The following is a 67,364-nucleotide window of genomic DNA, read 5'->3' as shown; positions in this document are numbered from 1 at the left end:
TTTGAAGGAAACCCCACTCCACATTATGATTGATCCTCCTCCACTGTGCTGTGTTGGGATATCCAACCATCAGGACATCCCATCAGGACATTTATCAGCTGATAAACAGCCAACCTTTTTTTTTTTTTTTTCCCTGTTTCTTCCTTTTGCTTTTTGAACCTTTTCTTAAATCCTTACACACAAGCACAACAGTCATGAGTCCTAACAAATCCTTAGCGATTATTTGAGCTGCATAATTAATACAAAATGTTTTAACTTAAAAGGAGGCTGTTAAAATGTATTTTAGGACCTAAATCGTGGGTAGTTATGTATGAGTGATTTTATTTTCGCACTTCAGGGACCGCTCTTCAGAAGGAGGAAACAAGGCGCTATTTTTATACCTATGATTTGTTAAAGATCCATGAACCTATTTCCTGTGGTTCTCTCACTGACTCTCATCTCTGTCTCTCACCCTCTTTGCGGCAGTCCCAACGTGTGAGCAGCAGCAGTAGCAGTTCATCTGAGGGCGATGAAGAGGAGGGTGAGAGTGGTGGGGAGCCTCCAGGGCAGCAGAGGGAGCTCTCCCCAAGGAAGAGTGAAAGTCCCCCACCTTCCTACCCCCACCCACAGGTACTTTTTATCCTCCTTTTTCCACTGACTGATCTATTGCACGACCTTTTCCTCTGAGCAATGGTCTTGTGATTCTAAAGGTTATAAATATCCAACACAACAGAACCCTTCTGGTTTTTTTTTTCTTCCCCACAAATGTTTTTTTTTTTTTTTTTTTTTTTTTTAAATAAATACATATCAGCCACAATTTTCTTTTGTGCTATATATATTTTTTTATTAAAGAACTAGCATTAACTTTTTATTTATTCATTTAGAGCTGGAATCCATCTTCCCTTTTGTGGTTTCTCATTCTTTTATCCACTGCCAATGAAACAAGTAATCAATAAATTACATAAAATGCATTGGTATTAAATGCTTTTACGTCTGCACTGGTATGAGCAAAATGTAACATGATGAACATTTAATGGAATGTGAAGACGTTGATGGGGTGGGGGAGCCGCTGGCTTCAAAAGTCATAAATTGTGCTTTAGTTTAGTTAGTTTAAGAATAGTGGTGGCTCATGGCTGTTTGTAGAGTCTATTGATATCTTTCTTCTGGCACTCAGGTGGATCCGGTCCCTCACCCGTGTGAGTGTCACGTGTGTAATCAAGGCAAAACAGATTCTACTGGGCTTGGCTCCTCAGTGTTGCCAGGCAATAGGCTGCACGCAGGTCAGCATCAGCAGTTCTTCACAGAGAAGTCGGCAGCCCATCCTGCTCTCCATCTGTACCCCCACATACACGGCCACCTGCCCCTGCACAACCTGGCCCATCTTCCTCGGCCCCTGCTGCACCCCACCCTGTACCCCAGCCCCCCTCTCACACATAGCAAGGTGAGTCCCTAGCCACCCATACCAGAATGCCCAGAATTACAATGTATCATTCATTGGATGTCCAATCTGTTCATTCTCAGAATGCTAACTGTGATACATGAAAAAAGTATTTACATTCTCATTCAAGCCAATAAATTGGCTCGATCCATTATAAAATTAAAACATTTTCAATATTATATACATCTGATGTAGTTTTATTGTGTACCACAAGAGGTCACTCAACTTCTAGAGTTTCTCAGTGCTGTTTTGGTAGTAAAGTACAGTGAAGTGATTGTCACATGTGATAAACAGCAGCACAGTGAAATTTGTCCTCTGCATTTAACCAATCACCCTGAGTGAGCAGTGGGCAGCCATGACAGGCGCCCGGGGAGCAGTGTGTGGGGACGGTGCTTTGCTCAGTGGCACCTCAGTGGCACCTTGGCAGATCGGGATTCGAACCGGCAACCTTCTGATTACAGGGCCACATCCTTAACCGCTAGGCCACCACTGCCCCACAGTATACTGTAGTACCACAGTATAATATGTTATTTCCATAATGCAGTCTTTAATTTTGATTAATTGTTTTAATGTGAATGAGGTCATTTGAAGGGACTGTGGTTGGCTTGACTATTCTTGCCAGGTGGTCCTCTAGCATCAAGTCTGTTTTATTCATTCATTATTTATTTTATAGTGTGCATTAAACACACAACCTCTTTGTGCTCTTCTTTCTAGACTCTGCCTCCTGGTCCAGCATCCAACCACACAGGTGCAAAGCCACAGGTTTTCAGCCCAACACTACCAGACCATGTCTATACCAACTGCTTCAGCGGTGCAGGTGACTGGAACGGTTCCCTTGCTTGCTCCTCGCTCAAGTTTGAAAACCTGTGGGACACCCACATGATGAAGCTGCTTCATGAACCACTGTCTGGTGAGCGTTCAAGTAAAGCCGCATCAGTCACATACATGATTGTTACCGGTTTGAAGTACATTTTATGTCTGAAGTAATGTAATAATTTATTTTTTAACATTAGGTTATGTCTACACAACATTATTGAAACTAAGATGCACATAAGCATCATTCAAATAATTCGATTAGTTAGGGTTTAATTAGATGCTTGTGATTACCTGTGATCTTTAAGTATATTGAAACCGTTTTCTTTTCCGTTGTGTCAGGTGAAATTCTGGGACCACCTCTTCCCGATGTTCCTCTTCTGCCGCCTGGAAACGAGTCCACCACCCACAGCCCTGACCAGAAAGAGAAGAAGAATGGCGCAAAGAAGAAGTGTCTCTACAATTTCCAAGATGCCTTTATGGAGGCCAAGCAAGTTGTGATGGCCACCTCTTCAGCCACTTCTCCAGTATCCTGTACCGCCACCACTGTCCAGTCAAGTAATAACCTCCTCAAAGTTTCATCTAAAAGACCCACCTCCATAGGTAAAAAAAAGGCTACTGGAGGGCAAGGTCTTTCAGATTATGGAAATGAAACAGCTGGTCTGTCCTCAAATCTAATTTAGATTGGGAGATAAATGGACCTGCTTACAGTAATATTGTGAGATCTTAAAGTCCTTTTTGCTGGAAATTTGGTATTTAATGTTTTGATTTGCTTATGTTTATTAATATATGTTTTTTTTGGGATTTCCTAGATGAAGTATTTCATAATATAGCTAAAGAAGACCACAGACATCCTACTCCAGTGGCACCTAGGAACAGTCCTACAGCCCTAGCATCTCTGCCCCAAATCAGCAACACCCCTCTCCCTCCAGCCCCCTCCACACACCTGCCCAGCATGGTCTCGCAGTCCTTTCCAAAGTCTGTCACTCCAACCCCAGGCTTCTTGGAGGCTCACCAAGGCCTATGCCTGTCTGAGCCCCTGGTTGCTGCAGCCGACGGGCCGGTCAGTGCCCCACCCAGCGTCTGCAGGTACGTTATGGCTTAAATTATATGGTGCTGTTTTTATTTCGAGTTAAAAAAAAGTTATTATTATTTGATTTTTTTTTTTGGGGGGGTGGTACAGGGTGATCTTAGTAATGAAGTTTCTGATTCAGACATCTTCATTATGTCCTTTATTAATCCAGTCACTGGCTCAGCAAAAATCTGTGCGTTAGAGACTATAGCAGCGTTACATAACTTTGCCTGGACTCTGCAGTGCTGAAACATTAAGAGGGCTACACTGTTAGGTGTTGATTATGTAGCTCTCTCGTCCTCTTAACATGTCTTGCAAAATCTTGGTTGTGCATTTGTTCAGCTTGCCTTAGATTTGTCCTGAAAAGCAATTTTCCCTTTAGCCCCAAAGTTATAAATCTGAGGACTAGACCTCTACACACTGATGCACATTTTTGCTAAATGACTGATCGCAGCACTACATTAATAGAACAGAACAAAAGCGCTTGTATTTTTATGTTATGTAAATATGTACAGCATGTTAGGCCATTTTAACCGTCCAGCCCTGGGGGCTTTTGCTACGGTTAATGAACCGTATGAAATTAATAAAACTAATTTGGAGATTCTTAGACCCCCTTTGTTTATTGCACCTTCAGACTCAACATTTGATTTGTGTTGCTAATGGACCAAGTGGTTGTAGCTGCATGCTAAAGTGGGCTTTCAATTCAGTACTATGTGGGTGAGCTGGTTTGAGCCAAGTTCTGCTTCCACCTATTGCTGAGCAATCCTTCACCTGTGCAGTGATCCTGACTGTGAAGGCCATCGCTGTGAGGGCAGTGGTGGCTACGACCACCAGCCGTATGATGGAGAGGAGAGCCAGGACGAGGACAGCTGCTCTGAGCACAGCTCCTCCACCTCCACGTCTACCAATCAGAAGGAGGGGAAGTACTGTGACTGCTGCTACTGTGAATTTTTTGGTCATGGAGGGGTAAGGGCATTGTCTTTCTGAGCTCTGCAGCATACACTTTAGAAGTCGTCAGATTCCTGCATAAAATCAGACCAGATTCTGGCCTTGGCGTGCCAAATCATTCCGTGCAACTGTTTTAAATATAATGAAGCTATGCAGAATTACATGCATTCGAATCTTTTAATCTTCCACTTCAATACAGATTTCTAAATCGTAATTCTGATAAATGCTGTAAATGTAATCCCTTCGTAAGTAAGATGTTCATGCTTTTTGTCTGTAGCCTCCAGCAGCGCCCACAAGCAGAAATTATGCGGAGATGCGGGAGAAGCTCCGACTGCGGCTCACCAAGAGGAAAGAGGAACAGCAGCCCAAGAAGGAGGAAGTGGTGGTGGAGAAGGACGGGGTGGAAGACCACCGTAAGGTGGAGGACCTACTGCAGTTCATCAACAGCGCCGACAACAAACCTGCCAGCAGCTCCAAAGCAGCAAAGCGTGCACGGCACAGGCAGAAAAAGGTCACCTCCCCCACACCTCCACAGTCCCACTCATCTTTATTTGTTTGTGATTTCAGTTATTTGACACGGTTGTCGTGGTTGAGATCTGTCCTCAAAATAGGTCGCTGAGGCCAGACCCATTTCACTTGCCTGAATGTTAATGGAAACTCGGAGGATATGACATCAATGCTTTTTGTTATGGGATGGAGTTGTTTTGGTTTTCATGCTGTGATGAATGGAATCCTTTCAGATCGAGGAGAAGGCCCGTTTGGAAGCGGAGGCTCGGGAGAGGGAGGAGCAGCAGTTACTACAGGAGCAGAGAAGGCGCGAGGAAGAGGAGGCACTAAAACTTGAACTCCTCCGCCTGCAGGAAATGCAGCAGCTGCGCTCCGCCAAGAAGAAGAAGAAAGCATCCAAGGACGCCCAGAAAGCCACAGACCCTGTCCCGCCCCCACAGAACAACCCACAGCCTCTCAAACAAACAGCTCAGAACGTTCTGGAAAAGAACATGCAGAACGGCAAAACACAGCTGCTGCGTGGCATCATCCAACTCAGTCAGGACTCGCGACCGGACCCCCAGCACACAGTCTTTGATCGCCCAGCCCCTGAGCAGAGCCCAAAGGCACTTGCGAGCATTCTTAACAGTGGTGCTACAGTAAGAGTGATGTCTGCAGCGACCGCAGTCACCGGTCCCCCTCAGCCAGACTTACCAAATGGCAACAGCAAGGCTAATCTGAAATTGCAGTCCAATAACAGGTCCAATGGGGAGAGCAGCAAGAGGCCCATTGAGGCTCTCAAAGCACCTGACACTTCAGCCAAGATGGGCAATGGCATTCTTCCTCTAGCTGATACGAAGGGCAAGCTTTACCCTGAGGAACCCAGCTGTGAGGTGCGCAAGGAAGAAAAAAGCAACGGCTCAGCATGGAAAAAAATGAACTCTGGAAAAGAGGACCGAGAAAGATCGTCACCCGTGTCCGAACCACCTCCAGAGCCTCCTGTGCAGAATGGCAGGCCCATGTCCACCGAATCACCTCAACCTAAGGGCAAGAGCAAGAAGAACAAGAAAAAGAAAAATGACAAGATGAGCAACTCCATAGGTTTGTATGGTCTGACTACTCAGAATTTTTTTTTTTTATTATTACATAGGTTCAGAGATTGTTTACTGGGTTCTTGGTTTTGTTTTTCTTCAGATGACGTGTTTCTGCCCAAAGATATTGATCTTGACAGTGTCGAGATGGATGAAACTGAACGGGAGGTGGAATATTTCAAAAGGTAAATAATTTGCTCATAGTACTGCCTTGTACTGTAAGATTGTTTGTTTGCATTTAATCCATATACCCTATGACCTTGATTCATTCTCTCTCACTCACACACACACACACACACACACACACACACACACACTAATGGTAGATTATTACAAGCTCTCATTTTGTTCTTTCTTCAGGTTCTGCTTGGACTCTGCTCGACAGACAAGGCAACGGCTGTCCATCAACTGGTCCAACTTTAGCTTGAAGAAAACCACATTTGCTGCACATTGACGGGGCTAAACCTGAAGAGACTATGGCAAGAAATCAATCAGTTCCCCACACCCTCCACCCACCCACCCCCTTACTGGGCTTATTTGCTATCCCAGTGCTGCTATGCTCCTACCGACCGCTCTTCTGAACTACATTTCCCATGCTGCCTTGCCTTGTCCTTGTTGCTGTGTGGTTCCTATTACGAACCCAAATGGGCTGATGTTCTTGCCGTACTTTGGGGAAGGGGGGGTGGGGGGGTAAATGATTAAAAGAAACACAAAGTGCTATGTCCACCCAGTTTCCTTTTTTTATTTTATTTTGTTATTTGTAAGTTCTTTTTTTCATTTATGTGCATTGTGTGCTTTGGTTTGGAGCCATTTTATGAATTTTTTTTTTTGCAATACCAGGTTGTCCAGGATGCCTCATATATGTCCAGATAAAATCCTTCTTAAACAGATAAAGAAGAAAACTATAATTAAAAAAAAGACCTCACCTTTTGCTCACTATTACTGTGACTTTTATCACACTTGCACAGCACTTAAAGAAGTTCAAAGAAATGGGACTTGTTCTCAGTCCTCACTCTCCCCTTCTCCCAGACATATAAATCCATGGGAAGGTTAATAATACTTGACACAGTGGCAAAGTGTACACAATTTTTTTTTTTTTTTTCATTTTTTTTTTTTTTTTTACTTGTAGCCAGCTTGTATCAGAAAACTTTCAAAAATGAAAAGAAGAATACTACTTACACTATCAAATCTGTTATAGAGTGTATATTGTATTAACACTGAGGCCAAACTGGCTACTTTTTAACATATTGTTAAGTAATATTAAAATCTTGTCTTTCTTTTTTGAAAGATGGAATACAGTAGAATGGCAGGACGTGTCTTGTGTGGACATTTTTTTTCACTGCTTGCTGGATAATCTCTGTCTTCGTTTGCTTTTCGGGCTCATTCTGCAGAAGCCAGATCAGCGTGCAGCCGAGGTGCTTTGGGGTTTTGCCTCCTTGATGGTATTAGATAACAGTGGCCCGTGGCCATTTGACTAAACACAGCGAAACGCACTGATCTGAGGGGGGGCAATGAGTAACACCTTGACTGAGCGGAAACACTGGCTTAGTGTTACTTATTGTCATGACCTGCACCCTTCCACAGAAGTTGAACAGTGCTACTGCCAAGCTTCCAGGGAATAAAAAAAAAAAAAAAAAAAAATTTCTACATCTATTTATTTGGGGGAATTAAATTAAGTGCTCTTTTGGGAAGTTTTCTGGTGATGGTCAGACGGTTCACAATGATGTCATTGCGGAGTTTAAAAAAAAATGGCTGCTTCCTTCATGTAAGTATAAACTGGTTGCCAGAATTTCCTATTTGAAGCTCAGAGGGAATGTTGATGGTTATGAAATCACGTGCACACCTCTCCCAGCCAGCCACGGACGGTAATGTGAGTCACACTTCCTGGACAAAACCCTTCATAATAGTCTTGTGACAAATTCGCTTTTTGGTCTTTGTGCAGATTGAAGTCTTCTCCTTGAACTGGCGACTCAACGTTGGAAGACTGTTTGAGAAAAGTGTTAAAAATTTGGGAATGTGTCAGGCTGGGATGTACAGAATTCTGCCACTCATTAAAAAAAATGACAATAATAATGGGTCATTCCTATGATACTTTCGTGGAGTTGCGTTCCCTTAAGCAGTCTCCCAACGTTGCTGCAGGGCCGTTTGAGATCAAAAAACTGGAGATGAGATGGACACAATGGGAGTCCACCCAACACCAATCATTTGCCATCATTAGCAGTGAGCAAAATGCTTATTGTTTTAATGCATCAATGTGCTGCCAAACATTTTTATTTAGAAAGTAACATTTGGAGGATTCGTTCAGATGCCAAACCACACACCTTCGTTGCTGGAGTCACCAACACGAAGGGAACTTTTTCAAAGTAATCTCTCATCTTTAAACTTCCTTAGTTTTACTTCCTGCCAAAAAAAAAACTTAACTCTGTGGTGAGGACAAAACTCCCACCACCTTCATACGAGATGTTAGTTTGATCTCATAAAAGAGATGGCACCAGGGGAATTTGTCCGTTTACGTTATTTTAAAACTCCGGAGAGAATTCCCTGCTAGACTGGCCTGCTTGGCCCTGTGATCATGGCGGTTTTTACTGGGTGAAGAACCAGTCGAGTGCCTGTGATGGCGTGTCGCGTTGAGAAGTAGGTCACAATGGCCACGGCTTCTCCGGTTGTATGTAGAGATGCAGTCAGAATGAAAGTGCAAGAACTTCAACTGCCTTTTAACACTCTGACATGCCTCGGAGAGGAAGTCAGCAGTTTCTGCTTTTTTTTTTTTTTACGGCCTGAGGATGTTAGCTGCTTCCCCCTAGCTTGCTAAGTTGTTAATCGGTTTTGTTTTTTATCAGAACGCCTCTTCCAAGATGAGGCTGAACTTTTTAGTTTTTTTTTTTTTACTCGTGAATGAAGTAATGGCAGTACTGAGAACAGGCCAGCTACGGAAAGGCAAAGACGACATTACTCAAGATGCTGCTTCAGAAATGAACCCTCGATCAGTGATGCAACCGCGGCGTTGCTTCACTGAGGCAAGATTTTCATTTTGACTAAAGTTGTGCGAGTGTGTGTGCAGGAAAACTTGTATGGGAAACGACCCATGGGTGTCTTACTCAAAAAATAAACCATATAATAATATAAAACCCCTCTGTTGATGCATCACACCCTCCACCCCTTGCTCCTTCTTCTGGGAAATCTTATTTTTAGCCAAGTCCAAAAACTTTTAGATGTCATCCATACCTTGTGTATGAATTTTGCACTCTTCATGGTCAAAAATGTACACGCACAATATCTGCCATAAAATCCTCATATATGAATATTTCATAAATTATTTCATAAATTACTTGGTCAACTTGAGCCCTTTTTTCAGGATTTTAACCCCAGTAATGCCAGTTTAAACTTTTGTTTTATTTATTAAAAAAAAAAACAATGCCTCTCAACATCCTTGTGGCCAAAAATGTACCAAATCTGGCATAAAATCCTCATACATCAATATTTCTTTCTAATATTTTTTCATAAATCACTTAACCAAACTTGAGCCCTTTCTAAAATGATCAAACATTTGATAAGTTTCAGGATTTTAAACCTTTAAATGTCAATTTAATAATTCAATCTCTCTTGACACCTTTGTGGCCAGAAATGCCATTTTTCCTTCATTTGAAGCCCCCTGTGTATGTGACAAATAAAATTTGAATTTGAATTTGATTTTTTCTTATCTCTGCCATCGTAGTATGCAATCTCTCGGCCATTGCATTCTGTTTTCGCAGCATTTTATTTTGAAGAGAACTAGTTATATTTTTTTACTTTGTTTCACCAGATGGAACGGTTTTCCCATTGTAGGCCAATGCATGACATTCTTGTAGTTTTGCCAGTTGTGTGTCCACCAGGGCTAGGAGTGATTTGTGTGTGGGTATAGGTGTGTGTGTTTTTTTTTTTTTTTTTTTTTTAGTTCATTTTGGCAGAAGACCAGCAGGTCCAGCAGCATGTGGCCTGGTGCTTTTTACAAATGCACCTATTACAGCTGGTGCAAATAGTAGAAGATAGTTTGAAATGATCAGTGCATGTTTATATATTAACGCACAAACACAAAATTGCAGCGCCCCTGGTTGTCCACAATATAATTGGCCAAATATTGCAAAACATTGCCTTTTGTGGGGATTTTTAATAAATAATTGATTATTACATTTTGTGAAGGGCTACAAATGGTACGAAGGGGAGTGTTTGACACTACACAAAACAATGCTAATGCAATTTAGTTGATCTTTGACAAGACTCAAAATTTAACAATTGCCTCATCTCCCAACTATTTATTATATGGAAAATTATTATATGGAAATATTTATAGGCCACCACTGCCCCATTAGATAAAATCCTTAAAATTATTCAATGTTTGATCCTTTTGTAAAGGTCTGAAGTTGATTAAGTGATATATGAAAAAAAAATTATTAGTATTTTATTGGAGATTATGTGTGTGTACATTTTTGTGCATGAAGAGTACAAAAGGATGTAAAAAGATGAAATACTAATGCAAAAATACTATGCAATCAAATCCACTTTTTGTTCATCTTTGACATGACCAAGACCCAAATTCCCTACTCCCAATTATATGGATTTTCTTTTTTATGAATTATCAGCTATTCAAATAATTGAACTGGTATGACAACTGCTAAACAAGGACATACCATGAAACAAACCAGAGGGTCATCACAGCCACCACCACCGTTACAACTACAGCTTCAGGGATCTTCAAATGGACCAGTAACATCATTGTGGACACATAAACTAGACCATGACACTGACTACATGCTGGACTCCTCCAACCCTACAACTGTAGGACTTATTATTATATCATCCCCAACCCTGCACTGACACCGTTTCTTCCTTTCTTTTTTTCTCTCTCCTAGAGATTTTTTTGTGTGGAGTTTTTCCTTGTGTGCAGAAGGGTCAAGTGTGGGGGGTGTCAACTGTAGGGCCTGTCAAAGCCCATTGAGACATACTGTATGTGATTTTGGGCTATATAAGAAATAAATGTTGTTGTTGTTGTTATTATAGGGTTAGAATCCTAAAATTGATTGAATCATTTGGTAAAAAGTTCAAGTTGATTAAGTGATTTTTGAAATAGAACATTTTTAAATATTGAGGTATGAGGGCTTTATGGTAGTTTTTGTGCCACACAAGCAATAAGCTGCTCTAGTTTCAGGAGCGAGATACAGCACCGCCTGTTGGGAATCCCCTACTTTATGGGAATTTCCCATTATTTTCGGATACACTGGAGATTAAAGGCCACATCTATGCGCTCCCAGTCTGTCTGGCGCAAGCGACAGGCAAGGTTTTCCCTCTCGGAGTGAGGGATGACAGGGGGATGGTTTAATATGCGGGTGCCGTTGGAAAGGGTGGGTCAGCGCTGCTTCCCTGGCGCCACAGGTTCTCTCAGCGTACTTGATGAGTAGGAAAAAAAAAACAGAACGGGGATCAAGATCTAGCATTTTCAGACAGGTGTGGCAGCCATTTTTTTTTCAGGAGGCCTAAAAGCACACAGCGTGGGCACACACGACCTAATCGTTTCCACTCCTCACGCATGTAGGATGTGCTGTGTGTGTGCGTGTTTGATTTTAAACCATGTGATGTCTGTAGAAGAAGCAGAGGGGATTCCCTGCCTGCCCACCTATCCCTTTCTCGTAGCATCCAGTTTAATATGAAAATTTCGGTCTATTTTCTGATATTCTTGGTTTACGTTCCTCAAAGAACTTCACTACAGACATGACCTACACCTCCAGGCAGATGGCGAAAGACAACTCTGATTGATGATGGAGAAGAACAGTGAGAACCAGATACGGCAGTGAGTACCTGCCAAAGTCCCCGGAATGAAAATGAATATGTACATTTCGAGCTACGTAATTTCGAGACTGAGACTCTTCTGAAGTAAACATTTTGAAATTCAGTGGAGTTTTTCTCTGCAGCCCCCACAGGCCATGCGCTGAGGCAAAATGCAAAGTGCAGGTCACACAAATGTGTTACCTTGAGCGCATTGCAGTGCCGTGGATTTGCATTTGTTCTCCACAGAGGATGTCATAACAGAGCTCCAGTAATTCAGATAAGAGAATGACACCCTGCACAGTGGTAAGTGATAAACGCTTAAAAGAGCACACACACACACACGTACACCAGCCTTGTTTGGTTGTGCACTGCCTCCCACTTTAAATAACCAGTCCCTGCCCTCTTGGGGGTCTCTTTCACGCTCTGGCCAGCGCAATGGACAGCTGGGAATCTGCCAGTCATAGCCTGTCCATTCAGTGTGGCTTGTGAAGGGGCTTTCCAAAGTGTACACACACATCCTGTGGGAGCTCAATGCGTTATCTATGACTGGGAAAATTTTAAACATCTTCACAACCTCGTGATTGTGCCATCGTCACAGAAACTATTTAAGATTTCCTACTTGACCGGGAGTAACACGAACACACACACATACACACAGACCACCAGTACAGACAAACCATGTGAATACAATTTAGCATGGTCTCAATCCATAATAATCTTTAATTAAAAAAATAAACTTCTGAATAAAAATACATTTTCTACCTTTCCTAGGTGCTTAATGAATGATTTGTCAGTCAATCTACACACTCCCAAATTATTCCAAAACATTTTATGCATTTAAATACCCATGTTGTCTTGTTTATGCCAATATATACATATATATCTTTATTCTGTACAGTGTATTAAATGGCATAAATGTGCCATAACTGTGTAATGAAACACTGGAGTATAATAATTATGTAAATTGTTTTACCAAACTACAGAATGAAATGTATGACTATGATCTTGCTGCATGTACCTACAAACATTTTGCAAATTCTATTCACACATATCATACATAACTGACCTATGTGCAATATGGGTCTAATTCACTATGAATATAGCAGCACACAGTTCCTTAATAACATCCGAGACAAGAGTCCTTCATTTGCTGTGTTAGGGTTAGTGGGTAACACACTCGCCTGTGAACCAGAAGACCCAGGTTCAAATCCCACTTACTACCATTGTGTCCCTGAGCAAGACACTTAACCCTAAGTTGCTCCAGGGGGGACTGTCCCTGTAACTACTGATTAATGTCTGATAAATGCTGTAAATGTAAATGTAAAACTTGCATTTGGGAGTTTATGCATTACATAAGTAATGCCAGCCCTTTACTAACTGCCAGGGGATGCAGTGTGTTGCTTTCACAGTGAAGAACTCTCGTATAAGGTGTTTGTCTTAAGAAAACCCTGTGCCTTTCTCCTAATTAGTTTCTTTTTTGTGAAAACTGAAATAAATATATATATATGTATACATACACAGATCTATAGCACCATCCTAATGTACAACATGAATAATATGGTGTTACCTACCACAACAGAAGCTTATTATATTATATCTGTGCTTTCAACCATTTTCTGGAACTTAATAACATTGGAAAAAGTGCAAAAAAAAACCCAAACTATTTGTCTGCAGTGAAACAGACATTTCACCTGAGGTATATTCAGCGTTGCATCCGATGTAGGCCCACACATGCTGACATGCACCAAGCGTCCTTGTGGAAGGTACAAGACATATAATAAGCCATCAGACCTGACCCGGCACAATGCAAATGCCAGTACTGCCTCTTCTCCACCCAGTGACAGAAATGTTTTGGATGGGGGAGCAAGACAAAACAATAAGTCCTCCGACTCCAGAACAGCAGCCACTCAAAGCAGCAGAAAAGGAAGATTTAAGGGAACCTGTCAGCGGGTCGCCTCTGTTGCTCAGAAGCTTGTAGTGCTCGGTGTCCGTCCCGTCCGGATGAACCGGACTCAGAGTCTGCCACATTCTTCCAGATGCTTCATGTACTCTGTGGTGTGGGCGTCGTCATACATGATGAAGCAGGAAGGACACTGGATCTCACCCGTGCCTCTGCATTCGGTCCGTGTGGAGCCCGATGCCGACAACATGCCCACAACCCGCCTTGAGCTGGCCTGGTCAGCACTGCTCGCTAGCAATGCCTCATTGACCACCTCCGTGCGTGGTTTTGAAGATTTCTTCCGAAAGGGGTGCAGTTGGCAAGTCTTTGATGCCTCTTTAGGGCTCTGAAGAGACAATAAACAATTATTGATTTGGAAGAGAAGGGAAAACGGGAAGCTAGGACCGAAAAAAGGAACATGGACTACATCCTACCTGCTTGCGAATCTGCAGCTGCAGGCGGGCCACTTCCTCTTGAAGGTCTAGAATCTTACTCTGTGCCCTTTCCCGATCCGCCCGCTCCGATTTGAAGTCCTCAATATATGCAAGTACCTGGAACCAATGCAGAGTTCCGGGTGAACAGGTGACTCAGAAATTTGGGGTGCATGTGACACAAGCTGTGATTGCATGACACAGTTGTGAAAACGCATAAGCCACGTTTTTCAAATGTCAATTTCCAGTCAGTGACGCTATACAATGAAAAAAAAAAAACACGTCTGTCCAGAAATACCATGCCACATACTTTTTTTTCCCCATTGTCGTACTGCATAATAATATTTCAAATCCTATTTAAAAAAAATGTTTTGCAATATATGGGTTGTTTTTTTTTTCATTAGGTGTATTGTGTATTCGCATTTTTAATGCAGTTTGAGGCTTCATGGAAAACATGACTGTTGACACTCGGAGGTCGTAGCATACTCTGATTTGCATGAGGTTTGGCACTGAGCCCTCTGCAGTGTGCTCAGGGTTAAGTGTCAAATAGTTTTTCTCGCACACAGCTGCTCTCAGCTGAAAGGTTCAGAAGGGGAATACGGTGAGCTTCATGCTTCTCCATGCAAACTTGGTCTATGTTGCTAACCTGCTGTTTCAGCATCTGGATGTGCTCCTGGTCCTCCTTGGACCTATCCTCCCTTTCCCGGGCCAGTCTCTCACACTCCCGAATTCTGTCCTCCAGCAGGCAGTTCAGGCGGACGATCTCCTGCTGGAGCAGCCCTGTTTTACTCTGGACGCCACCGACTCCACTGGATTCCTTCAGCTTCTGACACAACCGCCTGACATACTCCTCGCGACTTGCATCATACTTCTGCCAATTTGAATTCAACTTCTCAACCTAAAGTGAATGAAAAAAGTCAGAAAGGCAAAGTTAAGACATGCATTGCATTAAAACAAAAAGGTGGTTCTTGATTCTTTTTTTTTTTTTATATAAATGTGAAGGGAGGGGGTAACTCACATAGTCCACTCTACTTTTTAGTTGCTTGTTCTCCTCCTCTAGTTTCAAGACTGCCTCATTTACCCAAACTGTCTCTGATGGGTCTCTTGCCTTAGAAAAAACAAGAACACTACTTCAATTAACGTCATATAGTCAAAAGTCTGATTTGAGCATATATAAAATTAATTTAAGATTGTATATCATAGAAAAATTTTACCATTCGAAAATAGGCAGTCTCTATATACTTATGCTACACAACACACACCTCTTTGACTTGCTGTTCCTCAGACCGGCCGCCCTTCTTCTTCTCTTTCTCAAGACGATCTAGCAGCTCCTGACAGACCCTCATCGTTGCCCCCAGCTGGACCCTGAGCTTGTCCGCATCCTCCGCCAGCGTGTTGCACAGCACGGCCCGTGTGGCCTGGACACGGTCTCTCTCGGCCAGGGCTGAGCGCAGATGCTTAATCTCCAGGTCCTTCTCATGGTCCGGCTGCCGGACCACCCTGTCCAGCTCTTCTTCCTTGTCCCTCATCTGACTCTGGAGACTCTCAGTCTCCTAATGGAAAGAGGAGGAGGGCAGCAGACAGCTATCAAGACTATTTTCTTACTATTTAAAAAAATTTATCCACAGATTTTATATATATATATATACACACACACACACACACACACACAACAATTTTATAAGTACACTTTAGACCTTCACTGACCTTCACTGTTCACAACAATTTTATAAGTACACTTTAGACATTTATAATTAGTTATTATATCGATTTACTATATATAAACCATATATAATAAATAGTTAAAGTGTACATACACTAGAACCATTTGCTATATATGGTTTATGATATCTAATAAATAGTAATAATTACTCATTATAAATGTGTAAAGTGTTTGTGTGTGTGTGTGTGTGTCTATGTATGTATGTTTGTATATATATATATATATATATATATATATATAGATAGATAGATAGATAGATAGATAGATAGATAGATAGATAGATAGATATAGACAGTATATCAATCAATAAAAATAAAAAGTGAAGGAGGTTTTACGAACTTTTCTCCTCGCCTCCAGCTGTTCCTGTGCCTTTACTTCGCTCTCTTTTAGTTTCTTTTTGAGTTTGCAGATTTCCCCGCACAGGCTCTCCAGCAGGGACCTGGAGGGTCCCACCGCCACGGGCTCCTCTCCCTCGGCGGCGTGGACGACGGTCCTCTCGTACTTGCCCAGCCGCGCCTTCAGGTCCGCGATGGCCGAGTCCCGGGCGAGCAGCTGCCGCCTCAGGTGGCCGATTTCCCTCTGCGTTTCGTGGCAGAACGTGTTCAGCGTGGAACAGCTGCGCATCTGGGCCGCGGCGGCGTCCTCCATGCTTCCTCGAACGTGGCGATCAGACGGGCGACGACGCTACTCCATTAACAGCGGACGCCTGGTTCTTCTCGCACCTGCCTCGGGCGCATGTCGTCTGGTCCGGGGGATGGTGCTGCGCAAATTTGGAAGTAGCTTAATATGCCGCCACTCGGGGATTTCCTCGGGACTTCCCCGGCTGCGCAGCCGGACTTTTCTTGTACTCCACTGTTCGACACGGCAGGGCATTTTAATGACAGCCCCTTTCCGCCTTCATCTGCACAATCATCCGTTCCGTTAGTTGTCGAGTCACAGCGTCTACCAGAACTCGTATTGGGTTTTTTCCCCCCATGTTTTACAGCGTCTGTGTCCGGCTGCGCTAAACTTGTGCTGAGAATTAAAAAAAAAAAAAAGCCCGATCGTCCTCACGTCACAATTAACCACGTACACGTGAAATAATCTCAAATCAACTAATATTACATTATTAGTATTATCGATGCATTCACTATAGCGATAAATATTGGCATTGGCCTAAAATAACAGAGTGATCATCGAACTGTCGTGTGAGGTGACAAAAACAGTGAAATTGCTCCCCTTACTGGTAGGACGTGGAATAAAGGCACTTCAACGTCTGCAAGGTTTGTTTTATTATTGTCACTGTCACAGATCACAACAGCACTGCATTGTTACACTGTAGGGTTCCTCAGTCATAAGAATTTAAGGCTTCAGATTTCAAACGAGGGTTTCCAACAAATCAACCTTTCATTTTGGCAAGAAATAATGGGCCTGGTCCCGTACACTAAATTAGTTTGAGTTACATATTCGGTACTTTCTAAATCAGCTGCACCTCTTGTCTCGTGAACTCCGGCTTTACTGTTACCATCACGTACATTTTCTTCGTTATCCTGACCTTCACTGTTCACTGTTGCGCTGTTCGTTTGAGTCCCTGCCAAAATCATTTGAGTCTTTGTCATTGTTAGTCTTACGTAAGTCATCAGAACTGTTCTCTGCAATCATGTGCGTTTGCAAATTCACCTCCCTCCTTTGCATCATCAAATTCTAATTTTATTTGTCACATACACAGTCATACACGGTATGACATCAGTATGCTGTGTGCATGCAGTATCTGTAACGCCACTACTTTCATCAGTGTTTCTGTCTGTTCTGACTTGTTCTCCACTGTTAAGTTTATTTTCATGTGTAGCTTCAGTATCATCGTTGGTTGCCTTTGAATCTGAATTGTAGTTGTATGTCTGTGTGTGCGCTGCTTGATATTTATGTATATTCTGCTGTCTCATCTGGCTGCTCTGGAGAGGATATTGTTTTGCATTTGTGTGCTTTTCATATGAAGAGTCAGAATGTGCGATGTCAGCATCTTCATATTTTCTCCCCTCATGTCATCATTGGCTTTACTGTCTTTATGAGAGCTTATGATTATTACTCCCATCACTAGCATCACTGTCTTTGCTATTTTCATCATCAGCATTTTCAAAGCTAACACTAATGACCTCACTGTCAGTGTCTTCAATATGACCTTCATAATAAAATGTTTTAAAGTCTTTGTTACTGCTGTAGCTATTTTTGTCACTGATGCTAATGTCTCGGCCTCCTTTAACATCAGTTGCATAGTCAATATTTTCTTCTTCATTTTCACAACTGACAGTTTTGCAGTCTTCAGTACTGTAATTATCACTCTCATCACTAGCATCACTGTTATTTACAGTGTCTTGGACAGTTTCAAAGTCTTCATCACTGTTATAATTGTCCCTGATGTTAATGTCTCTGTCTCCTTTACCATCAACTTCTTCATAGTCAAAGCTACTATCCATGCTAATAGTATCATCATCATTATAAACAGTTTTGCAGTCTTCAGTACTGTAATTATCACTCTCATCACTAGCATCACTGTTATTTACTGTGTATTGAACAGTTTTAAAGTCTTCATCACTGTTATAATTGACACTTTTGTCACTGATGCTAATGTCTCCATCTCCCTTGCCATCAATTTCATAGCTAATATTTTCATCTTCATTTTCACAACTGACAGTTTTGCAGTTTTCGGTACTGTAATAATCACTTTCGTCAATAGCATCACTGTTATTTACTGTGTCTTGAGCAGTTTTAAAGTCTTCATCACTGTTATAATTGACACTTTTGTCACTGATGCTAATGTCTCTGTCTCCTTTACCATCAATTTCATAGTTAATATTTTCATCTTCATTTTCACAACTGACAGTTTTGCAGTCTTCGGTACTGTAATAATCACTTTTGTCACTAGCATCACTGTTATTTACTGTGTATTGAACAGTTTTAAAGTCTTCATCACTGTTATAATTGACACTTTTGTCACTGATGCTAATGTCTCCATCTCCCTTGCCATCAATTTCATAGCTAATATTTTCATCTTCATTTTCACAACTGACAGTTTTGCAGTTTTCGGTACTGTAATAATCACTTTCGTCAATAGCATCACTGTTATTTACTGTGTCTTGAGCAGTTTTAAAGTCTTCATCACTGTTATAATTGACACTTTTGTCACTGATGCTAATGTCTCTGTCTCCTTTACCATCAATTTCATAGTTAATATTTTCATCTTCATTTTCACAACTGACAGTTTTGCAGTCTTCGGTACTGTAATAATCACTTTTGTCACTAGCATCACTGTTATTTACAGTCTCTTGAACAGTTTTAAAGTCTTCATCACTGTTATAATTGCCACTTTTGTCACTGATGCTAATGTCTCTGTCTCCTTTACCATCAACTTCTTCATAGCTAAAATCACTATCCATGCTAATAGTATCATCATAATTTTTGTGAATAACAGTTTTGCATTCTTCAGTACTGTAATTATCACTAGAATCACTGTTGTAACTATCACTTTCATCACTGAGACTACTGTCTCTGTCATCTTTACCATCAACTTCTTCATAGCTGAAGCTACTATCCATGCTATTAGTATAATCATAATTTATGTTATGAACAGTTTTGCAATCTTCAGTACTGTAATTATCACTCTCATTGCTAGAATCACTGTTGTAACTATCTCTTTCATCACTGATGCTACAGTCTCTTTTACCTTCACTTCCATGACTAATGCCACTATCCATACTAACTGTAGTTGCATCATTCTCTCCATAATGAACAGTTTTAAAGTCTTCGTCACTTTTGTAATTGTTGCTTTCATCACTGATACTACTGTCTCTGTCGCCTTCACCAGATTCTGCATAGCTAATGCTTCTATCTTGACTAACAGTATTTTTATTAGCAGTTTTGGAGTCTTTTGCAACACTGTAGTATGCACTCTCATCACTAACTTCAGTAACATCTTCTTCATAGCTAACACCAATATCCTTACTAACAAAATCTTCATTGTCTTCATGATGAACACTTTTCCAGTATGGCTCAATGCTGTATTTGTCAATGTTTTCACTGACGTCACTGTCTCTGTCATCTCTGTCATAATTAATATTCTTACTAATACTATCATCATGTCCATGAATTGTTTTATACCCATCACCTAAACTATAATTATCTATTTCATTACTTCTGAATCCATAGTCATCATTCTCACCATCAGCATCTTCATCTTCACTGTCATCATCGTCCAATGTTTTGTCATCGTCAATGCTTATATCTTCCTCCATATTATCCGTATTACCTTCATAATGAACTTTTTTACAATTGTTTAGAACAAGTTTCACTCCTTTGTCTCCATCTTTACTAACATCTTCATCACTTACGGATTTATAATTGTTGATATCAGTCCTGTAATCTGTATCATTATTTTCTTCTTCTTTTTCTTCACCTGATTCCTTTTCACCTCCAGGTTGACTTCTGCCCTCATTCTCATTCTCTTGGTCAGACTCTTTAGTTGAGTCAATCTATGACAAGAACAATGGTTGTTAGTAATCTAATATTAACTTGAACTGTTCAACACAGACACAAAAATATTTGGCAGTTGTCCCATTTAAAAAGACGAGAGAGGCCTGTGATTTTATCATAGGTACACTTCAGGAAATCACATTGTATTATTTATAAAGAATATATTTGTATAATTGTGCAAAAATATTGTATTTGGTCAAAAGTTCACCTTAATACTTTGCAATATAACCTTGGTTGGCAATGACAGAGGTCAAACTTTTCCTGTAGGTATTCACCAGGTTTGCACACACACTGGTATTTTGGCCCATTCTTCCATGCAGAACTTTGATGTTTTGGGACTGTCACTGTGCACAGATTCTCTATTGGACTGAGCTCTGGAGACTGACTAAGCCACTCCAAAACCTTGTAAGGCTTTTTACATGTCTGTAAAGATTCTCAGTCATCCAGGTGAAGTTGAATAAAAGTTGAGCCATGGCATCTGTACTTCTTTCTTTAAGTTAGACACATTTCATTCTGAATCCACAGACCTTTATCAATCTAAGGGAAGTTGGATAGTGACCACACATTTATCCTCCAGGATAGTTCGCCTCACTTTTGCCTTGAATGGGTTTGTTGAGTGAAACAAAGGCAGGGGAGGTGTGTGGGTAGATGTAACCGCCCCACCCCTGGCAGCTCCTCCTTCCTCCATTAAGTGGGTTTTTATCTAGCCACCCTTCTGTTGCCCGGCCAGGGTGTTTAGGATCATTGTCATGCTGGCAGATCCAGCCATGTTTCAAAATCAATGTTTTCAATGATGGAAGGAGGTTTTTGACCAAAACCTCATGATACATGATTAATTGTTCTGTCTCCTTTACAGAAAAGCAGCCCCAAAGCATAATGTTTTTACCCCCATGCTTCACAATGGGTGCGGCGTTCTGAAACAATTCATTATTCAGTATCCCCTCCAAATACGAGTTCCATTTTGGTCTCATCTGACCACATGACATTGTTCCAATACTCCTCTGGTTCATCCAGATGGTCTTTAGCACTCTTGGACATGTCTGGCCTGGACACGTGCCAGTTTAATACTGTAATATGCACTCTCTTCACTAACATCAGTAACATCATCAAGGGGACCTTTCAAGCACTTCAGGACTTTAATCCATGACAATACAGTGTCAGGTCATTGACCAGTTTACCCCTGTGTAGTTCTGGGCTGATATCTCACTGGTTTCAAGATCATATCTACACCTCATGGTGAGATCTTGCATGGAGTTTCAGGTTGAGGGAGATTGTCAGTGATTCCATTTTATAATAATTGCTTTAACGGTTAATCTCTTCTCACCAAGCTGCTTGCCTGTTCGTCCCAGTTTTGTGCAAGTATACAGTCTTGTCCCTGGTGTCCTTAGATAGCTCTCTGGTCTTGGCCATGGTGGAGGATAGAGTCTGACTGTTCTAAGGTGTGGACAGGTGTCTTTTATACAGATAACCAGTAAGGATGGAAGAGCTTTTAAAGAAGAAGTAACAGGTCTGTTAGGGCCAGAATTCTTGCTTGTTTGGTAAATACTTTACTTTATACTTTAATACTTTAATATTTTCTGCACCATCATACAATACAATTATTTAAAAATCATTCTATGTTACACTGGATTTTTTTACATTCTGTCTCTCACAGTTAAAGTGAAAATGACAGACTTGGCCCATCTATTGAACTGGGACAACTTGCACAATCGGTGCCCCACTGTACATTTTACCCAAGACAAATCTTTACTGAGGTAAAAGTCCTCTTTACTGAACTTGCACTTGAGTTAAAGTGTTGCAAATGTACTTAAATATTAAAAGTACTGAGTTTTATTATGGGTATGGCTGTTCCGTTTGTAACACGACTTGCTTAAACAACAGTCTTTTAACAGTCTGACGATTATTAAAATGATCATAATTACAAAACACTGAATGATTTAATTCTTACTGAGAAATAAATGAGTTTTTAACTGTTATTTGTGACTCCGCCACTGTTCTCCACAAATGTAATTTAAATGACCTTCTCATTAACAGGAATAAAAGCTGTTTACATTTCTTGTTGAATGGCATGGTAGGACTTTTGTCAGAACTAATTTGAACATAATAACGTTAATAATCAATGTTTTTCTGCATTTTAAGATATTGCTATTGTCATTGTAAGGCCCACATTATAAGATGTATTATTGCATATCACACAGTGTCTAGACTGAGAATCATAATATCTGTCTACCTGTTATTTTAGGATTATGCAATAAAACTGGTCTTTGAATCTTACTGTAATTAGTGATCTTAAATTGTCTTTCGGAGGAATCCATCACACCCTGCCAACAAGATGAGACATAATACAGATGGAAAAACCACAGTCTTTTGGTTCCAATGTGCCCCACTTAGGAAAATCCCACCTTCAGTTTTATAAACTTTGCCGCCACCTTGTGTTTAAAATGAATTATATTACAATTTCGTTTCGAGACTATTCTTAGTTAAAAATAACAATGCCAATCGCAACATATGTTAACTCACCCCTTCCTGGTCTAAAATCCTCCACCAGTGCTGTATTGGCATCTGTGTGGAGAAGATAATTGCTAAGGAGTTGGCAGCAGAGCAGATGATTCATTCTGTTAAATTGTTAACTGTTTAAATTGTAAATTTGTACATATATACAGATACATATTTATGTTCTTTTTTGTGATGCTTTTACCTTCTGCTTCTGTCCACTTTCTGCCGTGACAAGTGCAATTTCCCACTTGTGGGACTAATAAAGGTTTATCTTATCTTATCTTATCTTATGAACCAAGAAAAAAAACCCAGCACAGATGCACATACCAGCAAAACAGGGGTGACTGCTGAAATATAGAGGAACATCAAAGCAATCTTCATTTTCCTTTAGCTCCTATAAAAAAATGAATAAATGTTACGGAAAACCCCTTTGACAGATCTGCTGCTGTTACATAAAGCATAAAATTCCGCATGATTATCATTTTTGCTTATCATTTTGGAAAACTCACCTTTGTTTCGTTTGGTCCATGTTCAGTCCAGTGAATCTGTTTTCGTTCAGACTTCTTAGGCTTCTACGGGCACAGTGTGACCTCTTTGAGTGCTTGGTACTGTGCAGGGTCGATTTTTGCATGTCTTCGTGTGGTGGCTCCACTTCAGGTGCTTGTCTTTTTCAGGACTGTTGACTACGGGCTTTTTTGAGAGCACAGAGCACGCTAATTATTTTTGGGTCGCGAAAGCACTTTGTGCTGCCGTTTTGGCAACGTGTAATTACGGAGGGCTCTCGGAGATTATGTGTTGAATTAGAAGCACACAAGGAACACCCACCCCAACTGCTGACAGCCTGACTTTAACACTATTTCTCTCTCTAGATCACTAATGAACCAGTTACCACGTAAAGACAACAAACAATTGCTCAAAATATTTGTAACTTCCTTTTAATTTTATTGATTGATTTATATTAGCCACATTACAGTGAAAGGCCAGTCTGGGATTTCTGGATATAAATTCTACATAAATTGCAAAATAAAATAAATTAACATAGGTAACAAATATATAGAACTATGGCATAGAATATCTTGTTATATAAAACACATTCAGTTGACATAAGGGTATAAAACATTAATGAGTATTTAATAAAGTTCAGCGATCTGGGTAGGGGCAGCTGAACAGTTTATGGACACAGTACATAATACACAGAGATACGCAAAATTATAAGTGCAATTAATATGTAATACAGTGGGTACTGAGCACCGGCCTATAGAGAGGTCATCTGCGGAGCTTGAGCTCTCCTGGCATGTCGTAATGCATGAGGAAGTTGTCGTTCAGGCCGAGCGCGCCGTCATCGGCAATTTCGTGGAACTGATGCTCGTCGCTGTCGCAGTTGGTGTCAGATCCTGGGGGGCACTCCTCTGATTGGCTCTGGCTGCTCTCGTTGCTGACGCTGTCCTGCAGGCTCTCACTGCTCTCACTGCTCTCCTGGCTCTCCTGGCTCTCCTCGCTCTCCTCGCTCTCCTGGCTCTCAGTGCTGTTGCTGGCCTGGCTTATCTCGCTGCTCACGCTGTTGCTGATGCTGATGGTGGGGTTCATGTTGCTGGCAGTCTCGGCGGTTTCACTGGAGATGCTTTGGTCTTCAGTTGTTTCTGAGCTGGACTGCTGGGACTCACTGGTGGTGTCTTCAGTGCTGTTGTCCTCCTTGCTGGCCACTTTGATTGCGTAGACTCGGAAAACCTTGATGAGGGAAAACAGATTTAGGAACAATTTGCAGGAAGCAGAGATGACAGTGAAGTTACTTTTCATCTTACCTTCCTCATGTTCTCTTTACTGCCATGACTGTCATCTTTGGTGACTCCATTTTCAGCAGAGTCAGTCTGGAATTGTAGAGGGTGGGAGTGAAAAGATTGGACATCTATCTATCTATCTATCTATCTATCTATCTATCTATCTATCTATCTATCTATCTATCTATCTATCTATCTATCTATCTATCTATCTATCTATCTATCTATCTATCTATCTATCTATCTATCTATCTATCTATCTATCTATCTATCTATCTATCTATCTATCTATCTATCTATCTATCTATCTATCTATCTATCTATCTATCTGTCTGTCTGTCTGTCTGTCTGTCTGTCTGTCTGTCTGTCTGTCTGTCTGTCTGTCTGTCTGTCTGTCTGTCTGTCTGTCTATCTATCTATCTATCTATCTATCTATCTATCTATCTATCTATGCATGGGTTAGGGTTATGTGTGTGGGTGTGGGAGTGTATGAAGTGATTTTTTTTACCATATCCTGGCTTTCTTCAGATGTCTGAATGAAAATGAGAAACAGCCATGAGAGAGCAGCTGAGTTTACTGAGGACATCGGTGGAGTCATTATCGGTATGAAAAACAGAAAAGTCCCTCCACTCACCATGTCCTCAGATGCAGATTCTGATGATTCGGAAGTCTGTGGAGAAAAGGGAAGGTCAATTTGAGTGGCACTGAAGCTCTGTCTCTTTTATCTCATGACTTGCGATTAGATAATGATGCACTCACTGTGTTTTCAGAGGGGGTTTCTTCTGAGCTCTAGAAGGGGGTGAAGCATATTTTTTTAAGTTTGTTGCTGACATTTTAGAAGCTAATGTTAATAATTATATGTTGTCTTACCTTCTGTTCTGAAGTATCTGATTGGTCAGATGACTGAGATGATGAGGAACTCTTGGACTATTGAAAAAAGAACATTAATGCAGAAATATAGCAACAGTGTATAACTGTCTGACTGTCTGTCTGTCTTTATGTCCTTTCTACATTCAGCCATTATGCTTATCATGTATTGTTTTTATTATAACTTGCTTCTGAAATGCCAAAATGATTTAATTACAATAGACTGGATTCGATTTCCTCTTACCTCATCCTCTGAAGTGTCTGACGATTCAGATGCAGAGGAACTCTGGGACTGTGATGGGCAAGACACATTCCAGTTATTGTATGATGTTTATGATGTTTAAGGAGTTCCACTTATTTGCGCTGTGCGGGAGGTTAATGATTTAAGTTTTTTTCTGACCTCCTGCTCCGATGTGTCACTTTGGTTTGAAGAATCCGACGCCGAGCTGCTCTGTAAAGTCATAGAAAATAGATGAATAACAACACCCTCACTATTTACATTATCCACCTGAGCCCTCTTTACACTCTGAAATTGTGTGCAGTAGGGTGTAATTTCAGTGAATATGCACATACCTGGCTTTCAGAAGTGTCATTTTGCTGGGATGACTCTGATTCTGATGATTCTGAGGAGTCTTGGAGCTGGTGGACGTATAATGGCAGTTAGTGATATACTGATTTCATGACAAAACCATGTGGTAATGTTATCTACATCACATTTTGATGCAGCAAAAAATGCAGTAAACATGATATTTTAGACACTACACCTCATCCATGACACCATGACTGCCATATGGCCAGAAAATGTTACATCAAGCTTCTATGTGAGCATTCTATTTTAATCTCAAAGCCACAATATTCCTTCTTATTTACTGCTGTCATGCAATCTGTAAAATAAAACTACCTGGAATCTCATGACAACTTATTCAAAATGAATCCGTTGCCAAAATTTGTGAGGACAGGTAAAACTTACCATTAACCCTGTGGTATCTCCTTGAACAGCGATGTCAGAAATGGAAGAACTCTGTCAATGTTAAAGACATTGAAACCAAATCACTTGTTGTCCGTGGGATTAATAAAAAATCTTACATGTCTGACATGTCTTATATTAAACGTGTATATTAGTAAAAAAGAAAATTCATTCAAAAGAAGCATTCGTATGACAATTCACAACAATTCCATTTTTAGAAATGGAAAACCCTGTCATTTTTACTCACCACATTTGACTGCAGCTCAGCTTTGTCCACAGTGATGCCATACATTATCTGAGAAGTAAAGGATATCCTCAGTTATATCAATAGGCTTATGAAAATGACTCACAAGGTCCCCCGGAAAGAAAAAGATGCCCTACTCACTGGGTTGGCAAGAACTGCGCCCGTCAGGCAAAGAATCACTATAGCAACCTTCATTCTGAGAAGATTCTGTGTAAAAATGACATAAAATCTTGATATGTTGGATAAATGCACAGTTGTATTGTAATAGGTAAGCATTTCCTTTTTTTGATCTCTCTTCAGAAATAATGATATGAAGCGAAAGTTCTTACCTTCCCTTTCCTGTTCTACAATCCAACGTGTGCTGAACAAGCCTGAGAGGACAGAGACTCCGGTAGAGCTGGAGAGCGAAAGGCTGGATTAACGTCTGTGGTGACCTGGTGGTTAGGAAGACAACTATTTATCGACCAGAGCACATTGAGGTGAACGCATCACTTCCTCCCGCCAACTCAGTCTCAGCTTGTTCACTCTGCAGCCCCACGAAGCGCTCACACACACTTGGGGCCCTAAATTAGTATGGCAAACTATAGGGTGTGTGGGTTTTAAACACCGACTGTGAACACAAACTGCACCCACACAGGGACAGGAAGACCATAATGGGAGTGTGTCCGCTTCCTGTGGGATGTTTTCTCTTTCTATACTCTGCCCCCCCCCCTTACAAGACACAGTTTCATACACACATTCAGCCCTCATTATGCCGCATGTTGAATAAACCACAGTACACCCGTTAACCAGCGGGGGCATTGGGAGTCTGTTCCTTTTTTTAACTCTTATGGCTTTGTTGGTTTTTGCAGAAAAAAAAGACATCCCATAGTCTATACCATTTCCTGAACAGCCATATTTGGAAAGCTCGCATCTGTCCTCTGTCAAGATGAACCCCTTCAGAGAATTCTTCATTACGAGGGGATAATTGTTTCTGAGTAAACAACCTTGGTAATTAAACCACACAATTATCGCTCTGTCGCTTCCAGACAAGAATGAGAAATAATAATAATAATATAAAAACAATCTTGGAAGGCGTCTGCCCACCAAAAAGGAGGCAGACAGAACCGAGCCATTATGGAGCTGTGATCTTCTCAGCACTACAGTCTTAACCAGGGGTAATTAAATCGTCTCATGGTATGTGTGTGTGTGTGTGTGTGTGTGTGTGTGTGTGTGTGGGGGTATTCTGCAGACATCCTGAGACATTTCATAACACACTGAAATCTACATATGACTTCTTCATTTGTGGAAAAGGGGGAGTTAAAAATGGAAAGGCATGCTTTGGTGCGTGGCTATATGTCATTTATCCTACACAGAAGGGTTGGCCAAGCTGACCAGACTGCCAGACTGCCTTGGCCACTAAAATCCTTTTAACCTTCGAGCGACCCGCTCACATGTTTTGGTTAAATACAAGGTATGACTCAAGATATATTTGGACTGGTTTCCGGAACACGGCACTGTCCCAGTAAAATACTGCTATTGGCATGAATGTTGGATTATGGACCCAAGCGACACAAACAGCGGGATCCATCTACACATACACTAACGTTCCAAAGATTAGGGAAATGTAAAAATTTCAAATAATGTTTTAGTCACATCCACATCTGTTCATGCACTACTAGTGTGAATTTGGCCAGTTTTATTAAGTCAGTGCAACTGATTTCAACTGTACCAAGATAATTGAAAATAGATTTCTATTAATGAATGAAGCTTTTAAAGTAAGATACTTTGGTTAACAAACACAGCATCCATTGGAACTCAAGACAAATTGTTGCCTAAAAAGTTCCTTTCTTCATTTATGCAGATATTAGCAGCCATATCCAGCTACCAGTCATTTACAATATAAAGTTTAGAGTGAAATGGAGTTTGTTTCCTATCATAAGTAAAGAAATTTCCAAATGATCCTAAACTTTTGAACTGGATTGTATGCTAATAGGTGATTATGTGCCTACATGTACCATGCTGAAATTGAATGTATTTCAATGCAAACCACAGCTGTAATAGTGAATTCATGGAGTGGAAGTAGACTAGTGGTTGACAAACTTGTCTACATTGCAAAAATAAATTCTGCTCTCATCATTGTGACCCAGAGGAACACACTAAACCCTATTCTTATTCTTTTTTTGGATGTGCATTAGTTAAATATATTATATAAATGGTGCGTCATTTAAAATATTAAATTACGTAAATCATGAGCAGCTACTAATACAGTGACATCATGTGACTATTCTGTATGGGTAGTTATACTAATTTACAAAATACATTGGATAGAATATAGGATTAAAAAAAAGAATAGAATGCAACGTTGACATAAATGATGTAAAAAAAGAATGAACAAGGTACAAAAAGGGACATAGGTGAGATATAGCAGGTATACTCTCTTAGTATAGTGTCTGTCTGATGTATCCAAGATAAATCTGTTCAGTATGTAAATACATGAAGTTAAAAATAAACGGTGTCCCTACAGCTCCCTCCTGTGGAATGACAGTGAATGTTACTGTGGTGTAAATAGCAATAATGTGTGTTCAAAAACTTCACAAAGGAAAACCTCCTCAAGAGCGAGAAGAATCTAAATGTGTTGCAGTGTATTTTTTTTATTGTTGTTTGAGCTTTTAAATGACCAAGAGATTTGCATTTGAAACCTAAAGAATGATCAACATTAACATCACTTGCAACATATTGGGAAACAGAGGAGACTTTCTCAAACTTTATTTTGACTTTGAAGGCTGAGAACAAAATTGAGATGGGTTAAAAAGAAATATTACTTTTAATCCAAACAGATTTAAAAAAAAACTTTAAGAAAACAGTAGCATATTTAATGAAACACATGAACCACAAACATTTGTGTTGACATTTTAACATTGAATTATGCAAAACTAGTTAAATTCCAGTTCAAACCGTTCAAGTTTACCAAATTCTATCATGTACTCCACTTATGCCCTCCTCCCCACATCCTCACTACTGCTGGTTATCTCTGCTGGTACTGGACAGCCTGTCCAATGCGTTCCAGTCAGAGGCACAGGCATAAAAGCCTCAGAGGACCGTATGTGGCTCGTCACTGTGAACCTGTTGTCCTGGATGTAAAGATATTCACCCCCCCCCAAGAACGTCCTCCTCCTCCATCACAACAGAGACCTTGAGGTAATCCTTCATGCACCTCATGGGTGCTTTTTGTCGTAATCGTAATTAACCTAATCATGTCTGTTGTAGTTGTGTTGTTCATAACTTTCTGTCAGCATTCTGTCAGCATGTCTGGTTTTAATATGGTTCATGTCTTAACTATTCAATTCTAGGTAGCATGTACCTGAGAAAAGGTCAAACTGAAGCTTTTTTTTATATATATATATTATTTAATCATTGTTCATAGTCTTCAAATGAAAAAAAAAATCTTTCATATCAATTTATTTCAATAGTGAATTCACTGACACTGGTCCTTCAAAAAAAATTAACAGTGTAAAAATCAAATATTTGTCTGAAATTTATCATCTTTTGCCAAACAATATTGGCATGCCTTTGTGGTCCACTGTGCTTGACTGTGAGTGCCATTGTTTCCCTGGACAGGCCCAATAATGCCGGTATTATCACGGCCCGGGAGACAAAGAGTTTGTGTACTTAGTCGACTCTTTTTCCAGTCTAGTACCTTCCGATGTTTGCTTTTCCCCCCTGGACTCTGAATGTGACTTTTGAGAGGGCCACATCTTGGAGCCCATTGCCATGGCAACATGGAGTTGATTTTTGTTCCCGTGTGTCATGACCAAGGCAAGGGCCTGCATACTGATTGAGACACCTTATCGACAAAGCATTGCAAAGTGTTGCCCAGGGAAAAGGCCTCTATGACACCGTGAGGCAATGAATGAAGTGAAAATATGCTGAATTTAGCTCAAAATGAGCTCATGTCATTTCAAATTGATGTCAAGTGATGTGTTGTTTTTAGGTGTAGCGGTTAACATGAAGACCAATTTACTCTTACTTTTCCTGGTGACTTTAACATTAACCAATACTGTAAGTACATTTTCTCCTTTATTCTAATTATAATAATAATAATACTTTTTTGCACTTTTCACTCATTGTAATCTATGTTTTGTCTCTATTTCAAGGTGAAAAGCAAACCCCATAAGAAAGAACACGTCTTAACTAAACATTCTCTGACTCGTCTAGAGGAGGTAAGGTCAGACTTGTTTTCTTGATTCATGCTCCTCTTTGGAGAGGGATCCACTTGACACAAAGGTCTTTCTTTGTGTCCCTGGACAATTAGGATACTTTCGTGGAGAAGCCAAATCAGAAGGATGTCTCCATTCTGCCCACTTTCTTGCCTTTTGAGGCGAGCAGTCAGGAGCAAGAGGGTGAGGGTTTGAAATATGAAGGTCTGGTCAGGAAGGACTTTGGGGAGATGGAGAAAGATGAAAGCAGCACAGCTGTGCTCCTAAGTGAGGAGGAGTTGGTTCACCTCTTGCAGGGCTCAGAAGAGGAGAAGGGGATGCAGGAAAACCAGGAGGAGGAAGGGATGGAGAGTGATGAAAAGGAAGAAGAAAGAAATGAGGACGCGATTGTGGAAGATGAAGAGCGTAAGGAGGAGACAGAAGATGGAGAAGTTGCAACAGAGGGAGGAGAGGATGCCGAAGAGAACAGCCAAACTGAATCTCTAACCCGAGAGGCCAGTGATCGAGAGGTGGAACAAGAAAGTGAGAAATCCGATCTTGCCAAAATTCGTGTTCCTGTCAATGACAAAGAGGAGGACAGAGATGAAACAGAGAAGAATGAGGAAGAAGATGAAGGAGAGATTCCCACGATCATGGAGGACTATGACTCCCAGTCAGCAAGCGAGGATACTGAGAGGATCCAGAACCTGGAGAACAGAGAAAACAAGGATCAGTCCACAGCAGAACACAACCCCCCAGACAACAATAATGAACAAGAGGAAAACAGCCAAGGAAACCTTCAGGAATCCAAGACCAGTGGAGATGTGGGAGTGGCACCTTTAACAGGAAGAGGGGATGACAAGGAAGAGAACGACATGAACGAGAGTTTTAGCCACACCAAGGGTAAACGCAGGAAGCAGAAGAAGAACCAGCGGAAAAGTAAAGATCAATTGCAGAATGACCAGCCCATGTCTTCTGAGGTGACATTGACAGAGGGCGCTGAGATGGACGAGTCCGTTGACAACAAGGCGACAAAGGTCAAAAGGAAAAAGAGTGGGAAATGGGTAACTCATCCTATGGCCCAACATCGTTCTCTAGAATGTACCATTTGTTCTTTCATATTCTAGATATCATGCACTCAAGAAGAGACGCTTCAATTATTTTTTAAAATAAGTGAACTGATTATTATCTGACTGATTATTACTGCATTATTGGAGCAGGCAGCATTCACGTTTCCCGAGCACGTCTGTTTTGTTTTTACCTTTTCAGCCCTCTCCAGTAGGTGTGAACCCGGTTCAAATCAGGGCCAGAGTCGAGCTCTTCCCCAGCTTCAAGCGAATCCAGAGCCAGCCTGGACAGGATCCAGCAGTGCCCAGTAAGTGTTGTTTCAGCGATTGTGTCTCCATGCACCCGCACTGTCATCAGGAATCTGCTGATTGGCGTCTTTTGTCTAGCGCTCCCACGCAGAATGTGGCGGAAACCCAAACAGCCCCCCAAATCTAGTCCTACTCCAGGCTTAAGGAGTCTGTGGAGCTGATGTAGATCCTTTATAAACTCGGGGGGCAGGGGAGATACATCCCACCACAGATCTTGAATTTAATCCAATAAAATTTAATAAAATTAAAAAAAAGGAAGCGAAATGGGCCATTGTTCATATGTGTGTCATAACAAATATGAACACGTGTTGGTTATTTACATTTCATTTAGATCCGTGCGACGCAGTGAGATGCAAACGTGGTAAAGTTTGCAAGCTCACCAAGGAAGAGAGGCCTGTCTGTGTTTGCCAGGAACCCAGTGACTGCCCGGCAAGTGTACATGACCTCGACCATGTGAGTGTAAACCAGATGAACTGAGTGAACCCCAGCGCTCTGCTGTCTGACAGACTATACTGTCATTCCAGACATTGATTTTACAATAATACTATTATAGCTATTATAAATTATTACAATACCATACTTTTACCTTTATTATGGTAAATATCTTTCTTTTTGATGGCATCAATACAGGTTTGTGGAACAGATAACAAGACCTATGACACATCCTGCGAGCTTTTTGCCACAAAGTGCATCCTTGAGGGAACTAAAAGGGGCAACAAGCTTCATCTGGAATACACTGGAGCCTGCAAATGTAATTTTGGACGAGTTTGCACCAAAGAGATGGACAGTGCTGTTCGTTTCATAACATTTGATGCTATTTAATGTGTCTCTATCAGTCATTGCTCCATGTCAGAGATCAGAGCTGGTCCAGTTCCCCCTGCGGATGCGTGACTGGCTGAAGAACGTGCTGCTTCAGCTTTATGAACAGGACACTGTGGCTTCAGGTTTCCTTACATCCAAACAGCGAGCCAGGGTATGATATTGTTCCAGTATACAATTTAAAGAGATTGGTGCAGAAGTAAATATTTATAAGTTGAGTTGTCACTCTGGAAATGATCATGTCCTCAGGTGCAGAAGATCTATGAGAGTGAGAGACGACTTCATGCAGGAGATCATTCAATCGAACTACTGGTTCGAGATTTTGAGAAGAACTACCCCATGTACATCTATCCAGTGCACTGGCAGTTTGCACAGATGGACCAGCATCCCCCAGACCAGTATGTACAGATGACGGTGCTTCACCTAAAGCAACAGTCAGCTAACTTGCGAATGAAAAATTGACTAACGATCTGAAACGTTCTTTAATGTAATTACAATTAATTTACTGACCCACATGTACACATCTAGGGTGGTAGTAGCCTAGTGGGTAACACACTCGCCTATGAACCAGAACACCCAGGTTCTAATCCCACTTACTACCATTGTGTCCCTGAGCAAGACACTTAACCCTAAGTTGCTCCAGGGGGGGACTGTCCCTGTAACTACTGATTGAAAGTCGCTCTGGATAAGGGCGTCTGATAAATGCTGTAAATGTAAATGTAAATCTAATTAATTACCCCCCTGTGATTTCTGCGCAGCTTTCTCTCTCACTCAGAGCTGGCCCCGCTCAGAGTTCCTCTGGTTCCCATGGAGCACTGCACATCTGACTTCTTTCAAGAGTGTGATGCTGACAAAGACAAACAAGTGTCTTTCAAAGAGTGGTGTCACTGTTTTGGCATAAAGGAAGGTAATATTGTTCAGTACCACATTGTTCAGGAAAAGATTGAGTAAAATATGAGCTGAAATTTACATATATAAAATGGCAGATACACAATACTACTACTATATACATACAGACACATACTACTATATTTTCTGTATCACGTATACAGTATTTTGTGAATTTTTATGTGACATGAAATTGTATAACACCATAAAGATGTTGTACATTTGGCCAACAAGACTTTTCCTTGCCTACATTTTACAGAGGATATGGATACCCACTTGCTCTTCTGAATACCTGAAGTACCTCACCCTTGGAGGCCCAGCTTTAATACGTCTTCTAGGACAAGTGCTGAGCAGACAAACACAAAGATACATCATCAGTGACGGCTAAGCAGAGAAGATACATATTTTTTTTTTTTGTTGTAAGGTGGCTTAAATGGCAGAAGAGTGTGCTTAAGGTCCTTCTTTATGTTATGTGCTTCATTGATGTTACTTCAGGCTTGTACTAGTACCTTGTACTAGATGGAATGAAAAATGTAATCTGTTTTGGTTTTTGTATTAGCTGTAATACATGAGCAAGGGATCTTGTTGTTCATTTAACCAATAATAGAGTTAGACTTGTTTAAATCACGCATATTCCAAATGGGAAAGGTTTACACATTATTTTTTAAAAAATGAATACAAATTTTGCATCAAAAGAACTTTGTATATCAATAAAAAAAAAATTTTGTCAATGTGAAAAGGGGAATCACTGCCTAATTAATATAAATTTGTTAAAACTGCTCAGAACCTTAAATTTTGTGATGTCTGGTGCTTTATTAACACATATAATAAATGCATTTGAATTCAACTGAATTTGTGCTTTAGTGTTTTTTATTATTTGTTTTTTTCCATCTGTGGAGCTTCTGGGTGTGTCACATGGCATAATGACCCCACGTGCCCAGAACTGTGGTCTGTGGCTGCAGGTACTAATGACACGTTCTGGTGGTCGTGGGCCATGGGTGCAGAAGAGGAAGGGGACAGAAACCTTCACAGCAATTACACTGTGCCGAAGGTGGTGATTACCCTCCTATTATCTGGCCGATATTAGAGCAGTTATAATCATGTCTTATTGGAGATGACCACACTCTGCAGGTCATGCATGATGTGTTTAAAATTATAGGTACTTTGTCGATGACTTTGTCTGGCATGCCTTTGCATGTTGGCACTAAATTTAGTATTGTGGGTAACATGGACTCACTGCTCCTTATAAAAGAGGGTTCCACCAGTTTGTAGATAAGTTAGAGGATCACTCTGAGGTATGATAGACGAATGATGATGAATTTCACACTCCGTAAAGTAACTGCACTTAAAGTATCTTCTCATGTGACTTTACTTTCTGCAGTTGGAGGAGCAAACATGAACTGCTACCTAGGCTTCTTGTTTCAAATCTGTCTGGCCCTGGTGAGATTCAGAGGAAGCCTTATGATGATTTCCACTTTTTAAATTATTTTTTAAATTATTTGTTATCTCTTTGTCCTCAGGCATATGGTGGAGGGTCAGGAAGCGTGGAGGTAATGGCAAAAAAAAAAAGACATTTTCTTTTTCAGAGTGGGTCAGGCTGGTTTTTCATACTCAGACCAAAAGCAGTTCATTATTCTCCAGTGGTTTTGAGACATGTCTTTTTAGGCAGGACCAGCGACTGCAGCCATGATGAAGGCCGGTGTAATGAAGGGTGGAATGGCTGCCAAGACAGGGATGGTAAATGGCCTGGTGATAGATGGGCAGCTTTCACGGGTGTGTACAAGAAGACCACATACTAACCTACTCTCAATATGCTCTTACAATAAAAACTTTTTTTTTACATTTACAGCTGTTACCGGCTGGCACACTGCTGGTCCAACAACCTGGCAACCCTGTTGATCAAGGAGGCATGGCAGTAGTCCCTGCTGGGGCTCTACAGCCAGGCATGACAGTGGTGTTTGCTGTTCCACCGGAGCAACAGGGCCAGCCACAGATTCCACAGACTGTCGACAGGGTGTGTACCAATCTCTAGGTGGTGCAATGTATATATTTACAACAGAATTAAAGGGTACGGGAAACTTGAGCCACAGTCTCAGTCGCTGCTGTCCCTTTTCCTTGCAGACCATGTCTGTGTTAGCAGTGCTTCCTCAGAACAACCAGATGGGCATGCAGCAACTACAGGTCCTTTACACAAACTCTCATAATAGCTGTCTCGTGTGTATGAACTCAGATGTGTTTAAGCTTTTCAACATTTTAAGGCAGTTCCTCAAGGATTTATAAGTGAGTTATCCTTTCCTACAGCTGGTGTCTATACCAGGCCCCAATAACCTTCAGCCTGGGATGGGGACAGGTCAGACAGCTGGAGCCGCAGCCAGGGTCCGAGTTAAGGTACGGGAACTTAAACAGCCTTGCTACTCTTCTTCATCATGTGTATGAACTTTTTCTCAATTTGTGCTCTTACTTGACAGCACTCTGCCCCTGCTATGCTTGGTGCGAATGCTATGCCAACCACTACAATGCTCCCAAAGGTAAATATGTTGCTATGAAAGAACATCATAAACAGTGGGACAGTTTTTTTACCCTTGTTTTCATATAAAATGTGAAAGACTAATAAATATTACAATCACAGATGCAGGGAAACCCAACTATGTCTCCCATGTCACTGGCTGATATCATGAAGGTATGAATATGCAATATTATGTGCTGGAGAAATAAACACATATCTTAGTGATGAATGCTGTTGTTTGTTTAATGTACAGCTGTCTGTGGTTCCACAAAAAGACAAGCAAACCTATGAAGACTGCACGGAGGACAATGTGAGATGTGACGGCTCAGTATTGTGTTTGAATAAGGGCTTTTAAAACCTGGTGAATTTTTATGATTTGTGTTTTTGTGTTATCCTCAGAGTGGGGGACAGAGCACAGCTGTACCAGAGTTAGTGGAAACCACAGGAAAGGAGAAGATGACAACTGTACAGAAGCCCATCTGAGATTGTCATCACAGCATCTGACATCATTCTCTGATATCAATATATGTCATTATAGCAAATAAAGCTTCAGTATATGTAGAAGGAACAGCCTATCCTTACAGTTCTGCTAAGTTCTGCTTTGATCAGTGATTGAACAATCAATAAAACATAATAGACTATAACCATTGATTCTTTGTGGTTTTTATGACTTGTGTGTGATGAAGCATTATCATACAGATCCCATTATTATGCTCTTTGTGATGAAACATTATAATCCAGCATGAGTAAATACAATACAACAAAATATTAGGTGCAGAAGTTTCATAACCAAACAATCTGAACAGCATATAATTTGAAATGTATCATTCATTTTTCACGACCACAAGCAATGATGAAGCAGCAGACCTGATGAACATGGTCTGGTTAGCTGTATCTGTGATACTGATACACTCAATGTCTCTGATATGTGCTGACAATGCACCCATCACAGACTAAATAACCACACGTGATAAACATCTGCCTTTTTGATTGCCCCAGACAGATGCTCAGATCGACCCCACATGTCTTTCATTACATGTCTTTACTTAAAATGTATGTACATAAAATTATGTAAACTTTCATGTATTTTTGTTAATTTTGCATGCAATTGCTTTTATGAAACCCCATTGCATTATGACATTGTATTTTTTGTTGATGTTATGTACATTTTTATGTATTTGTATTTTCTCTTACAATGTAGTTAATAAATACAATGAATTCTAGACATCTGCATACCTCTTAATGTCTAAGTTTGCCACCCACCCACCTCAAAGCTGAATCACTAAACCTTTGTAATACCAGCAAGTGCAGTGTCTGGCTTTTTCAGTCAACAGGCACAATTATGGCAGTGAAACACTGCCAAAGGTAGTAATTTAAAATATTACCTCATCTACTTTCCCACATGATTTTGAGACTCCTCATGAGACGATTGTGTTTACTGAACACATTTCCACCACATTTATCATAAAAACCTTTTTGTGGCCATATCTGCCACATGTGGTTCAAAACGAAAGACCTCATGTCCAAAGACTCTTTACCACCTCTCACCACAAAGGTTTAAAAAGAAAAACCTCATATCCAAAACCTTTGTGATCTCTTGTGATACGTCACTGAGTCCAATGAGTCCAATGATACATCATCAAGTACAATAGAGTTGTGAAATTTTATGTAAAAAACAGCTGAAAATACCACAAAAGTGCATGTCATGAGGTAATAATCCCATCTCTGGTGACAATTTTTGACAAACAAATGGATTAGTGTGTGAATTCTCATTGGTTCCTCTAATGTTGCAAACAGAATATATGCCAGCTTGAATCTTATTCGCTATCTGTTGCTCCACTGACAGACACAAGTAAGCTGCATGCTCTGATTTTGTGTCAATTACAATTATCATTGTCTTACTGGCTTTTAATGATATTTTTTGCAGAGGCGGTACAAGATGAAGGTCTTGCTCATTGTAGCCCTCACTCTGGCCATATTTAATGTAAGTATCCATTGGATAAGGTTTTGAACATTTTATTGTATTAAGAAAATTTATAATAAAGCGTGTCATTCTTTTTTTGCAGGTCAACTCAGGAAAGGTAAGTCCAGGGCGGTTTTTTCGTGTATTATATTTTTGTTTTTAATGATTGCATGGCAGTGCACCACTTGTCAGCAAATTACATAAACATCATTTTTTCTTGCCAGAAACTAGCACTAATTGCGGGTCTGAATGGGGGCATCTTGCCCGGAGTAAACCCAGGACTTACCCCGGGACTCACCCCTGGGCTGGTAGTAGGAGGACGTCTAGCTCCGGCTATTCTGACTGGAGGCACTGGCATCCTCGGTCTGCCTCCAATAGCTCAGGTCAGGCCTGCTCACAGCTCCTCGGGCCCTGCTGCAGCTTGGCGAGCAGAGTAAATGACTTCCTTCATCCTACAGGTGGTTCCTGGTGTCTCTCCATTCATGATGCAGCCACAAGTTTTCCCTGGAGCGCCGGTTGGGTTTCCCAATTCTCTTGTCCCGCAGCCACAACAGTTCCCTGTCCTACCTCCAAATGGGGTATGTTTTTTTTTGTAAATGATCAATTCTTAACATAATGTAGGGTGTTCAGTTTTAGAGGGTTCTCTATTCCAGAAGGTTCTCTACTTTGTTGCCTAATGATCTGATGAAACCTTATGTAAAATGGGTGTGAATGAAAGAATGTGCATTTTTACATACAAACCTAAAGATGTGTTTTAATTTGCTAACAAAGGACATGTTTTCCCTTTTTTATTGAACAGGGAATGCCATTCTTTGGAGGCTTTCCACAGCCTGGAATGCTTCCTCCTCAGCAGCAAGTAGCGGTAAGTATAAAAAGTTTAAGGGAAATAAGTTTTCTAAAGGGCTATTGGTATAAGTGTGTATTTCTTTGTGTGTGTGTGTGTGTGTGTCTATATATATATATAATTTTTTACAGGGAGTTTTGAACCCTGTTGTAAATGCCCAGCCTCAAATGCCACAGACACCTCCACCAATGAGGTTCAAGGTAAAGTATATTTTACAGACGCAACCATCTGAAGAAGAAAGTAGCAGACAAAACAAGTCTTTATCTAGCAGATGAGACAGTCAAGATTCTCTGACATCAGTGTGCAACACACATGCGTTGCCTGAGATTAATGCAAATCCCTTTCTCTTTAGCGAATGGTCAAAAGAAGAGCCCATCCCCTTAGGTCTGGTCTTAACTTTCAGGTACAGTGCATCTTCTCTCAAATTAAATTAAAGTTTAGGTGAAGGTGGTAGTAGCCTAGTGGGTAACACACTCGCCTATGAACCAGAAGACCCGGGTTTGAATCCCACTTACTACCATTGTGTCCCTGAGCAAGACACTTAACCCTAAGTTGCTCCAGGGGGACTGTCCCTGTAACTACTGATTGTAAGTCGCTCTGGATAAGGGCATCTGATAAATGCTGTAAATGTAAATGTAAATGTAAAATTTTAATCACCCATAACCTCACCATTCTTTTTTTTTCTGTAACAGACCACCTCCCAGAGAACTCCAACCACAGCTGCAGTGTCCATTGAGGGGTCAACTTCAGCTTAAAGTAAGATATCACAATGAAGAGGTGTTGTCAATGACACTGTTACAAAAATCTGTGTTTTCATAAAGAAGAATTATTCTGTAATTTATTTTGTTTTCTTTGTCTCCCAATAGCACTTCCTCATCTACCAAGAAGGAAATATTTACAAAAAAAGTGTGTAGATGAAACACAAAACATTAATATGATTTAAAAATAACACTGTCAAAAAGTGCAATAAACTTTGAAACTCAAAATGTTGTCTTTTATTCATTTAATCAAAGTTGCATAATCAGTCCAATAAACTGTACAATAAACAATATGTCTAAAATGACATGTTTGAAATGGCCCTAAATAAACGTAAATAAATTAAATATAAGTTATATCAAGAATTATGTTTAGAGAATTAAGTACCTTTAAATAAATATTCAGCGAAGTCACATTTCTGACACATTTTTGAATCAGATTGCCATCTAGTGTGTATATATGAGCAATGCACTGTGTAAGTAATTAAAAAGGATTCTAAGGATAGAGTTATATTTGTATTTATAAAAGTGTTTATTCTCACTCAGTTTGATTCTTCATAATGCTTCATCATCTGCACGCACATTATCCTCACTTTTAAAATGCCCCTCCTCAGAGCTATTAAACACTTTAATTGCGGGACAACATCCAAAAAGGTTTTCTCATTGCTTTCTCATGAGTATTCTCTGCCAGGATTGATTGAAAGTGAAAGTGAAGTGATTGTCATTGTGGGGCAGTGGTGGCCTAGTGGTTAAGGAAGCGGCCCCGTAATCAGAAGGTTGCTGGTTCGAATCCCGGTCTGCCAAGGTACCACTGAGGTGCCACTGAGCAAAAGCACCGTCCCCACACACTGCTCCCCGGGCATGGCTGCCCACTGCTCACTCAGGGTGATGGGTTAAATACAGAGGACAAATTTCACTGTGTGCACTGTGTGCTGTTCTGCTGTGTATTACGTGTGACAATCACTTCACTTTACTTTTTTAAAACACTGCAGCACAGCTATACATTTTCCCTTCACAATGGTACACAATGAAATGTGTCCTCTGCTTTTAACCATCACCCTTAGTGAGCAGTGGGCAGCCATGACAGGCGCCCGGGGAGCAGTGTGTGGGGACAGTGCTTTATTCAGTGGCACCTTGGCGGATCGGGATTTAAAACAGCAACCTTTTGATTACGGGGCCACTTCCTTAAGCCACCAGTGCCCCTAGTTTAGAGCAATATAATAATATAAAAATAAAATATAATTATATAAAATATTATTTGTACCTTCTACCTGTACCTTCCATATTACACACAGCGATACATATACACCACACACAGCACTGTAATTGCTAGCTTTAAGTACACCAAGGATTTGGTGACGCTAACACAGACATGAGCAAAATACATTGTAATCTGTGTTTGTGCGTGATGACCTATGCTCAGATGCTTGGGTGGGCTTACGAAAGTGGATTCTACAGTCGTTTCGACCACAGGCTGATTGAGGTATGACTGGGCAAACCAAAGGCTTTAAAAGGCCAAGATGAGTCTCAGTCAGCAACACTCTATATGAGGAGACAGATCAAGCAGAAGAGAAATATCCTCATAGAACTACAGCAGTAAGGTAAGACCATGTTTTATAATTTATGATGTTATTTATTATGTCTATTGCTGCATTAATTATGAGTTTATTAAATGCAAGGGGGTTTAAGTACCTCTCATTCCTTTCACAGGCAAACACCATGGGTCTCAGAGCTGTATCTACCTTGGCTTCTTTCTTTTGTGTATGCAATGCCATACCAGTGAGTGTTATTAATTAGTATTTTTTAGTACGTTTTAAAAAAGGATGTTGCTTGATTATATAATAATGTTTTGCAGATTTTTCGACCTGGTCTTGGAGTTTTTACAAGTACCAGTACCGAGGTAACAAGCAAGGGGTCTGCACTTCAGTTCTGTTCTTGAAAATAATATTATTATTACTGTCACTTATTTAATTTCCAGTTCTTTTCTTTCTGTTCGCACACTGTAACAATCTCTGTTTCCAAATCCCTGTAGGTCATTCGTCCAAACATTCTGACCCTTCCCAATGTTGCCTTTGGTCAGCCACAAGTAAGTGCAATGCTCTAGAGAGCACTTAGCGCACAAGGAAATATATTTATGTTCAACACATTACCTATTGAATCCAACCTTGACACGGCTACTTATTTTTCACAGATCGTGAACTTTAACCCTCAGTTGCCTGGGAACCCTTTCCTTTTCCCCCAACAGGAGATTTTCCCCATGAATCCAAATGCTCCAATAGCCCCAATAAACCCAGCCTTGGTAGGTACAAGCCACTCAACTGTAATTTGGAGTCCAGCACGTTGATTTTCAATAGATTTGCCCTATTTTATAATTATCACTGTATCCTGTTTCTTAGTACAATCTTCCAATGCAAGTTCCTCAAAATCAAGGGCCACAGGTAACATTATAGTAACCAAAACAATTAGTCATTGTCGTGCATATTGCCATTCAAACTGCTTCAGAGTGCACAGATGCTGCAGAGATGCAGGTCCTCAGTTCATCGCTTCACACCTTGTGCAGGGCTTCCCGTACTTCATGAACTATCCCCAGCAAAAGCCACCTATGGTGATGCCACCTAATCAAAACACTGCCCAACAGAACATGGAGAGGGCCACCCAGGGGTCACAGACGCCAATGCAGGTGAGGCCTTGATGCTGCTGCTGCTGCTGTAACTTCTGTCACAACAGTGTGTGACTAGCAGGGGGCAATTTCTCACACTGACAGCTGAATTCACTTGTAGAACCAGGCCAGAGATGTGTGGACCATGAGCCCACCTCCTGATAATCGAGGAGACACGGCTGGAGCTGCCATTGAAGAGGTAAAGATCGCCCCTGCCAACAGTTTATCGCTCTTTGTTATGCAGCTGCAAACAGGGATCGTTTTACAGCCATTTACATTTACTTGCTTATCTAGAGTGACTTACAATCAGTCCCCCTGTAGCAACTCAGAGTTAAGCGTCTTGCTCAGGGACACAATGGTAGTAAGCTATCTTAGTTATTGCATTAAGGCTTGTGGATGACCCCCAAAATTATCTCAGACAAAACTGGGTTTCTAGAACTGCATCATGTGACATTAATAAATCACAGTGGCATTAATAAATAATCCTCCACAGACTCAGAACATGATATTCTTTGTGTAAAATGTGTGCTTATTTCCCCTCAATTATTAATCTGAAGAAGAGGCTGTATTGTGCTAATGTTAAAGGTTCATAATCTCAATTAGTACCATTGTAATTACAGGGGTATCCTAGTTTTTCCTTCATGCCATAGACAGAGTGTGAGACAATGCCCAAAGTGGTAAGTCTATGCTAAACTTAAAAAAAAAAACAGTTCTTCATTGGTTGTTTGTTAAACATTTATATGACTTCACAGGTACTGGGATATTCCACAGATTTTGGGCTTCCGAAGATAACTTGCTGCCTACATACACAATGAATACAGACATACTTATCATCATTTTTTTTTTAAAGAAATAAAGACAATAAAACAGTGGCTTTGAATGCATTTTATATCCATTGAATTTATTTCCACCGAGTAACACAATACATGCTTTATTATTTATAGAGCAGTTAATAATACAACAGTATAATAATGTGAGAATTCCTACCACCAAAACAAACCAGACTACACTGAGTAAACAGTTTAAATACTGCATGCAAAGCTACAGGAATACATTATAATCTACATTATAATCTATCTACTTCTATTTGTAATTAATGTCTTTGGATGATCAATGCTTCAGGACCTGCCAATGATAAAAAAAGACATTATCAAATATGATATTCAATGGTCATCTTACTGGAAACATCTACCCAGCAGATATAAAATGTATATCATTGTCTGACCACAGTACAAACACTGGTTGGATATTTTTGGGCGTGGACCACTCTCTACTCAGATACTGACACTGATATGAGGTGAAAAGTGAAATTTAATAATGACTGATATGTGTTTGAGTAAATCTGTGTGAGGTGTAGAACTCACCCCATCACTGCTCACCACTTTCATCTGAATCAGCCTAGAGTTAATTAAAGACACACAAGCCCATATAAAAACTGTATTCAAATGGTACGGGATTAGATATTGCTTTATGGAGAATGGAAAGTTATACTTACCATCAGAAATGATGGAAGCTAGAAAAATAGAGTAAAAGAAAAGATCTTGTATCATACACAAAAAAAAAGAACTATGAATTGTTCACAGATAACAAATGCTCGCTGATAAAAGTACTCACAGGCATTGCAACACCATATTGAAATGATATCTTTTGCTATAAGGAAATTTAACAGAAAACATTAATGCAGCATTTTGTGTGGAATGGAAAAATATGTGCAAACTTTTACAGTGGCAGACAATTTTATACAATTTACCGTGGCGCTTGGGTTGAAAATCAAGTTCATGTAAGGCTGAAAATAAAATCAATTAAATTATTTGTTTTTAAATAACATTTTTGTCTATTGTAAGATATGTTTTAATTTTTTTTTTTTACCTGAGCGCCTCGGTTTGGAAGCCAGTACTGATACGAATGAAGAGGACTGTTTAGATCTGGCTCAACAAAATCAGTGCAGCAAATTAGAATAAATGTTTCTTACCATCTCCTCAGGAGCTCTGTTTCCCCGCTATAATACACACAATATATATCAGGGCCATTAGTGCTTACATGTGAACTGCGTTGAAGTCTCTTGATAAGTCACAAAGTCAACTAAAATGGTGCTAAAAAAGTACCTTTGGTGGGGGTGGCTGCATTGCATCCTAAAATATATTAAACACAATATTTTGAAATCGTTTTTATGAATTGAGTCTCTACATATAAATTAATTGTCTGTCATGAAAATATTATTTTGTTCTAAAATATGAGATAAACAATAAAGGCAAGAAGATAAGCTCTGTATGAAACTGGCCACATAATAGATTAAAATGATCATTGTCTCATAATGGTACCCACCAATGGAAGCAGAAAAATGTTTTCACCCTGTGGAATACATAATTGTAAAAAAATTATTGTGTGATCATGATTCAGCAAAATTAAAAAAATTAAAGTGACAACATTTTTGCTTTACCTCCTTCAGATGCAAGCGGGTGATATTCTAAAAAGAACATAAATATATTTATTTGTAATTAAATTTATCAATGGTTACAATCATATTATTAATGATATTTTCCCACTAACCTCAACCGTTACATTATCACCCTGTGAAAAGGGTCAAGTATACAAGAAAGGAATGAATTTTTTTATTATTTTATTTGAGTTAAATTTAACTTTGTTCTTTAGTATTATGTATGTAATAAAACATACCCAAATTAGTGGAATGAACTCCCGAATCTGAAAAAAATAATGAAATAAAAGCATTTCAAGTTTCAACAAAAACATACCAAAAACCAGCATAGTCATCATAAAGTCATATGCAGCATTTATAAAACAATTGCCTTTGGCTATAGGATGCTGTTGTTGTAAAACAGGTATATACTTGCAAACTGATTCTGCACAACTGATTCTTGCACTTTTGCAGCCTTACATGGTGCATAATTATTGCCATTGTCTTTAGCAGTTGTATTGTTTTAATGCACAGAGTCTGTAGGAACATACCTCATTTTGAAACTTCTCTGGAAGAAATTCCAAAGGACCTTTGCCATCTGCACCATTGGGCTTCTGTGAAATAATCAATGCATTTTTGTGAATTCTTTAAATATCTTGAGGAATCTGCTTGAAGTTTGCATTCTACTTGCTGTACCTTGAAAATCTGGTTCTTTTGATTGGAACTACTGATTCTCTGTGGTCCTAATTCATCCCATTGATCCTTGACCTTGGGCCCATGGTGATGCTCAAATTCCTGTTAAATTAATAACATAGGAAAACGATATATTAAACACTATATTATGTTGGTTATTGATTATTGTATTTATTAAATTGTGTAAACTGTACATCAAATCTAATGTTGCATGGCAAACAGGCTTGTCTGTCATGAAAAGATTTTTGAAAAATGTACCTCTGAGCTTGATGCAGTTCTGTTAGGGCTTCCTGGAAGCTCAGTAGGTCCTCTTGTTCTGTTATGGCTTCCTGGAAACTTATGAGGTCCCCTAATGTCCGACGGTCCCTCATTAGCTTGGTCATCCTTGTCTGGTGCTTCTGTTGTTCTGTCATGGAGCTGTGGTGGTATTAGAACAATTAAAGAGTGAAATAATAATAATAATAATTCTTCTTCTTATTATTATTACTATTATAATAATAACAACAATCAAACATCTGTTAATGAATAATTAAAAAGTAGAAATTAATACTAGTTATGGATAATCCCTGATTTAAGAAGGAGACGGATAGTAAAGGAGCCTTTATACCGATTTATATCCTTCTTATGCATGCACATATTCATGTGATTTATTAATTGCAAAATAGGTCATTCATGATTTTTTTTAATTAGTTGACAGTTCCATAAAAAGTCATAGATGTCCCTCTTGACCCTGTGACCTGGGTACCTTCCCTGCCCTTAGTTGCCCCATCGTTTGGTTGTTCACCAAATGGTGGTCTGGAACCAAGTGAATCAATTGAGAAACTAAAATAACATTTTTATTAGGGTGATGCTACAAAATCATACCTGTTTATTTTATTTATTTTTTTTTCATTTTTAGTTTAGCTGAATTTACTAACTATGACTACATGTACATATATATATTCCATGTGTAGATACATACAGAATTTTTATTTATACAAGTTTACATATTTACATATATACATTTATATTTTCAGTACACTCATACATATTCATCTTTTGAGTTTTTCAGATTGTTTTTATAGTGTACTGTTGATACTGTACTTTTGGTTTAGTTTTTATTCTATATATTTTTCTGCTATTATTTTCAACTGTCCACTTCCTTTCATAACTAAGCAAATTTCCTACAAGTGGGACTAATAAAAGAACATTTGCCTTTGGCTATATGATGCTGTTGTAGTTGTCATTGTAAAACAGGTACATACTTGCAAATCAATTTTGAACAGCTGATTATTGTAGTTTTGCACCCTTACAAGGTGCATTTATTATTGCCATTATTTTTAGCAGTTGTATTGTTTTAATGCACAGAGTCTGTAGGAACTTACATCATTTTGAAACTTCTCCTGTTTTCTTTTCAAGGGACGTTTGTCATCTGAACCACTGGACTTCTGTGATGTAATTGACACATTTTTGTCAGTTCATTGTGTACCTTGAGGAATCTGCTTTGCATTTGCTTTCTATTGGTTATACCTTGGAATTCTGGCTTTTATTGTTGGATCTACTGATCCTCTGTGGCCCTGATTCACCCCATTCATCCTTGACCTTGGCCCCATGGTGATGGGAGGATCCTGGGTGATGCTCAAATTCCTGTTAAATTAGGCACAAAGAAAAGTCATTGAACAAATTGTGCATTACGTTGATCAGGATTTTTGTTTATTGGTTTTGATTCAATTACATTACGTTACTGTACATATAATATGTGAATAATGTTGCATGGCAAACAGGCTTATCTGTCATAAAAAAAAGATAAAAAGTAATTTAAAAAATGGTACCTCTGAGGAGGTTTCATTATGGTTTCCTGGGCTTGATGCAGTTCTGTTATGGCTTCCTGGAAACTTATGAGGTCCTCTTGTCCTGTTATGGCTTCCTGGAAACTTATGAGGTCCCCTAATGTCAGAAGGTCCCTCATTACCTTGGTCATCCTCGTCTGGTTCCTCTGTTGATCTGTCATGGAGCTGGTGTGGTATTAGAGAAATTAAACAGTGTGAGAAAACACGTAAATGACCATTCCACATATCTGTTAATGCGTAAGTAGTTTATGTATTTATGTAACAATTGCCATTGGCTATATGATGCTGTTGTTGTTGTTAAACAGGTACATACTTGCAAACCGATTTTGCACAACTGATTCTATTTTTTTTGCACCCTTACAAGGTGCATTATTATTGCAATTATTTTTAGCAGTTGTATTGTTTCAGTAAACCGAGTCTGTTGGGACATATTTTGAAACTTCTCTGGTTTTCTTTTCAAGGGACCTTTGCCATCTACACCCCTAGACCTCTGTGATGTAATTGACACATTTTTGTCAATTCATAATGTATCTAGAGGAATCTGCTTTGCATTTGCCTTCTATTGGTTATACCTTGGAATTCTGGCTTTTATTGTTGGATCTACTGATCCTCTGTGGCCCTGATTCAGCCCATTCATCCTTGACCTTGGGCCCATGGTGATGGGAGGATCCTCTGTGATGCTCAAATTCCTGTTAAATTAGACACAAACAAAAGTCCTTGAACAAACTGTACATTGTTTTGGCTAGGAGTTTTGTTAATTGGCTTTGTTTTTATTACATTATGTAACTGTACATAGAATATGTGAATAATGTTACATGGCAAACAGGCTTGTCTGTCATGAAAAGATAAAAGAGTAATTAAAAAAATGGTACCTCTGAGGAGGTTTCATTATGGTTTCCTGGGCTTGATGCAGTTCTGTTATGGCTTCCTGGAAACTTATGAGGTCCTCTTGTCCTGTTATGGCTTCCTGGAAACTTATGAGGTCCCCTAATGTCAGAAGGTCCCTCATTAGCTTGGTCATCCTCGTCTGGTTCCTCTGTTGATCTGTCATGGAGCTGGTGTGGTATTAGAGAAATTAAACAGTATGAGAAAACACGTAAATAACCATTCCACATATCTGTTAATGGGTAAGTAGTTTATGTATTTATGTAACAATTGCCATTGGCTATATGATGCTGTTGTTGTTGTTAAACAGGTACGTACTTGCAAACCGATTTTGCACAACTGATTCTTGCATTTTTGCACCCTTACAAGGTGCATTTTTATTGCAATTATTTTTAGCAGTTGTATTGTTTCAGTAAACCAAGTTTGTTGGGACATATTCTGAAACTTCTCTGGTTTTCTTTTCAAGGGACCTTTGCCATCCACACCCCTGGACTTCTGTGATGTAATTGACGCATTTTTGTCAATTCATTATGTATCTAGAGGAATCTGCTTTGCATTTGCTTTCTATTGGTTATACCTTGGAATTCTGGCTTTTATTGATGGATCTACTGATCCTCTGTGGTCCTGATTCACCCCGTTCATCCTTGACCTTGGCCCCAGGGTGATGGGAGGATCCTCTGTGATGCTCAAATTCCTGTTAAATTAGACACAAACAAAAGTCCTTGAACAAACTATACATTGTTTTGGCTAGGAGTTTTGTTAATTGGCTTTGTTTTTATTACATTATGTAACTGTACATAGAATATGTGAATAATGTTACATGGCAAACAGGCTTGTCTGTCATGAAAAGATAAAAGAGTAATTAAAAAAATGGTACCTCTGAGGAGGTTTCATTATGGTTTCCTGGGCTTGATGCAGTTCTGTTATGGCTTCCTGGAAACTTATGAGGTCCTCTTGTCCTGTTATGGCTTCCTGGAAACTTATGAGGTCCCCTAATGTCAGAAGGTCCCTCATTACCTTGGTCATCCTCGTCTGGTTCCTCTGTTGATCTGTCATGGAGCTGGTGTGGTATTAGAGAAATTAAACAGTGTGAGAAAACACGTAAATGACCATTCCACATATCTTTTAATGGGTAAGTAAATTATGTATTTATGTAACAATTGCTATTGGCTATATGATGCTGTTGTTGTTGTACATACACACAGGTACATACTTGCAAACCAATTTTGCACAACTGATTTTTGTACTTTTATACATTTGCACAAGGTTCATTTTTATTGCTATTATCTTTAGCAGTTGTATTGTTTTAGTGAACCGAGTCGGTAGAATTTTTACCTCATTTTGAAACTTCTCTGGTTTTCTTTTCAAGGGACCTTTGTCGTCTGCACCACTGGACTTCTGTGAATTAATTGAAGCATTTGTTTCAGTTCTTTATGTAGGTTGAGGAATCTGCCATTGCAATTGCTTTCTATTGGTTGTACCTTAGAGTTCTGTCTTTTATTGTTGGATCTACTGATCCTCTGTGGACCATGGCGATTGGAGGAATCTGGGTGATGCTCAAATTCCTGAAAAATGAAGCACATAAAAAGTCATTGAACAGTACATTATGTTAGTTATGATCTCTGATTATTGGTTTTCATTATATTCCGTATACTTTAAACTGTACATAAAACCTGTGCATATGGTCTCATGGCAAACAGGCTTGTGTGACATAAAAAAAAAATATGGAAACTACCTCTGAGGAGGTTTCGTTATGCTTCCCTGGGTTTGGTGCAGTTCTGTTATGATTGCTAGGTCCTCTTGTTCTGTTATGGCTTCCTGGAAACTTATGAGGTCCCCTAATGTCAGAAGGTCCCTCATTAGCTTGGACATCCTCATCTGCTGCCGGGTTTCCCACCAAATGAAGGTCTGAAACCATCCTGTAGGCATAAGCATCAGTACAGAAATCATAAAAGTCCTCTGTACATTAGTAATACTGTGATTAGATGCAGAATTTTTGCCTTACTCTTGGTGGAGGGGGCCCATTTCGTCTAGGTGGTTCTAATGGAGGCCTGGAACCATCCTGCAAGCCGACTTGCATTAATATAAACCCTCAATGTCACTAGGACAGTTTCACAGCCGTGAAACTGAATAGCAGTGCTTTTGAAACATCTTGAAAGCCATGGATTTTTCAGTCATGCATTCATCAGCCTTACGTGTGGAGGAGGGGATCCAGGGTGTCCAGGTGGGTGACCAAAGTGAGTTCCAGTACCATTCTATATTCAGAAACATCGTAAAACTTTTTTCCCCCATAAATGAAACAATTAAATGGACATTCTTTACCAGCCTTACCCAAGTAGGGGCACTATCAACATTCTGAAGTCCATTCCCTGGCTTCTGCTGTCCTGGATCAGGCTGGTAAAAAAAATAATATGCACTATGGGCAATGTCTAAATACAGATCATATAAAAGATAAAATATCTTATAAGATAAAATATATAAGGCTAAAATAAGATAAAATATAAAAGGTGAAAATAACACAGCACCTATATGCATTATATTGCACTTACACGAGAAGTCACAGTGGAGAACAGCAACGGCAACAAAATGATGTACGTCATTTCTCCTGGAAAATATAATTAATCAGACAGTCAGCATATAAATACTGAAAATAAAATAATATAGAACATTTTCGTGACGCATCATCACACAGACAAGAGACAGCAGCACCTACCTTCTCTGCACAGCAGTGAATTGTGTGAGATCTCACAGACGCTTTTATTGGGCAGCAAGAAATTGAGCAACTCCATCCAGCCTCACACACCGCACTTGTTGATCCCATAATGAAGAGATAAACAACCCATGGTTTGTCTTTGCTAATTTTTGTTAGACTCTTGTATCTGTCATCCACAATAGGCTGCTATCTTACTGAACCTGACGAATATATTATACACATGTGTGAAAATCTATGATCAGTCAAAAGTTGAGTATACAAAGCAATAGCTTACTGGGGTATACACAATTTTTTTGAGGGTGGGTCAGGGTGATTTGTCATTGTAAGTGCAGATAATACACTAATTCCATGTCAATGTTTTGAAATGTGTTGGGTGTAGATAGAGGGTGTTAAGATTTCCAAACCTTTTCAGGTACCCATGACTGGTCCAATAGAAACTGCACATAGAAATCCATATGAATCTTGCCACCTTGTATGCCTTTTACATGGTCATAAAAAACATAAAAAAACAGAACAAAAATTATTGATTTAACACTCAAAATTAAATGCTCTGTATTTACCTTATGAACAACATTTCACAAGTAATATAGTAATACTATTACTTCACTATAGTAATACACAAGTAATACTATTTTAATGGACATTCAAGTGCATGCATTATTTATTTACAGCCACATATCTATATTTCATGTAACGTAACATGAATAAGAAGTCATAAAATTAATTTTAAACATCATTTTTTATATCTTTCACTACACAAAAATATTGTCAGCACTTATATGCAAGTGAATTGAAAGACAAGGCTTTCCCTATTAGTTTAATCTTCCAAAGTACCTTTCAGCATTTATACATATCATATAAATATACATATAGTAGAAAAAAATGTTATACATATTAGGTCAATATTTTTTTATTTTAAAAACTTTTTAACTGTTATGATTATTATTAAATTTGATTAGCACCAAGTACATTTTAAAAATGATTGTGTTGTATTTCTGAATGTTAATAATTTTTATACTTCTCTTTTTTTGTTATATAACTTGACTTTTAAAAAAGATATACTTTTGACCGTTCTCTCACTCTATATATTCAAATATGGCTAATCATTTGGAAATCTCTCCTCCCTCCCTATTAGCCACACCTCACTGTTAGATTATTTCAGCATGCCTAATATTTGGAAACATGTTTATAATAATTAGTCTTGCAAGGCTGTTGCTGTTGTAATCACATGTGTTGTAATCAACCATTTAACTGTATTTAAAGGGCAACCAGAGACTGTCTCAGTCATCAGCTCTGGTCAACTCATCTGTAAACCTTGTTCTGGAAAAACGCAGAGGAAACGGTAAAATAATCCCATATTTCTTTGTTTTCTGGTATTAGCTATAGTTGTGCAATCACTGAGGTCATCACTGTTTTTCAAAGTTTCTGTGGTTTTTTATTACAATGTTTTTCAGCAGACTCCAGCATCATGAAAATCATTGTAGTTCTGATGTGCCTCATTGGCCTGGTTTTGGCAAATTCTGATTCAGTAAGTTTTCCCATCCCTGCAGTGACAATGTATGACAGATGGCACTTGATTTAAAGTCATTCGTTTATTTGTTTATAGGTTGAGAAAGAGCACCAACGGGTTGCCCGGTCCAGCTCCAACTCCAATGAGGTGTGCATAAAAATGCATTGCAGTGACGTTCATAATGATTGATTCCATTATGAGGAGCATGCTCACTTCAATGCTGAATTTATTTGGAACCTCTTTCTTCTCAACAGATCTTCAAACCCTACCTGCGTAATCAGTTCATGCAGAGCCTGCTGTATCAACTTCTGGGGCTCATCCCAACCCCTGCCCCAAATCCTGCTCCTGCTCCTGCTCCAGCTCCTGCTCCGGCTCCTGCTCCAGCACCTGCTCCTGCGGGTAGACGCTAACAGCCTACATGAAAAAGCTGGAGAAGATCTGTTATTCTGAGTGTCTGCAGCAGTATAGTGTACGTGTAGGAGAAATCATAAGTGCTCAGGTCTGCTGCTTTAAGTGTAATTCATCTTTCAATCAATGATCATCTTTTGAATAATCAAATAAAAACACTTCTCATAACAAACTACTCTGTCTTCTTTGGCTGCATTCACACAATTAAAATGCTAATTATAAAATAAAGCACGTGTACAAAGTATTTCATAGCTTCAGCAAGTGAGTTGTATCTATTATTTAACCCAACATTGTCAATGACAGTTTTGAGTATAGTAATCATAAAAAAACTGCAACACACTGCAATTACACTGAAATCATGTCTTAAGATATTAATTCAAAGGTTCAAAGTAAAGGGAAAGTATATTGAGACCCAGAATGGACAGGTAGGCACTGAAGGGAAGGGCAGTGGAGGAATTATCAAGGGGGCAGTGGTGGCCTAGCGGTTAAGGAAGCAGTCCCATAATCAGAAGGTTGCCGGTTCGAATCCCGATCCGACAATGTGCCACTGAGGTGCCACTGAGCAAAGTACCGTCCCCACACACTGCTCCCCGGGCGCCTGTCATGGCTGCCCACCGCTCACTAAAGGTGATTGGTTAAAAGCAGAGGAAAATTTCACCGTGTGCACCATATGCTGTGTATCACAATCACTTCACTTTCTTATCTCTTCTCCTTGCATTAAGAAAGCATGCTGTGACATTATTTCTAGGCATTAAAAGCTAGCCTTTCTCACACCCACATAAAGAGTGCTAAATATTTGAATGTAATTAAGATGTAATGAAAGCATGTATCACATTTTCTTACTAAATGACAAAACAATCTTAACCTTTGTGAAGACTTGTTTGAAAGACTAAAGCCCCTGTCAGTTATGATACCAAGGTTTGTAATTAAGGGTTTTAACAACTGAGGGATATAAAGATGTAGACAACTAGAGCCTAATTCCATTTTAAGTAATAGAACATCTAATAATACCAACACTTTTTGTTATTTTATTATTGGATTCTCATTACAGCAGTGGAATTGCAAAATTGATTAAAGATAGATCCTAGTGGAAGAATGAAAATAGAATTCAAATTACGGGCTCAAACAAAAGCATGCTAAGGATGTAAATTTATAGGTCAACTGAAAAGCATCGAGATTAAAATCATTTAGGAGAAATTCTTCAAATCAGAATTATTGGGCCGCTGTTCATGTTTAAGGACCCTAGTGAGGGTAAGTAAGAAGGGAACCTCAACCTGGAAGTTCAAAATTCCAGCTTCGAAACCTAGAATTGATTGTGGATGCTATTGGCATCCAGGCAAGAGTGTTAAAAAAATAGAATCTTGAGAGAAAAGTTTACAATTGTGATAACCTGAATTAGTTTTTCCAAATATTTTGAAATCAACTTTTTGCTGCCCTTTTTCAGTCCTTGGGGTTTTTACTTTTGACATCTTATGCCTAAGAATAATCATTTCTTTGTTACTAACCTGAACTTCATGTTGTATTTTTTTGGACACAGAGAAAACACTGTGAAGGTTTATCTGAGATCCCATCAAATCACACACTTGGCTAAACATGTTTCAGTATTTGTGCAATTCCAAAGGAAGCAACAAAAAGAAAAACAGAACAGGAAAATGATTCAGTAATGTGTGCTCAAAAACACATTGCACAACATGGTATAATGCACTGCACACCTTAGTAAATGCACAGATTTCCCACACAGTTTCTCAAACTTTCTGCAGTCTGATTGGTTGCTGATGGCAAGAAATTCCTTTAAAAGTGAGCAGCCAACAGATGATTCTATTCACCTGCACCTTCATCTGAAACATCAGTAAAGAGCGACCAGGTATTGTATCAAAAACAACATTTTAAAGATGTCAGAAAATGTATTTCTTGGGATAATTCTCATTCATTGCAAACCTCTATTTATCATTTATTCATTTCATCTCTAGGATTTATCAGACATGATGAAGATTATAATATTTGCTGTGATTGCTGTCATAGGGATTTGTTCCGCCATTCCAGTGAGTATTAAGCTGAGGTTGATTGTACTTATCATATGATTAATGTTGCCTAAAGTGCCAAAAGGAAACATGCATCATATTTTTCATCATGACCTTTACATTTGCATTTTTTTACTTTTAGACCAGTAGCGAGATTGAACGTGCTAAACGCTCAGCAAGTGACTCTTCAGAGGTCAGTTCCTATTTTATAAAAATTTGAATTTACTTTAAAACATTTTATGTGACCTTTAAAAATAGTTTTTCTGTTATGAATCAAGCTGTTGATTATCGGTTTTCTTTTAAGAATATGGGACGGTATGGTGGCTACGGAGGCTTTGGGGGAGCCGGAGGATTTGGGGGAGCCGGAGGATTTGGTGGCTATTACCCATATCAGCCCTACATGCCTTACTACCAACAACCTCAGAACAATGCTCTGTTCAGCTTGCTGCCCTTCCTCATGGCACAGATGCTCACGCCAGCTCCGACTCCAGCTCCTGCTGCCGCTCCTGCTCCTGCTGGTGGCAAGTGAGAAGATCTGGGAACAGCTGCGAAGTCCACAGTGACGACCAATGCTAATTGTGTTATATTTGTGTTATAAACAAGATCTTTGTAAATGCACCATGGCAAATGAAACACTTCCAATAAAATCAAGATCAAATATTTAAGTCTGTTTTGTCCTTATTAGTTTAACTTTTTGTGCATTTGTAGCTATTTGCCACTGTTTGGTTGGTTGTTAGTGCACAATTGTATCTGTTGAGAACCATAACCAAACTGAGACAGTTCCTATTCAACAAAGATCAAAGTTTGTACTTTGATTCAGACTTGACTCTCGTAATGCACTGTATTCAGGAATCATGCAAGCTTATTAACAAATGGCTCATGATGCACCAGAAAATGAGTCTGAGCTCATTACTCCAGTATTGACTGAAAGCTTCATTTTCAATTTATTGTTGGTTAATGTACGCATTATTCAAGGTAAAATATTATATTCTCTCCCTTTTTAGTCTGGCTTATCTGCCCCTTTGACAATTATCTTTATCTGCTCCAGATAAAGAGTTTCATGGTTTTATGTTATTTTTTCTACACAAAATACACTCATAATGACAATGTGGAAAAACTTGACATCCGGTTTCCACTGTTCATCCTTCAGAATTAATTGCACATGATTTGGAAAAATGTTTCTATATAAGGTCCCACAGTTCACAGTGCATGCCAGAGCACTAACCAAGCCATGAAGTCCAAAGAATTCCAAGACAGGATTGTTTCAAGGAATGGATCTGGGGAAAGGGAAAAGAAAAGTCACTGCAGTATTGAATGTCCCATTATAGACTGTGGCATCTATCATCCATAAACAGAGGAAGTTTTGAACCACCAGGACTCCTATAGCTGGCCAATCGGAGTGATTGGGGAAGAAGGGAGGTGTCCAAGAACCATGATGCTCACTGACAGAGCTCCTTCATTGCCCTGTGGGGAGAGGAGAATGTTCCAGACGAACCATCCACATAATGAAGCATTGTTTTATTACATAATTACCGATATAAATATATTCCAGGTCACTTCAGAACCAGGACAGAACACAACAATCGGACACAATTAATCCACAATCGTCAACATAAAAAATGTATATGTCTGTCATGGCACGTGGGCCTTCCATGTCCCTTTTTCCCTGAGTATTAGGGGCTGTGTCTGTGTCTGCATGTCATGTCATGCATGGCTGCCAACTTCATGAAAGTCCCAATCCCATAGAGTGCACTCGGCAGTAACCCTTGTGGTGAAGTGTACCCTAGCCTAGCCTAATCAAAAGATTGCTGGTTAAAATCCAGAAGGTGCTACTGAGGTGTCCTTGAGGAAGGTACCATGCCCACACGCTGCTCCCTGCCTTTTATGGCTGCCCACTGCTCACCAAGAGTGAAGCGTTAAATGCAGAGATATCATTTCATTTTATACACTAGGCGCTGTGCTGTGGTGTGTCACATTGTGGTGTGTGACAATGAATCACTTTCACACTCTCACTTCCGGGTTGGGGGTTCCTTATCACGTTTCCTCCCTAAATATTCTCACAAGTGTCAGTGCGGCTTGGCCTGTCTAGTTGGTCCCCTATTTAAACCTGCATGATCTGGAGATCATGTTTCCCGACGCCTTCCCTTGTTGCCTCCAAAGATTGGCGTGTGCTGGGTTTGAGTGTCTTGTGTTGTGATCGTGTACAGGCCTGTAAAAAAGAGATAAAAACTTTGCACAAAGCACTGTATTAATACACTCCAACATCTGATGTTACCTGGCAGAAAGAGGCGTGGCACAATAGAGGTTAAAAGAATGAACATTTAAATATTTTATGTGAAAAAGGTACCAATGTTACAGAAAAAAAAGAAAAAGATAAAGAACAGCCAGGAGCCAAGCTACAGAGAGGTTGCATAGTCCAGGATAAACAGGGAAAGGCAAAGGCCCAGAAACTGGGGGGAAGTTCCCGATGGAGAGGAGAAAGAAGTGCCCAGAGTCCCCAAGGTAAAATTCTTTTATTCGTTTGACTCACAGAAAGTTGCCACAGACCAATCAGAATTTGTTGTTTACGCCCTGTTGCTCTCATCGTCATTTGCCGGCCCTTGGCGTCTCCTGCTTGGGGGTGTCGCAGTCTGACAAAGACACAAGCGGGAGACCCCAAACAAATGGCTGGTCTTTCACGCCTCTTGCTCAGGGGGAGGCTGTTTGACAAAGATATGGAGAACGCAGAGGTGATGAACCTCTATGCAAGACAAAAGTGCAGAATGTCATGGACTTGTGACTTCCCAGGAGGTTCCTGGACTTATGAGGGTTGGCCAGTGAACTGGGACGATCTCATCAACCCGTCCAAGGTGTATGACTTGTGGAGGTTGACAAAAGAGGGCAGCAGTGACCTTGAAGCCCTGACTAATGCACACCAGAGCACCTGAGTGGGACTTGTTGATTCAGCATGAGGTGCTGTGGCTGGTTTCCTTTTCCCCAAACGCCTTCAGCATCCATCATCCCACACATCTGTCGTGAGTCACAATGTCTGTGTTTAAATACAATGTAATAAATGCAAAAGCAAATGATATTTTTCATGAAATTTGGTGTTTTTGTCTTTTAAATGTGTATATTTTAATACTTCGTTGGTGTAGATTTATGGTGCAGATTTTACAGTTGTTATTAGACAGAAAATACAGATTTACTCTGATATAATTTAATGAAAACAAAATGATAAAAAGTGCTGAATGTGGCCCACAACATATATCTTTGATGTAGTAAGACATTTCCTTATTATCCGAAAAGTATTTTGGTAGTTAACTACTGTGTGAAAAGTGTGATTATGGTACAAATGTACGACAACTAAAAGTTTCACACAAAAGTAAAATCTAATTATTTTAGCTGTGGTGGGATGTCTCTCCCAGTCCAATATCTCAGGAATGGGTAAGTAGTGAGTGTGAGTGAAAAATCATTTTACAAACGAGAGGCACTTCGTAAGCTTAAATAGGGCTATACATATAACTGTTACGATCCTGGGTATGTCTTGGTACTCTGGAGGTTTTTTTTATAATCTGTTGGAATTTGTATAAATGCATCCTTGCCATGTCCCCTTCAGTGGTCTGTCCTCTGTATTTCCCATGTTTGGTTTTGTGTGCATGCCCACCATGCAACCCTGACAGTAACACTTTTGGCACATGTTGGGGGAAGAAAGATGCTCTGTGAGTGAGAAATAGCCTGTTTTCTGCACATAACAGGCACACCCAGCACTGACCTAAAGATTAAAGGGCGGAGGTTTGGAAATGTGTTTGGCGCCATGCTTCACATAATTAACCAAGTGGACGTCGCAGACAATTGATGATTTACAATTGTGTTGCCTGAACAATACCAATTACCAATCAGGTCAAGGCATGTTACATTCAAAGATTAAGCCCTTTGGCAACTTTTGGCCAAACATCATTACCCTGCGGGACTGGCACCAACGTGCCTGTCACTGGTTGTAAGCGGGTATGAGTAACCTACTGGATGATGGTGTCGCAAGGTATTGTTGTACTGTAAGGAACTGAAAGCTCAAAAAACTGTCCACTTGCTCAAGACATCTGGAATTACTAACATGGCTTCATCATTCAGCGAAGACGAAATGGTAATAGGTAAGACACACTATAGATAGATTCAAAATACTGATGATTATTATTTTCAATAATTATTCTGCTACGTAAAGAGAAACACTTTCTTTTTATTCTCAAGCATTTCACAAGTGAATACTGTTTCCTAGGATACTATGCATTTTCTTTCTGGGTATATATGTCTCTGTTAGTCATACTTTTGTCCACTTTGGTGGAGACAAAATATTTGAAAATGTTCAATTTTGTATGATTCAGGTTGATATACAGCAATTAATGGCAAACAGTGCCTGTTTACCTATTACTGATTTCTCATTTGTTTTCATAAGGGATATGACAAGAAATTAATTTGATGTTCACTGAGGTAGGCATGTTTTTTTTCTCTTTTTTTAACCTGACAGCCAGAAGTATTTATTGTCTGATTAGCTTTCATGTCAGAGAATTTTAGAGTTTGTAAATTCTTCTCTTTTTAGCAATGACCTTTATTACACTTTTTCTCATACTTGGGGTTATGCTTCCTGGAGCTGTAAGTACAAATAAATGCATTGTTTTGTGCTGAGTGCATTAAATAACTGAAATGTATTATTCCATATTAAAGATTACACAAAAATATAGAGTTTATCTGTAAGTTATCTTTATACTGTTTTAATTGCTTTCCAGTTTCTAGCAGCTCAGTAACTTAGTATTAAAATTGTATGGTTTCATTACAAATTATTAATTACAATAGACTGATGCACACAATTACAGATTGTGTTGTAAATAATGTTTTTTTTTTGTTTGTTTTTTTTAACAGACAAACAGTAAACACAAATACTGGAGTTACTCCGACAGTGATGAGGTGAGATTTCATATGCTTCTTTCCCACAGAAATATCTTTACAGCGTATCCTAAAGACATGTCTTTACCACACTTGTATTTAACAGTAATTTTTGCGCTTATCATATATGTTATATTACATATTTGTATTAGAGATTCTACATGTTCCGGTTTCCGAAAATCTATCGGTACCCTGTATGGCCAGTTCTTCCTCCTGTACCAATCCTGCCTTGGCCTCCCATTCCTGCACCAGTGCCAGCACCCTCGCCAGTGCCCAGGACTCCTGGCCCACCTGGCACCACACCCAGGGGGGACTCACGCTAGGGGAAACCAAGATGCAGGGGGACAAAATGCGACATTGTTTCATTAAACTGTTAAAATTAAGTACCATTTACTAAATGTCAGGAATTCAACATATGTATGTCAACATTTTTAAGACACCACCCATCCTCCAGCCAGTCTTCCAGGTCTCTGAGATACTGAGTCAGGACTTCATGTTTCCCCAGTCTGCTGTCCTGGTTGTTACAACCCGATTATTATATGTAATGCTCACCTGTAACCTGTCATAATCAGTCACTGCATGTTCCCTTTTCTTCTCTTGTGAATTTGTATATAGTTTGTTTCATATTGACAGGTGAACTGGTGTGTTTGCAGTTTGATGGACACGTTATTTTTCTACTACATGATTTGACATGACACCATTGGTCTACATTTTCATTTGGCTCTTTTTATGCCATAAATATGCTTTATCTCTGCTTTACATGCTTTTAAATAAAAATTATACTACACAAGTATCATTGCCCTGTTCATGTTATTCGTTTTACTGATTTATCTGCTTTTGTGGTGTGGTTGGGTGGCATGAATCACAGTAGGTTAATTATATGTGCCAGAGATGTGCAGGCGGGCACAGATGAGTTAATGGAGTTGTGGGATAACAGGCCTGAGCACATCTCACACTGCATCAGGGGTGGTTCACGATAAGTGCTCTACTACCGGTACTGCCCAGTCTAGCATGCTGCTTCAGAAAATGTAGCAGTGTAATGAACACTTATCTGATAGGATGTTATTGCCAAAAATAATAAAAATAACTCATGTGTTGCCTCATTTGCTTATCCAAAACAATTGCTTGTAACACATTAATAATAAGTATGCAATTCCATTTCTTGCTGGTGTTTGAACATTAGACTTGGATGGATCAATAAAGGGGCAACCACCGACTCCCATTCATCAGCCAACTCTGATTTATGACAGATCTCTGACCTCCCAGTTAAATAGTCATCCTCTTTTTGCCATCTGTTGAACAAATATGACAGAAAGGTTGTGCAATATCTCAATAAAGTACAAGAAAACTACAGCAGTACTAGAGATGTTTTTTTCTTTTATTTCATTAAAGTCTCCTCGGTCCTTTCATTTGCTTTATACTAGTATCTTTATACTATTTACTATACGTTTATTCTATTTTTATACTGACCAAATTAATTGTACATTAAGGAATGTTGATGAATCTGATGTAAATGTTGACTGTGGTCATGTTTTAATACTATCCGCAATTGGACCAAATGCACCACTATATGCTCATGTGACCTTTATACTATGAATAAGTATTTCATGTATTGTTCATTTAACATAAAAATCTAAATTAATTTACAGTTTCACATGACCACACAGGTCTATGTCATGTTAAAGCTGCTTTTACTTATTTAAGGCCTAGACATCCTGTTGTGGTGTTCAGACAGGCCTGTGCTATACACTGTATGTTTACTCATCTCAGCCGTCTGTGCCTCTGTGGTTAAGGAATTAGAAAAGGATGTCATAATATTTAGCCAATACCTATGCATTTACAGAAATCTGCCAATGCTATGTGCTGTTCTAAATTCCAGATTCCGAAAGCATGTGCCCCACATTATATTATGGAAATGTTGATCACAGATTGTAAATGAATTTTAATTAAAGGTGGTTATTTGTTTTTCTGTGGCTCACCACTTTCCCTCTTCTGTTACCTAGATCTGTTACCCCACAGCACCACTCACTCCTGTGGGATTTTGGTTAATGAGTTTGTTTTTAAGACTCTCCAGACACTTTGTCATTTAAGGAAAATGCAGAAAATGAAGGCAGGGTAATTTGGGCGTGTATGTGGTCACCTTTGTAAGGGGGTAAATGGAAATTTAGCTTTTGCCTCTGATTGGCTCTTCTGAAGATGGGCAGCATTTAAAGTAGCCATTGTCTCCAGCAAGACATGCTCATCACAGCAGGACATTTCCAAGGAATCATTCTAACCAACATAGTCTTTTTAGACTCTGCCACGTGTTGTAAGTAAATCTTCATTTATTTAAGCAAAATCCTCTCCAGATTTTAGTAAATGTCATTATGTTTTTCTTAGGCTCAATCATGAGGGGGGCAATGGCATTCACTTGTCTTGTAGCTACAATTTCATGTGCTCCAGTGAGTATCACAGTTATTACAATTATTCTCAGTTCTATAATCTTGCTATGAGATTTCCTGGGTATTGTTCATTGTCTTCACTTTTTCACTTGCAGTTATCATCAGACCCAACAGTGAAAAGTCTTCAGCAAACAGGAAACGTCCTACCATCCCCTACAGAGGCTCAGAAGCCAGGGTCTCAGATCATGCCCCATATTCAACCAAGCGTACTGCAGCCTCTCCCTGATGCCCAGATGCTGTTTCCATCGCAGCCGGCCAACCAGTACCCACAACCTGGCCAATTCTACCTTATTCAGCCGCCACAACAGTCACAGTTCTATCCTCTGGTATGGGACGCCTTTAAGTTTATTCCTTTGTTCTTTGTACAGCATCTGTTGACTTTATTCAAAACAATCAAAATGGCAGTTCAGTTCATAATGCAATTAAGAGAGGTTATAAATTAAATAAGATGCTTATTCTTAATACATAATTTGTTAATTAATCTACTTATTTCTCTGCACTTATGTTTATTGAAGCACAATTAGATGTACTGGTCAGGAAAATAAATAAGACCACAAAAATAGGGGTTTAAGGTTGTATTGGAATTTTCAATGCAATAAATACTGTGTCTGTGACTGCTAAGCGTACTATTGGGAAATTCAGAATAATAATTTAGACAGTGTCGATGTTCATCCATATGTGTGGCAAATGCTGAGTTTTATAAAAGGCCACAGTGTAGTCGATACCAAGCAATTTACAAGAGAAAACCTGTATCAGCTGATCCCTATTCAGTAATGAAACTTCAATTACTTCAGCTATTTAGCCCTCCAGCTCTCTATTCTGGGATAGGTTTATACATTTTTCCTTGTACTTTATCTGTGTTGTCAAAATATATAGCAGGCTGAGAGCCTTTCTGCCATTGGCATCTTACATATGTTTGATTTGTTGGAAAATCTGTTCAAATGGCTTGAAGATATCCTGGTAGACTGTATGGGTTATTGAGTTCAGCATGCATACACACATATTGAGATCCAACCTGAAAGGCAAAGGGGATTTTTGTTCTGAACTCACTGAACCCTTTACTTCATTTTAGACCCATAAATACATGAAGATGATATGTCTTTGAAGACATGATAACAGACAATAAAGTCAGACATGATTCCTGACTTTATTGTTCATCATACTCTCTCTTTCTGCTTAGTACCCTCCCTATGGACAGCTGTTTTATCCTGCCGGCTATCCACAAGTCCAGATGAGTAATCCTGCAGCCTTGCCTGTCCCGCAACCTGTCCAACCATTTTCTGACACTCCGCTGACACAGCAGGTAATGCAGATGTGATCGACACAGTCACCTTGTGCAGAAGATTGATTCTTCAAATTCGGAACAACACACACACATCCAGTCAAGCATTACATGTAATAGAGACTGGAACAGTTCAAGATAAAAAAACAAGTCTGAAGAACATTGTGGCACAAAAATGGGGTTTATTGAACATAAAACGGCCCAAGAGCCAAAAGGGACAGAGTAAAACATGAAAGGAATTGAAAATAACCCAAAGGCATGTGACGATTGCCAGGAACTGAAAACGGTTCAGGATCCACGTCAATGTAGCCGTGTCTTCCTGCGATCGCTCTTCTGTATTTAATAGGGCCTAATCGTACCCACACAACGAGCTTCCGCTGACACCAATTAGGCTTAATGGATCAGGACTCCATAAAAACCCAAGAAGCAGCACTCAGACATTGCTGATTGAAGTGGACACTGGCTCTCACCTGCAGTTGGTTTGGTTAGTTCCTGTTGCTCAGACACACACCTTAGGGCTTGTTTTTGGTTTTTCGCCCTCTGTTGTCCCCGGTTTCCCCTCGTGCCGTTTCTTTTGTTATCATTAATAAAATCCCTGTCTGCCTTCTGCGCTTTCTTCATCTTGCAGCCCTTGGGCATTGCAGGTTGTTTGTAGCCAATCTGCTTCTTTATCTCTTAAAATCTTGTGAAAATCTGTTTCTTCATGAAAGCTTATTCTGGACTATGTCTTTAATACACAGGTTCCCCCGTATTTTTACATGATTCCACCAATGGTAAGAAATGATCTGCAATCCATGTCATCACTTTGAATATCGGCAAAAATTATTCAGTGTTTTATAGTGTCCTGTTTCCCCCTTTATAGGGCGCATCTTCTGCCTTCAGTTCTGAGGAGATGATGGTACGTACAAACAAACAAACTGTTACTGTAAATTAGGGCTGTCAAAATCACACATTATCCAAACAGGAATTAATTCTGATTAATTCTGAACTGTGTGTAACATGGTGCATTTAAATATTTTCATCTGGTCAGGCCTGATTTCTACTCTCCTCACACTTGAAACAAGAAGCTTTCAGATGGAGGCACACAGGATAAATGTCTTGCAGTGTGTCAGTCATTAAATGTTCCTTCATTCATAGGGACAATTAACAAATTATAATCTTAAATCAAGTCTAAATCACACCATATCACTCTTTTTCTGCGGTTTAGTTCTTTCTCATATTTCTGCTTTTTGTTCACTTGTTTTCCACCATACATTTTGCTCCTTAAAGGTTGGAGGTAGGATGGGGATTTATCTGCCAACATTAGGAGACGCCACATCTGTAGCAGGAGGAAGACAAATTCAGAATCCAATTCCTGCTCCCGTGCAACCCATCAACCCCTCAGTTGTCATCGATCCAGCGGCACCTCTGAACCCAGTCATGGCCTTAGACAACAGGGTAGCCCTGCCAGGTTATGAGGCCATGCAGTTAGGGTTTCCATTTGGCAGAATCCAGCAGACAGGGCAGGCAACACCTGATGTACCAGGAGGTACCATGCCGTCCTACAACCTTCTGCCTGCTGGCTTAGGGAAGCCTGAACCCAGTGGTGTTCCAACCATGGCCAATCAACAGATCAATACCAAGACTGTGGACATGGTCAAGACCACAGCCGGAAAACCACAGAAACCCTTGTCTCTCCTCCCAGACACAGAGGTCATTCCTTACTCTCCTGAGGGACAGGGCATCAACATGTTTCCTTAAAGCTTTTCATGCACATTTTTCCTTAAATGACAACGTATAATCTGTTCTGTCGTAATGAACAAAATTAATATATGCTATACTTTTTGCTCAGTCAAGCTGTTTGAAACAAGAAACAAGATGAACTAGCAGATTGTTTTTGTTTCCATTTTATATCTTTATTTTACTGTACTTATACTGTACTTTACTGTATTTATACTGTGTTTATGCTATCAAAGTTTGTATTTCATGCAATCATTGCATCTGACTGTAACATCATGAAAAATATTAAATCTAAGGTGGTGGTCAGCATGAGTAAGCTTCTGTTTGCTACATTTTTTTTTTTTTACACAATTCATTAAATACATGAGAATATTGAGAAATGGTTGCTCATGTATGTTTGTCAAATAATTATTTTAATTGGATCATTACTTGAGAATAGAATGCAAAAACATCAGTTTTATGAAAACAGAGAGGCATGGAAATTTACATACATTTACATTCAGTCTATCACAAATGAATTCCAAGCCTTTTATTCGTAAATGTATTGATTTGATTTGATGATTTTGATAAAAAATAAAAAAAACTAATTCAAATTGTGCTTCCTCCTGACACTGAATAGCAATAAGCCTTCCGAAATGAGATGATTAAGGGTTGATATTTAATTATTAAGTACTGGACCATTAAAAATAATTGCAATACACTAAACATGGATCTGCTAACTTATGCTTGACCTGTAATGTTTCATTAGTGACCTCAAGCTCATACATCATCACTGCTATTTTCATTACCATGTTGAATGTCATGTAGATAATTACTTAAATACTACTGAATTCATGTCTCATTATCACATTGTCATTTGTGCAGAATCTGTTAAGAATCTGTAAAAATTTATACTAAACTCTGCACATAGACACGGCATGAAGGCAAGTCATATCAATACGACAGTGCTGAAACTCCTAGATCAGCCATTGTGAGAACATTTGCATGTCAGAACAGACTCTAAACTCAGTTAACGTGATCTGTGGAGATGCTGCTGGCAATGTATGTTTTTTTTTTGTTGCATGGACAGCAGTTTGGCTGGATGACCAATACCTGTCAATTCACATATGTAAATTACAGAAAACTGTCTGGAATTACTGTCAGAGCCACACGTAAAACTCTTGCAGCTTGGAAGAGTGAATGTCTTTTGTATTCAACATTTTTATTTCTAATACAATATTGTATACATTATGTCTTATAATCACTTTGTACCATAGTACTGATTTCTGCTGAAACTATTTATTTTATATTTGCAGCATATTGGCATGTACATTAAAATTCAATGCATTGAAAACCTTATTTGGTTCACTAGGTTGCTGTAATGAAAATTACATAATAAACAGATACTACAGAAACATAAAATGTCTAATTACATATATCTGTACATTGGTATCTGTATCATATATCTGTTTTTATATATATATTGTCAAGGCCTGACTCCAGAGGACCAGATTTATGGACCAGAGTTTTGTGTTGTGATTGTTGTCACCCTGATTTCCCTAAGCGTGTGTACCTATGTGTGCAGGCCTATTGCATGTAGTTTGTGCGGGGTCATTGTATGTAAAGGGTTGTGTTATGTTCAGTATTTTGAGCGGGACGTAAAAAGGAGTCTTGTGAGTAGTCGTGCAAATGCATCCTTCCTGCTCTGTCCTGCTCCTGCCGCTGCAGTGACGCTGCAGTGACATGTTCAAGGCATATTGTTTGGTATTGTAATGAAGACTGAAAAATAACACAAACATATTAATGTGACTCGTAGAACCTCCAAACCAGTGTGTTCTCAATGTTATATATGAAAATTAATGTTACCTAAATGTTTCATCATTGCTCTAAATCACTGTGTAGTACCTTTGAAATAAATTGAAATTCATTCAAAGTCAAAGCCAAGAGGACATACAAAGGATCACAATAGCTGCCAAGACCTTT

The 67,364-nt window shown here is 39.5% G+C and overlaps 10 protein-coding genes and 1 long non-coding RNA gene across 15 annotated transcripts in view; 8 read left to right on the top strand and 3 right to left on the bottom strand.

Moving 5' to 3' along the window:
• fam193a (family with sequence similarity 193 member A) overlaps window positions 1-6,905 on the top strand; it is a 16,223-nt gene extending 9,318 nt beyond the window's left edge. Inside the window, exons 14-23 of one of the 2 annotated variants that reach the window (XM_028978526.1) lie at window positions 466-609; window positions 1,154-1,420; window positions 2,132-2,327; window positions 2,573-2,788; window positions 3,043-3,319; window positions 4,082-4,268; window positions 4,528-4,761; window positions 4,991-5,837; window positions 5,931-6,012; window positions 6,188-6,905. In XM_028978526.1, coding sequence (XP_028834359.1) covers window positions 466-609; window positions 1,154-1,420; window positions 2,132-2,327; window positions 2,573-2,788; window positions 3,043-3,319; window positions 4,082-4,268; window positions 4,528-4,761; window positions 4,991-5,837; window positions 5,931-6,012; window positions 6,188-6,281 — 2,544 coding nt within the window. In that variant the 3' untranslated portion in view covers window positions 6,282-6,905. Of the gene's footprint in view, window positions 1-465; window positions 610-1,153; window positions 1,421-2,131; window positions 2,328-2,572; window positions 2,834-3,042; window positions 3,320-4,081; window positions 4,269-4,527; window positions 4,762-4,990; window positions 5,838-5,930; window positions 6,013-6,187 lie in introns of both variants that reach the window. The other variant, XM_028978525.1, reaches the window with a different exon arrangement.
• A 5,419-nt stretch (window positions 6,906-12,324) lies between these two features.
• On the bottom strand, window positions 12,325-16,654 carry tnip2 (TNFAIP3 interacting protein 2). Its single transcript, XM_028977247.1, has 6 exons — window positions 16,062-16,654; window positions 15,262-15,552; window positions 15,018-15,107; window positions 14,646-14,897; window positions 14,003-14,119; window positions 12,325-13,914 (listed from the first exon to the last, which is right to left on the bottom strand). Exons 1-6 carry the CDS (start codon window positions 16,368-16,370, stop codon window positions 13,642-13,644), a joined length of 1,332 nt encoding a protein of 443 aa, XP_028833080.1. The 5' UTR covers window positions 16,371-16,654; the 3' UTR covers window positions 12,325-13,641.
• A 7,054-nt stretch (window positions 16,655-23,708) lies between these two features.
• On the bottom strand, window positions 23,709-27,136 carry scpp1 (secretory calcium-binding phosphoprotein 1). Its single transcript, XM_028977984.1, has 13 exons — window positions 26,910-27,136; window positions 26,722-26,787; window positions 26,584-26,631; window positions 26,340-26,390; window positions 25,943-26,008; window positions 25,770-25,820; window positions 25,614-25,661; window positions 25,373-25,429; window positions 25,262-25,291; window positions 25,137-25,172; window positions 25,011-25,034; window positions 24,527-24,592; window positions 23,709-24,452 (listed from the first exon to the last, which is right to left on the bottom strand). Exons 2-13 carry the CDS (start codon window positions 26,773-26,775, stop codon window positions 23,991-23,993), a joined length of 993 nt encoding a protein of 330 aa, XP_028833817.1. The 5' UTR covers window positions 26,776-26,787; window positions 26,910-27,136; the 3' UTR covers window positions 23,709-23,990.
• A 2,451-nt stretch (window positions 27,137-29,587) lies between these two features.
• sparcl1 (SPARC-like 1) lies at window positions 29,588-34,693 on the top strand. Its single transcript, XM_028977035.1, has 11 exons — window positions 29,588-29,760; window positions 30,554-30,621; window positions 30,717-30,782; window positions 30,875-31,822; window positions 32,028-32,133; window positions 32,466-32,587; window positions 32,765-32,885; window positions 32,971-33,107; window positions 33,203-33,351; window positions 33,712-33,860; window positions 34,101-34,693. Exons 2-11 carry the CDS (start codon window positions 30,568-30,570, stop codon window positions 34,127-34,129), a joined length of 1,881 nt encoding a protein of 626 aa, XP_028832868.1. The 5' UTR covers window positions 29,588-29,760; window positions 30,554-30,567; the 3' UTR covers window positions 34,130-34,693.
• Window positions 34,694-34,836: 143 nt separating this feature from the next.
• Window positions 34,837-36,991, top strand: LOC114789075 (uncharacterized). Its single transcript, XM_028978148.1, has 11 exons — window positions 34,837-34,892; window positions 35,223-35,281; window positions 35,362-35,391; window positions 35,507-35,614; window positions 35,691-35,855; window positions 35,963-36,022; window positions 36,143-36,229; window positions 36,310-36,369; window positions 36,471-36,521; window positions 36,601-36,657; window positions 36,747-36,991. Exons 2-11 carry the CDS (start codon window positions 35,237-35,239, stop codon window positions 36,828-36,830), a joined length of 747 nt encoding a protein of 248 aa, XP_028833981.1. The 5' UTR covers window positions 34,837-34,892; window positions 35,223-35,236; the 3' UTR covers window positions 36,831-36,991.
• A 1,178-nt stretch (window positions 36,992-38,169) lies between these two features.
• Window positions 38,170-40,140, top strand: scpp9 (secretory calcium-binding phosphoprotein 9). Its single transcript, XM_028978241.1, has 10 exons — window positions 38,170-38,199; window positions 38,275-38,331; window positions 38,414-38,428; window positions 38,535-38,693; window positions 38,769-38,888; window positions 39,110-39,172; window positions 39,286-39,354; window positions 39,507-39,557; window positions 39,847-39,910; window positions 40,021-40,140. Exons 2-9 carry the CDS (start codon window positions 38,287-38,289, stop codon window positions 39,907-39,909), a joined length of 585 nt encoding a protein of 194 aa, XP_028834074.1. The 5' UTR covers window positions 38,170-38,199; window positions 38,275-38,286; the 3' UTR covers window position 39,910; window positions 40,021-40,140.
• A 1,309-nt stretch (window positions 40,141-41,449) lies between these two features.
• LOC114788644 (alpha/beta-gliadin A-V-like) lies at window positions 41,450-43,452 on the top strand. The gene is made up of 10 exons (XM_028977407.1): window positions 41,450-41,510; window positions 41,620-41,688; window positions 41,765-41,809; window positions 41,942-41,995; window positions 42,101-42,208; window positions 42,306-42,347; window positions 42,470-42,589; window positions 42,690-42,767; window positions 43,189-43,245; window positions 43,321-43,452. The coding sequence occupies exons 2-9, from the start codon at window positions 41,629-41,631 to the stop codon at window positions 43,216-43,218; spliced, it is 537 nt and encodes a 178-aa protein (XP_028833240.1). The 5' UTR covers window positions 41,450-41,510; window positions 41,620-41,628; the 3' UTR covers window positions 43,219-43,245; window positions 43,321-43,452.
• LOC114788643 (sarcoplasmic reticulum histidine-rich calcium-binding protein-like) lies at window positions 43,439-50,998 on the bottom strand. 4 transcript variants are annotated; one of them, XM_028977403.1, is made up of 29 exons: window positions 50,941-50,998; window positions 50,723-50,785; window positions 50,587-50,646; window positions 50,397-50,453; window positions 50,127-50,310; window positions 49,873-49,956; window positions 49,727-49,789; window positions 49,269-49,451; window positions 48,969-49,085; window positions 48,379-48,561; window positions 48,079-48,195; window positions 47,489-47,671; window positions 47,187-47,303; window positions 47,042-47,104; window positions 45,936-46,094; window positions 45,681-45,779; window positions 45,536-45,598; window positions 45,245-45,271; window positions 45,119-45,139; window positions 45,009-45,035; window positions 44,894-44,920; window positions 44,674-44,700; window positions 44,541-44,567; window positions 44,438-44,464; window positions 44,319-44,354; window positions 44,183-44,218; window positions 44,064-44,081; window positions 43,933-43,966; window positions 43,439-43,693 (listed from the first exon to the last, which is right to left on the bottom strand). In XM_028977403.1, exons 4-28 carry the CDS (start codon window positions 50,414-50,416, stop codon window positions 43,937-43,939), a joined length of 1,938 nt encoding a protein of 645 aa, XP_028833236.1. In that variant the 5' UTR covers window positions 50,417-50,453; window positions 50,587-50,646; window positions 50,723-50,785; window positions 50,941-50,998; the 3' UTR covers window positions 43,439-43,693; window positions 43,933-43,936. The 4 variants fall into 4 exon arrangements, with proteins under 4 accessions (XP_028833236.1, XP_028833237.1, XP_028833238.1 ...); XM_028977404.1 differs by lacking the exons at window positions 47,187-47,303; window positions 47,489-47,671; XM_028977405.1 differs by lacking the exons at window positions 49,269-49,451; window positions 49,727-49,789; window positions 49,873-49,956.
• A 3,775-nt stretch (window positions 50,999-54,773) lies between these two features.
• Window positions 54,774-55,708, top strand: LOC114789158 (anther-specific protein TA-29-like). The gene is made up of 4 exons (XM_028978289.1): window positions 54,774-54,886; window positions 54,993-55,064; window positions 55,186-55,236; window positions 55,348-55,708. Exons 2-4 carry the CDS (start codon window positions 55,005-55,007, stop codon window positions 55,570-55,572), a joined length of 336 nt encoding a protein of 111 aa, XP_028834122.1. The 5' UTR covers window positions 54,774-54,886; window positions 54,993-55,004; the 3' UTR covers window positions 55,573-55,708.
• A 3,353-nt stretch (window positions 55,709-59,061) lies between these two features.
• Window positions 59,062-60,751, top strand: LOC114789114 (uncharacterized). Its single transcript, XR_003749621.1, has 5 exons — window positions 59,062-59,170; window positions 59,473-59,507; window positions 59,617-59,669; window positions 59,937-59,981; window positions 60,113-60,751. It is a non-coding gene; the product is annotated as an uncharacterized LOC114789114 (long non-coding RNA).
• Window positions 60,752-62,121: 1,370 nt separating this feature from the next.
• On the top strand, window positions 62,122-65,718 carry LOC114789002 (AT-rich interactive domain-containing protein 2-like). The gene is made up of 7 exons (XM_028978030.1): window positions 62,122-62,268; window positions 62,340-62,401; window positions 62,497-62,727; window positions 63,582-63,704; window positions 64,424-64,456; window positions 64,546-64,581; window positions 64,953-65,718. Exons 1-7 carry the CDS (start codon window positions 62,196-62,198, stop codon window positions 65,421-65,423), a joined length of 1,029 nt encoding a protein of 342 aa, XP_028833863.1. The 5' UTR covers window positions 62,122-62,195; the 3' UTR covers window positions 65,424-65,718.
• Window positions 65,719-67,364: the final 1,646 nt, after the last annotated feature.

Source organism: Denticeps clupeoides, chromosome 4 (assembly GCF_900700375.1).
Source record: "Denticeps clupeoides chromosome 4, fDenClu1.1, whole genome shotgun sequence".
Lineage (NCBI taxonomy): Eukaryota > Metazoa > Chordata > Actinopteri > Clupeiformes > Denticipitidae > Denticeps > Denticeps clupeoides.
The sequence above is the reverse complement of the archived record's forward strand: the minus strand, read 5'-3'. Positions and strand labels throughout refer to the sequence as shown.

Coding starts and splice junctions, on each gene's coding strand:
- tnip2 (XM_028977247.1), bottom strand. CDS start 16,370: ATGGAGGACGCCGCCGCGGCCCAGATGCGCAGCTGTTCCACGCTGAAC. Junction 15,553..16,061: donor AGCTGGAGGCGAGGAGAAAA/GTTCGTAAAACC, acceptor TCTTTCCATTAG/GAGACTGAGAGTCTCCAGAG. Junction 14,898..15,017: donor TAAAAAGTAGAGTGGACTAT/GTGAGTTACCCC, acceptor CATTCACTTTAG/GTTGAGAAGTTGAATTCAAA.
- scpp1 (XM_028977984.1), bottom strand. CDS start 26,775: ATGAAGGTTGCTATAGTGATTCTTTGCCTGACGGGCGCAGTTCTTGCC. Junction 26,391..26,583: donor CTGAGCTGCAGTCAAATGTG/GTGAGTAAAAAT, acceptor TAACATTGACAG/AGTTCTTCCATTTCTGACAT. Junction 25,173..25,261: donor AAACCCCCTCTGAAAACACA/GTGAGTGCATCA, acceptor TTTTCTCCACAG/ACTTCCGAATCATCAGAATC.
- sparcl1 (XM_028977035.1), top strand. CDS start 30,568: ATGAAGACCAATTTACTCTTACTTTTCCTGGTGACTTTAACATTAACC. Junction 32,886..32,970: donor ATACACTGGAGCCTGCAAAT/GTAATTTTGGAC, acceptor TGTCTCTATCAG/TCATTGCTCCATGTCAGAGA. Junction 33,352..33,711: donor GACCAGCATCCCCCAGACCA/GTATGTACAGAT, acceptor ATTTCTGCGCAG/CTTTCTCTCTCACTCAGAGC.
- LOC114789075 (XM_028978148.1), top strand. CDS start 35,237: ATGAACTGCTACCTAGGCTTCTTGTTTCAAATCTGTCTGGCCCTG. Junction 36,230..36,309: donor CAGCCAGGGTCCGAGTTAAG/GTACGGGAACTT, acceptor CTTACTTGACAG/CACTCTGCCCCTGCTATGCT. Junction 36,370..36,470: donor CCACTACAATGCTCCCAAAG/GTAAATATGTTG, acceptor TTACAATCACAG/ATGCAGGGAAACCCAACTAT.
- scpp9 (XM_028978241.1), top strand. CDS start 38,287: ATGAAGGTCTTGCTCATTGTAGCCCTCACTCTGGCCATATTTAAT. Junction 38,694..38,768: donor GTCTGCCTCCAATAGCTCAG/GTCAGGCCTGCT, acceptor TTCATCCTACAG/GTGGTTCCTGGTGTCTCTCC. Junction 38,889..39,109: donor CTGTCCTACCTCCAAATGGG/GTATGTTTTTTT, acceptor TTTATTGAACAG/GGAATGCCATTCTTTGGAGG.
- LOC114788644 (XM_028977407.1), top strand. CDS start 41,629: ATGGGTCTCAGAGCTGTATCTACCTTGGCTTCTTTCTTTTGTGTATGC. Junction 42,209..42,305: donor CCCCAATAAACCCAGCCTTG/GTAGGTACAAGC, acceptor CCTGTTTCTTAG/TACAATCTTCCAATGCAAGT. Junction 42,768..43,188: donor CTGGAGCTGCCATTGAAGAG/GTAAAGATCGCC, acceptor TTGTAATTACAG/GGGTATCCTAGTTTTTCCTT.
- LOC114788643 (XM_028977403.1), bottom strand. CDS start 50,416: ATGGGCCCCCTCCACCAAGA. Junction 48,196..48,378: donor ATAATGAAACCTCCTCAGAG/GTACCATTTTTT, acceptor CTAATTTAACAG/GAATTTGAGCATCACAGAGG. Junction 44,568..44,673: donor TGCAGCCACCCCCACCAAAG/GTACTTTTTTAG, acceptor TGTGTATTATAG/CGGGGAAACAGAGCTCCTGA.
- LOC114789158 (XM_028978289.1), top strand. CDS start 55,005: ATGATGAAGATTATAATATTTGCTGTGATTGCTGTCATAGGGATTTGT. Junction 55,065..55,185: donor GGATTTGTTCCGCCATTCCA/GTGAGTATTAAG, acceptor TTTTACTTTTAG/ACCAGTAGCGAGATTGAACG. Junction 55,237..55,347: donor CAGCAAGTGACTCTTCAGAG/GTCAGTTCCTAT, acceptor TTTTCTTTTAAG/AATATGGGACGGTATGGTGG.
- LOC114789002 (XM_028978030.1), top strand. CDS start 62,196: ATGCTCATCACAGCAGGACATTTCCAAGGAATCATTCTAACCAACATA. Junction 62,402..62,496: donor CTACAATTTCATGTGCTCCA/GTGAGTATCACA, acceptor TTTCACTTGCAG/TTATCATCAGACCCAACAGT. Junction 63,705..64,423: donor ACACTCCGCTGACACAGCAG/GTAATGCAGATG, acceptor TTTAATACACAG/GTTCCCCCGTATTTTTACAT.